Consider the following 66,263-nt stretch of genomic DNA (forward strand, 5'->3'; position numbering starts at 1 on the left):
GGTAATTCGAACAATATCTGAACTATTGGAAATAGACAGACGCACAGCCTAATTCTCTGGAACTATTTTGGGCATGAATACCATGCGTGCGGTCGGTCAAAAGAGACTTCCATAAATTTCCCGAACCCCTGCTCTGATGTGGGTGAATTTTGGATATGTTGTTCAACCAATATGTGTATTTTGGGGGTACTTGTGCCATATTTTAAAAATGTATGGGTTTTCTGTTAGAGTTAATTGAGTTAGTCCATTGTCTTTGTTAATTGTATCACAGGCAGAGGGGAGGGATTGTGTACAGTATGTGGGAGTGTTATTCATTATAACACTGTTTTGATTGGCTTGTATGTTTTGTGTCTGGTGCCCAACAAGGTCCACCTGGGCGTCAACCTTGTTGGGAAAATTGTATATAAAGCAAGCCTGTACCATTAAACCTTCAGACTTATTTGGGGAAGCTGCTATATCACAATCACTAGCTCTTGTAAGAGTTGTTCCTGATTCTCCTACAATTGACTCTGGGATTACTACGGCACCTGTCACTCTTGGGAAAAGGACGTCTCTGGCGGTGAAACCCCTTTTACGAATAAGGATACCGCTACAACCCCCATCTGCGTCTCTCCACCTGTCCAAACCCTCAGCTGTGTCTCTCCAGCTGTCCAAATCCCCATCTGTGTTTCTCCTCCTGTTAACCCCCATGTGTGTCTCTCCACCTGTTACACCCAACGATGTCTCTCCAACTGTCCAAACCTTGTTTGTGCCTCTTATACTGTCCAAACCACCAAATGTGTCTTTCCTATTGTCCAAACCATAGTCTGTGTCTCTCCACCAGTCCAAAACCTTGCCGGTGTCTTTCTCTACCTGTTAACCACCATGATCTCTGCCTCTCCACCTGTTAACTTCCACCTGTGTCTCTCCGTATCTCCCAATGTGTCTCCCTCAGCCTGTCCTCCCACTTATCTACCCCCCATCCCTTACTTACCTGGTTTGCAGGCTGGGAACTGCTGGCTGAAGTTGCTGTGCTCTGTGTTACTAGAGAGAGGCAGGGAGATGATGAAAATTCCTATCTCTGCCTCTCTCCACACACTGGGACCCCTACTGGCCGGCGCTGGTATTGCAGTCTGATCTCATTTAGAGAAAAATATTGCCAGTATTTTTACAATATCGGCACTGTCCAGGCAGTCTCAAATACCAGCGGTGCCGGTAAAATACCGCCCAGATGGCAACCCTTCTATAAATTGACTTTTAACAGTGGGCTGGCGACAGGTGGCTCAATTGCAGTGGTTATGGTGCTTAGATTGCATCTTTAAAGGGGAACTATCACTTCCCAGAATTTTAAAAATAATGTTTACATATGCCCTATATTTAATACCCTTTGGGCATTTCTTAGAGAATGGACAGCAACAGCTACTCAGTCTCTAGATTTAATTACAGTAGACAGCCACTGGCTGCTCACTGTTTAGTAGATATGACCCTACTGATGCAGCATGAGGGGTGATAGGGAAATTTAAAACCTGCCTTATACTAATATGGGGGTATAAGTGACCTCCAAATAGTTAATGTTTTATTTTTATTTATTTTATTTATTTATTTATTTTTGCCATTCCCTTTTTTTCTATATAATTCTTTATTTTTGAGTGCTTGAGTGAACATAAGCATCTCACAATGCCACAACAGCATATGCAAGATTGGTATTATTACAGCATTTTACAGTTATGACATTTAGGCTTAGCACATTTTTTTTGTTGTTGGTATAAAGTTAGTCAAGTAATACATATACGTCTTATGGTTGTACACAGAAATGAAAGTAAAGCGTATAAACTAGACGTGGCGAGTAACCGATAGAAAATAGAGATAAAATAATAAGGTCAACAATTATACTGTGTTAGCAAACTATTAACAGGAGTTAACATCCACTAGGCGTGAGTACAAACGAGGAGGCACAGGCGGGCAGTCTGCTTCCCTACCCACATTAAGCTATGTACTTGAAGCTTGATATCGCTCTCATCAGGGTTAATCTGTACCCCTTATGGTTTATGCCATGGGGGGATCGGAACATGTTTAAGAACAAATAAGAGGTACAGTGTACTACCATTGTTCCATTATCAAAATTATCTTTGTCTGTTTAGGCCTCTCTATAACCCTAATAAACATTAAATGTTAACTACACATTGATCTATGAGAGTGAGACAGGTGAAACATTGCAGTTTTATAGTGTGAGCATGAAAACATCAGGCTTTACAACTTCAGTGGAATCTATTAGCTTGTTATGCAGAAGATACTGCACATCTTGAAGAGGGTAGCACTGTCATCAGTAGTGTTCCTGTTGTGTGGTATTGGGGCCAGTACTGTTTATATTGTGAATCAGACTGTGCGGTGGTATCTTGCAGAGTCTCTACTTTAGGGTCTGCAGGGCACAGATGGTCTCTGAGGCATTCCGCTTCAATCAGCCTACCCCGGCTCTAGGTTTTTGGTCGTCGGGACCGGAGCGCTGGTGTGGTGGATACCTTAGTGGGGCTCCGTCTCTCAGGAGATCTCTTTGTCTCTGTTTGTCCCTGGTGGGTGGCTGTACTGCGTGCCGGTTGGAGTCAATGCTGTCGGCTTGGCTGTCAGGCCCCGCCCCCTTTTTATTTTTATTTTTTTTAATGTAGCCACTGGCTAGCAAGTTCTGGCTACCAGGCACATGGTTAATTGGATTTTCTAACTGTTTGCATGTCAAAAACACTGATCTTAAACCAGACATCGAAATATCCAGCAAATTGGTGCATATTTGGTCACTTTGCCGCACACAATTCAACAGGAACTCACTTTAGTAAATATGAGATTCGCCATTCCATTTAGAATTCAGTCATTGTCACTCTATTTTGTCCAGCCAGACAAAATCTGATCGTTAGTCAAAAACTATGACACTATGACAGCGGCAAAAAATTCTGTTAGTAAAAAGCACACTTTTGTACCTTTTTTAATCTTTGGAATTGACAAATTTGTGAACTTCAAAAAATAAAAAAAATAAACCAAATTGAATTAGGATGTACATTTTTTATTAAAATAAACATTTTTTAATTTTCATTCTTTTTAATACTTTTGTTGTATAAATTGTGTCTGCTCTCTTTTCCTGTTCGAGGTAGATATCTTTAATTTGTCCTGTATACATAGATAATCCGTTTGAATCCTGCACACATTGCCTTTGATTGACATAATCAATTATTCATTTCTTTCCTAGGTCATGCCCTGGTGGAACAGCATTAAGCAATTAAATAAATGGGTCCCCCAGGGCTTGCCTCTATTTCCTTAGTCAAGCCCTCAATGTTCAGTTTCCCCCAAGTTTTGATACCAGACCTATGCATCAGTACTTTTTAAGGTAGTATGGGGTGGAACAGTGTAGGATTGTTTTTTGTCGTTTTGTTATCTTTGCGATCTTCTTTCACAGGTAAGTTGTTGTATACATTATTTATTTTACTCTGGATACAACATCTTTATAAATTGTGTTGCATACATTGTATAGCACTCCATAACTTTTAGGGGGTAAATTGTGGCTGTGGAATTTAATATTTGTTTTTAAAATTCAATCTACTTTGATAACCAAATATGACTTTATTTTTTTATGTTTATTGTATTTGTGTGTATACATTTTTTATTTTATGCCTGCTCTTTAGGCCTTAATGTGAAACTGGCATGCAAATTCACACAGGGTTATTCAAGAAAGTGAGAATTATTTGGAATTCTAAGTGAATTCCATGCTATAGACCAAAATAGCTGAACTGGAAGCATAGATGCCTTGAGGACATTTCATGTCAGCTATTTTGGTCTTATTTTTGAAATTCACTTTCAGTTTTCAACACTTCTCGCTTTAGTTAATTACCCTGATGGGAGGAAGAACTCCTGTCTTCTGTGAATTATGGAGAGGGGGAGGAATACGTAATATCTGAAATTGGTGACTATATTTTCATGAGCCCCTAAAGACATCTTCAAGTTTTGACAATCTAGCTGTTTGATCTGCTATAGAAATGAAGAGTCCACCAATTTTTGTCTTTAAGATGCCTGAAGGGTACGAGGCTTAGAACCTTTTTAGTTTGGGGTGCGTGTGACTTTAAAAAAAAAAAAAAATATATAAAATTTTATTTTTGACTTCTTATAGATAGTTCTCTATGTGGTGTTACTCAGCAATCTGCGTGTAAGGATAAATGCATCCCCATTTCGTGGTTGTGCGATGGCCAATTGGACTGTCCAGATGGCTCAGATGAGCAATGTGGTAAAGATTTTTTATTTTTTTTCCCCATATCTGAATGCCATTCCAGTGAACTATCTCGTATCTATCTTTCATTGAAAGCTTGTGCAGAAGCCTTGTCTTCTTGAAATTATTTGCTGTTTAGTGCTTTGTGTATTGTGTGTAGATTAATTTTAATTTTTTTTTTTTTGGAGGGGGGGGGGAGATTTTACACAATCTATGGAATCGGGTACAAAAAATTGTGTGCATATGCCATTTCATATATAAAAGTCACTTCATCCTTTATATATTGGTAATTTAAAAAAAAAAATCTCTTTTCATGTGCTGAAATAACTTTCTTAAAGGAAGACTTTAACATTGTAAATGCATTACAAGCGTTCATAGGCTTGGTGTCCATGGCCCCTTTTAATTGTGCAAATCCCCTTCTAAAAAAAATGAAAAATATATCTGTACTCTGCTTACTTCCAGGGGAGTCAAAGTCTTGCCAAAGCCGTCACTTCTCCTACATGTAAGATCATGCAGGCTCTCTGCTAACCATGTATTTATCTAAAGCAGGGTTTCCAACCCAGTCCTCAAGTACCACTACCAGTCCAGGGTTTACAGATTTACCTGTGGTGCCTAAAGTGTGTCTGTGTTTGTTTTTTTTTGTTTTTTTTTTTCCTCCTAAACAAAAAACAAAACCATAGCCATAGCTGGGTAATCCCTAAATCCTGGTATATGGCCAGTCTCCTTGAAAAGCCTCTGTGCTGGATCCACAAGTGACTGTGGCTTTCCAATGCGTCTCACTGACCTGTAGTACAATGAAAAAGGCGGAAGGCAGGCACGTTCTAGCCCAGTGTGCCTATTAGGTCTGTGGAGCTAACGGAGGCAAAAGAGAACCTCACCTGCTGTCTGGCAGCCATGGAGGTGTTTCTGCCCCAACATATAAACGTGCAAATTTTATATTGATATCTGCACCTTTAACTGTCAAATGACTCCAGACTCCTAAATCGCTTCAGCAGATGCATCACACAGGAGAAAGGTCAACAAGCATTATAAGGAATTTTGCCTTTTTGTTTTTTATTTTTTTTTTAATGCTGTTCTAAAAAGTTGCCCATTGCTAACTTACCTGGAGACTCTGTTGATACACAACGGAAGGATGGTTAAATGCAAGCGGATGCAGCTTTAGCCTTACCAAAGCCTTAGGAGAAGGTTCAGATGTGAGGCCCGATGGTCTTCATCCTCCAGCCTCATGACCTGCTGCCCCCATGATGCAGAAATAAAATTCTCCCAGTGCCACACTCACCTCCTGTCTGCCTCGGATTTATAGGTTTGGAACTCTGAAGGGAACTCTCAATCCTCGCCAGACAGTGCCACTCAGAATCCACAGGAGGGTGTAGGACTTGGCTCCTAACCGCCACTCAGAATCCACAGGAGGGTGTAGGACTTGGCTCCTAACCGGAGCTTCCAGTTCTCCAAGGAGGAAAGGACCAACACTCGGTGGAAGGTGGCAAACTGTCAGCAAGTGGTTTGAGTACTTAGTTTGGGGGAGGGTTGGTTGGTGTTGGGCGACACTGCACTCCTGGCACCATAAACACTACTGCATTCTGGAGTGCTCAGCTGATTTTTTTTTTTTATTTTTTTTTAAGCCAGTGAGCATGGTCCTGGATCAAGTCAGGCTTGGCTCCATAAATTAAAAGGAAAAGGCTTGGGAACGAACAAAGTTAGATAACCCCCACAGTTTCTAGGCCGAAAATAAATTTCCCAAATTACACCGGGAGCGTGCCCAGGGCATTACTGGTGATCAAATTATTCCTTTAAATTGTCAGGTGCACCTATACATATAAAAATATAAACACCGTTACACAGATCCATGCAGCGCACACACATAACTCCTACATAGACCCACGTGGGCACTCGTTCTACTTAAATTTGTTATATTTTCTTCTCTTCTGCTCTAGATTCACCATGTCATGGTAATAAAAATGCATGGCAGTGTGACAATGGCAAGTGTATCCCTGTTACATGGCGTTGTGATGGCTTCAAGGACTGTCTAGATGGTTCAGATGAAACAGAATGTGGTATGTGTGAAAAGCACTAAACTTTTGAGTCTTGGGTTCTAGGCCGGCCTTCTGGAGGGTCAAGGGATGCAGGAATCCCAGATTTATTAAATGGGAACAATAAAATCTATTGAATTGTATGTTTTTAGTCAGGCTTGGAATACATAAGATACAAGTGATTGTGGAACCAGGCCAGACCATTAATTTAAGACCAAACATGGTATATATTTTATACATAAGGCCACCAGAATAAATCTTTCCAAAAAATAAAAACCCTTTCCAAACTCTTAAATCCTTTGACCTTAAAATACTCATTGCGAATTAGTGTTGTGGTCTCTCATGCTCCCTCTGACAAATGGGGTCATTTCTGAGTAATGCCCCAGTAATAGAGGACCCAACCTTGTAACCAGAAAACCTTAGTGAAAACTTCTCCAATTCATCTGTTCTACAAACCACAAAATATGCCGAAGTCTGCTTTCATTTAAGGGTATTTTATCAGAGGTCACCACCAATATGATTTTAACCAACATTTCCCAGATACAATTCACCTCCTGAATTTTTCATGACGTGTACGATTTTGTGACGAGGGTCCTTAAACACTTTTGGCCCCTAATAGCATGTTCATTTAACCGAAGAGGTTAATGTGCTTCAAAATAACAAATCTAGGTTTGTGTAATCCCAATTAACTGTTTGGCATAAGCATATAACTTTGGATCTTGTATACATGGTCTGATTTAGAGCCTCTTTCTTGTTTATGGTTTTGGAGTTAGAACCGGGGATAGCAGTAAGCGCCTTTTTAATGTGTGCTGACAACCTTCACCCACCACTCTGATTTACTCGTTGGTTATTTAATATAAAATGCATAGTTCTACTTGAGTTTGGTTTCATGATCCCCAATGAATCTGATTTTTTTTTTTTTTTTTTTTTTTTTTTTTTCCATGCACCCTAATTTGGTGTGGTGACCAGGTAAATAACTTGCATAGACAACAGAAAAATAAATGTAGCCTGCTCAGGCTACAATAATTGCTTAACGGTCAAGTTACTGTAACACAACTAGAATTTCAGTGGGGATTTCTTATTTTAAATGTATTTAGAAAAGTAAGGACTGTATATGACCTTTTGTTCTTCACTATCTCCCGTTACTAGCATGCACAAGTAGAAAAATACAATGCCCCAACAGCGAATGCATCGATGAGTGGGAAGTTTGCGATGGTCATAAAGACTGTGACGATGGTTTTGATGAGAAGAATTGCTTTAAGAAGAGTTGCATGGATAACCAATGGTTGTGCAAGAACAAAGTGTGCGTCATGGAATCCTGGAAATGTGATGGTGTAAACAACTGTGGAGATGGATCTGATGAAGATCAATGTGGTAAGTCTTCTTCTCTCCAAACCATTACGACTTCCTCTTCAAGGACTTTAATGTTACTTTGCCTTAAACTGTGGTCCGACCCAGATTCTCTATAAAGGATATCTCCAACTATCCCAGTTTCAGAAGGACAGTCCTGATTTTTGGGTCTTGTCCCACCACCTTTGTTCCTTGGTTTCTTGCTTTTGGGGACACAAGGGAACTGTCCTCAAAAGTGTAAGGTGCTAACATTAAACTCAGAGCGTTGAGACCCTGCATAGAGCACGGAAACCATACTCCCTGTGTGTCCTGCCCTCAGTGGGCATGCCTACATGATTGATAGACTGCCTGAACCGCGTTCATGCCAGCCTGACCTGCCAGTAATTTGTCCAGACCCTTCCCTTTGGGCAGAGCCAGTGATGCAACCTTAGGTTGACAGGTGTGGCACAGTTCATGGGGTGCAGCAGGGCAAGAGCCACCCCTCTGGGAATTCTCCATGCCCCTGTTCAATCAGTCTGCTTTTGCGTGGATTTTTCTTTTGTAAGGTTTGTGTGAATAGCTTACTCTGTCAATTTCCAGTGCCCTGTGTTGATCCAGTCTCTAGATGTGCGAACGGGAGATGCATAAACAGTACCCATATGTGTAACCACGTGATTGAATGTTCGGATGGATCAGATGAAATAAATGCTTGTGGTAAGTCCTGTTTTTTTTTTTTGTTTTTGTTTTGTTTTTGTTTTTTCTAAAAGAAGCACTGCAGTTTTAGTACTTTGCCCATAAAACAATTTTCTTCTAGATTTAAAAAAAAGAAACCTTTTTTATTCATTTTGTCATTCACCATATTGATATTTCACAACATTCAATATAACCTTAAACATTCTGGTTGTGCTATCAAACAAAATTGTCAAAAGGATAATGACATTGTGAATTTTTTGTAATGCTAAAATAAAAAATTATAAGCATATACAAATATGAAATGTGAAACAGTTTGCCATGAGAAGAGTACAATAGACAACTATGGGTAAGGATACCATAGCCAAATGGTAAGTTGTAAGGTTGCTGATAGATGTATGTAGATGTTGGCAGAAGGGTTGGGGGTTATGGCATTGCCCATGGTCTAGAGCTGTCTCTGATCGGCCTGTAGGTCAAAAATGGTTTTTTTTGGGGTTTTTTTTTGTTTTTTTTTCCAGTTAGTGTTGAAGCTCAAAAAGGTTAGTAAACTGGGTTAGTATAACTTTATTTATTTGTAGAATAAATGTCTAACATATTTATCACGTTGTGTTTAAATTATCTTTATTTGAAAATGTAATCCGTGCCTTTATGTTAAAACATTCACTTATTTTAATTAATAAATAAATAAATTAATAAATAAATTAATTTTATTTATTTTCTTTCCTCGTAGCAGCTTTGCTATATGAATACATAACATGATACAATATTTATGCTTTGTATTATATCTTTGTGACATACAGGTCGTCATTGTGCTGACGCAAATGGTGGCTGCATGCAGCAATGTCAAAACGCCGAATGGGGAGCAAAATGTTCTTGCCGGGAAGGATGGAAGCTGGAAGCAGATGGCCAGAGCTGTGTTGGTTAGTTCTACATTTTTGGACGGTTAACGCTACATTTAGTACAGGTCATGTTCATCCATGCTGTGAATCAAGGGTCACTCTAAGCATTAATAGTCAGTATATAAGAAATATGATGGTAGGCAATAAATACATAAAACCTAAATAAGCAACCAAACACATTTTATTATATGTCAGACATGGCTTACTTTTGATATCCTATATATATTCCTTACACAATACTAAGTGAAATGTTATTAGTAAAAAAAAAAATCTATATATTTTTTCCTGTTCTCACCCCATCCCCCCCCCCCCCCCCCCCCCCCCAATCTATCTTTGCTTATAATTTCTATACATCTCTATCTGCCTGATTGTTTAATGCCTCATATGTCTATCATCTAAATATAATCTTTGGTAGTTAATGCCCCTATACAAACCATACCCATATGTTTGCAGCGCTGATTTTACGCCCTGCATAAAACTCGATGGTCAGTTTGGCGTCTGCTGACAGAGGGGAGCGCCAGATCTCAATTGATACCCGGATTTAACCCTACTCAAACCAAACTTTCAAGTGGGGCAAAAAAAACATCCATTTTAAATGGCTGTATGCAATGCTCACTTTGGGTGCTGCATTCAGCTCATGAGTCTGGCAGCACTAAAATGGGCTCCAGCTGACACAGGGGAGCCCCAATCTGCACCAGGCAATTCGGTTAAAAAAAGTGTCACATGTCATGATTCCCTTTTTATTCCAGAAGTTTGGTTCTTAAGGGGTTAAGGACCACTATAGGCACCCAGACCACTTCGTCTCAATGACGTGGTCTGGGTGCCAGGTCCATCTAGGGTTAACCCTGCAGCTGAAAAACATAGCAGTTTCAGAGAAACGGCAATGTTTACAATAGGGTTAATCCAGCCTCTAGTGGCTGTCTCTCATTGACAGCCACTAGAGGCGCTTCCGCGCTTCTCACTGTGAAAATCCGTGAGAAGTTGCTGAAGTCCTATGGACTGGTTGAATGCTCGCGTGGCTCTTGCTACGCATGCAAATTCAGCGCTGACGTCAGAAGAGGGAGATTTCCCTAGTGCCGAGTGAGCCGGCGCTGGAGAAAGGGAAGTGTTTAACCCCTTCAGGCCAGCAGGTGGAGGACCCTGAGGGTGGGGGGCAGGGGGACCTAATGACCCTATAGTGACGGGAAAACAGGAATGGGCTCTCCTTAATTTTGATCTTCCAGCTGTATAGTATAGCTCCCTTAGTTGCTATCCTTAACTATTGCAGTCTTGATTTATAGTTCTCTACTAAACAGCTTAAAGAGCAAAATTAAGAACTTTGATTTTTCCCATTATATATGGTTAGCTAAAGTAAATTGGGGAACCTGGCTGTTGTACATAATAATGTAATTTCATTTCTCCAGATATCGATGAATGTTCTTTGGTATACAGCCCTTGTCACCAAATCTGCGAGAACACTGCTGGCTCATTCTCCTGTAGATGTATTAATGGCTTTGAACGTGAAGGAAAAACAGCTTGCAGAGTTTTAGGTATACACAGAGATGCTGAATTCATTTGTAATAAATATGGGGGGGAGGGGGGGGAGAGAAGAAACACTCATTTACACTGCTGGGATCAGGTTCCTAATTTGCCAGAACAAAAGGCATGATCAACCGTCCTGGTTTTGTGCTCCAGTTCCCCCATCCTCGTACAGGGGGTTACTGGAAGACCTTACAGATGTTACTGAGATCTGGTGAAATGCAGAGAAATTGCCGTTTGGTTTAAATCTAACCACTGCTGACTGAGGTGACGGGGGACCCCCAGATAAACTCTTGCTTACGTTTGGGAGATCAAGCTATGATTAACATCACTTGCACCAAAACCGCAGGAGACTTTATGCCGTCGTAAAGTCATGGAAACCCAATATTTCCAGGACAACATATTGTGCAAGGCAAACTTTTTCATTATTTGGGTCTCGGTGTACCTGTCTGAAGGAAAGTGGTTTTATGTTAAAAATATATAAATTATTACTTAAAAAAACAGCTCAGATCTGTGCATATGTATCTCATCCACTCTCTAGAGCAGAAAGGCCCTCAAATCTCTGTTCAAGGGAAAATTGATGCTGCAAGACTGTTTTTGTTCCAATCTAAAGGGGATCTCTTATCGACCAATTCACTTAATGACTTCGTTGTAGGAACAGAACTTGGTCGTTAAGTAAGGCGTGCCTGTATCTGCAAACAATAAGCAAAGTCGTTATGCTTTCTTCTAGAGCATAACCCGTAGTTTAGAAATTTTAATTAGTTTGAACCTCCCATAAAGGGAGGAACACAAGTGTAGAATAAGACATTCTTACTAAATTACCACCACAAGATAGAGCTATTTCACCAATCTATTAAAGGAACACTATAGTCACCTAAATTACTTTAGCTAAATAAAGCAGTTTTAGTGTATAGATCATTCCCCTGCAATTTCACTGCCATTTAGGAGTTAAATCACTTTGTTTCTGTTTATGCAGCCCTAGCCACACCTCCCCTGGCTATGATTGACAGAGCCTGCATGAAAAAAAAAAAACTGGTTTTACTTTCAAACAGATGTAATTTACCTTAAATAATTGTATCTCAATCTCTAAATTGAACTTTAATCATATACAGGAGGCTCTTGCAGGGTCTAGCAAGCTATTAACATAGCAGGGGATAAGAAAATCTTAATTAAACAGAACTTGAAAGAAAGCCTAAATAGGGCTCTCTTTACAGGAAGTGTTTATGGAAGGCTGTGCAAGTCACATGCAGGGAGGTGTGACTAGGGTTCATAAACAAAGGTATTTAACTCCTAAATGGCAGAGGATTATGCAGTGAGGCTGCAGGGGCATGTTCTATACACCAAAACTGCTTCCTTAAGTTAAAGTTGTTCAGGTGACTATAGTGTCCCTTTAAATGGTAACCAATTTGTGATGCCCTAAAACAGAGGGAAAAAAATGTAACTAAGTATAATCTTGCTTGATGCATCTAAATTAGGTACAGGATTAGACTAAGGGATGGTGTCCTATCCAACGAGAATATTCAATACCATCTTGTGGTGGAAAAGAGCTAATACTTTGACTCCCTAGGAGCCTATTGATGGCTAGATAACCCTTAGTAGAAAAAAAAACAAAATGGAAGGAGTCACCATGGTTACATAGGACATACATATACCATGGGGACACTTTCATAAGAAGGGAAAGAAATTCTCATATAATCCAAAGAGTCTGCTGTCCATTTCTAGCTAGAGGCTGCAGCAGCTAACATATGCAATAACTTATTAACCCCCCACAACCGTATAAATCACACCTTAGATAGTTGCATAGTTACATAGCTTAAAAGAGACTTGCGTCCATGAAGTTCAGCCTTCCTCACATTTGTTTTTTGCTGTTGATCCAAAAGAAGGCAAAAAAAAACCCAGTTTGAAGCACTTCCAATTTTGCAACAAGCTAGGAAAAAAATTCCTTCTTGACCCCAGAATGGCAGTCAGATTTATCCTTGGATCAAGCAGTTATTAAAGATTATATCCTTGAATATTCTGTTTTTGCAAGTATGCATCTAGTGCTGTTTGAACATCTGTATGGACTCTGGTAAAACCACTTCTTCAGGCAGAGAATTCCACATCCTGATAATAAAGTATTTAACCAGGTAAGGCACATTCAGATTAATCTGTTTTTCAAGTACTTCCTTGGGATGTTGCCTTAGCCCTGAAATCAAAGCGTGAAAATTACCTTAAATAAGTTATCTGCCATCTAATAAACAAGTGGCTTCCACTATTGTACCCTAAATCCTTACCACAAATAACGTGCATAATGATGTGCCATCAAAAAGAAACAAACTATCTGCACATATGCAGGAACTAGATGGTCTGACGCTTGTTTAGGTGGACTGGGTGGTGGTAATCAACTGATGCTCTCAGCCTACCATTAATTTTGCAATGAGAACAATGGAAGACTGTGATTGACTGAGGGTCAGCTGACTGCTTTCAGCCTATCACTGCTGCTTTCTGCTTGTATGAATTTGTATTCCATGTGGGCTTGGCTGTAGGTGGCCAGGGACCTTCACGCATTGTTAAATTGCTCTAAAATGGTGTAATAGTGAATTGAGCAACAGTACCTTATTGGCTATGGAGGATAATGTGGTGCTTTGTTCTCATTTTTTAAATCCCTTTTTTTATTTTTTATTTTTTTTAATCCTCAGATAATGCTACACAGATTTTGCTGGCTACAATTGATGAACTCTCCATTGTTGATGTCAGGACAGGAGTCCATCAGCGGATTCACTCCTTCAAAGGAGTACCAGTAGCAGTCGCTTATGATTTGCATAGAGAGTCCTATTTTTGGGTAGATGAGAAAAAGAAGCTAAAGAAGTTTACTATTGGAAAACCAAATGCAGCTTTACTCTACCCTGGTAATGAAATGCAAATGTCAAATGTTTTTTACAGGTGCTCTGAGCAATTGCAGCCTCTTGAGTGTTGCTCGACTGAACTAACCAAACCAGGAAGTAACCGGACATGTTATCTGCTTCACACGCAAAGATTTTTAGCAAGCTAAATTGCTTTAGGGGGTCTGGAGTGTGGCTTTAATGTTTGAATGCTTAATAAGAGTACCAATTATTCCATCCCCTCTGTGCTGCTTGTGCCAATGAGGAGCACTAACCTGCACAGCAATGGGTGTCTGGCTGAGTGTAGCTGACCACTTTCAGCCCATAACAATGCCCATTGCTGCAATGAATCAATATGGCTACAAAGAAGTTTGTAATCTTTGCCTCCACTAGGGGCTGGGTTATGGGAACCCAGTGAGCCACACTTCTTTTTTTTTTTTTTTTGTAAATTTGATTTTTATTAACGTATTTGCATTGTCATTCCAACAAGAAATAGGCAAGAAGTAATGGGACTCGCAGGTCCCTGGGAATAGTAACAAAAAGTATTTGCAAGTGGGCTCGCAGGCCCCAATAAACCATATGGACTCGCAGGTCCCGCTTGTTCTTGTCGATAGTATTGATTTTATGGAGTCATTGTTCAGTATCAGTCGTGAAGGTGAGACTCGCAGGTCTCTTTGTGTTTTGTATTTTTTTTTTTTTTTTTTGGAGGTTCGTGGATGCGCAGATCCAATTGTTGCCATGTACGACTTCAGATATGTATAGTGGTCGTGAGCCGTGTGGCTCTCAACTGATGTCGTATATGTTCACATTTAAATTTCAAGTGTAATTTCAACATCCTATAATTTTAAGATTCTACCCCCTCTATCCTTAACAGTAGAATGCTGAGTTAAGTAGGTCATGTCCCAGCTGATTGAACTTGGTGGGTTCCACCCTATGTCCTACCCTTAATTGTCTAGGGGTGTAGTCTCTAGTTGTCTACAGCTTTCAAGTGGCCGCTAGGGTGTCTTTATGTCGGGTAACATTGGCCTACTGTATGGTTTTAGAGTCAAGTGGGGTCTGCCGGTGCTTTCTCTTTGGGAATTGGGGAAAGGTAAGCAGGAGGGGGTGGGGTGGTCGGGTTGGTCCTCTGTCAGTAGTCTTCTGTCGCCTTGGGTGTTCAGTTTCCGTGTTCTATCAAGTGGTTGGGAGGTGGGCATCAGTGATTGTCCTAAGATCTAGTTGGAATTTCGGTCTTGCCGTCTCTAGGATCCAGTATGTCCATATGTCAGTGTATGTCGTCGGGGTAGTGTTTGTCGTCATTGTCAGTTCCTCAATTGTCCTTAGTTCCTCCATTTGGTTGAACCAGGACAGCATTGATGGTGTCACAGGTTTCTTCCAGTATTGAGGGAGAACTCGTTTGGCTACATTTAGTATTCTGATAGTCATGGATTTTTTATATTTGGAGTGGGGAACTGGTGTATGGTGTAAGAGCATCGCTGCCGGTTCCAGGGGGGGTGGTCGTTCTGTGAATTTCCCTAGCATCTTGTGTATTCCCCGCCAGTACGGGGTGACCAGTGCACAGTCCCACCAGATATGTTTCAGTGTGCCTTCTTCCCTTCCGCATCTCCAGCACAGACTGGATAGGCTTGGGTTCATTTGGTGTAGGAGGTGTGGCGTCTTGTACCAGTGCGTCAGGAGTTTGTAGGCCGTTTCCTGCGTTTTACTGTGTGTGGAACAATGGTGTGTGAGGTAGCATATTGATTCCCAGTCCGCTTCCGTGAGTGTGATACCTAGGGTTGCTTCCCATTTACCCATGAAACGGGGCGACTCAGTCGGGAGTTCCGACTGTAACATGGAGTACAAGGAGGATATCCCGTGTGGGAGTGGGTCTGGGTGCGCGCTGATCCTCTCTATTGTGGTGTATTCCCTGGCGAGTGCTGGTCCCTGTGGTAGGGTGTGTATGTAGTTTATGAGTTGGGCATAGCGAAAACGATGCATAAATGTTGGGGGTGTTTCCTCTAGCATGTCCGTTAGCCGTTTGCAGGTCCCTCCCTGGAGGGTGTGATGCAATCGTGGGGACGTGTTCGGGATGGTATCTCTGAGGGCTCGTGGGTCTAGTCCTGGGGGGAAGTCCTCATTATGTGTCAGTGGCATAAGGGGGGAGGGGTAGGGTGAAAGGTTTCCCTGTCGCTTGACCTTCCGCCATACCCCCAGGGTGTTTTTCATGTATATGGACATGTCATGTCCTTCCGTCGGGTCACGACTCCATGGGAGTCCTGCGATTGGTCTACCTGCCTCCGTCTCCTCTACCGTTTTCCACAGTTTATTTACCCCGTCCTTGGACCATTCTACAACCCTCTGTAGGTGCGTGGCCACATAGTATAGCTGAAAATCTGGGAGGGCTAATCCCCCTTTGTCCTTAGGTCTGGTCAGTGTGGAGAATTTTATTCTGGGTTTCCCCCCGCCCCATATGTACCTGGTCATCTCCTTCCTGAGTGTTATAAAGAAGGGTCTCGGAATTACAATGGGGATGGCCTGGAGAAGGTACAGGAGGCGCGGGAGGAAGTTCATTTTTATGACCTGTACTCTCCCTAGCCACGAGATATGGGGATATGACCATTCCCTCATGTCCCGCTGGAATGTCTGTAGTATGACCGTGAAGTTGTCTCTGAACAGGTCTCCCGTGCGTTTGGTCAGCCAAATTCCTAGATATTTAATCTTGTTTTCGGCCCATTGAAAGGGAAGGCTGCGTCTCAGGGATTCCGCTCTCGTGTGGGGTACGCTAACGTTTAGGATGTACGATTTTCCGTAGTTAATTTTCATATTGGATATGTCCCCAAATATTTGTAGTTCTTTCATTATATTCGGTAGGGTAATTACTGGGTTGGTCACCACGAAAAGCAGGTCATCGGCATATGCCGCTACCTTATGGTGTACCGGGCCCTTCGTCAGGCCTGTCACGTCTCCGTTGTGTCTGATGTGTGTGAGGAATGGCTCCAGGGCCAGAGCGAATAGGAGCGGCGACAGGGGACACCCCTGTCTGGTGCCATTGTGGATGGTGAAGGCATTAGTTAGCGCTCCGTTGACTAGTACCTGGGCAGTAGGTTCTCGATATAGTGCCTCTATCCATTGTCTTAAGTGGGGGCCCAGTCCCATGTGGGCGAGCGTTTCAAAGAGGTACTCCCATCTTACTCTATCGAAGGCCTTCTCCGCGTCTGTGGACAGCAGGAGAAGGCCTCCGATCGCTTTCCCGTTGCTGTGCATAAGGGTAAGTGCCCTGATGGTGTTGTCGCGGGCCTCGCGCCCCGTCACAAACCCCACCTGATCAGGATGGATCAGAGATGGGATGTGCTTCGTGAGGCGCGAGGCGAGGACCTTAGCCAGGAGTTTGACGTCGCAGTTAATTAGCGAAATTGGTCTATAGTTCCCACAATATTCCCTGTCTTTGCCGTCTTTGGGTATGACAGTTATGTGGGCCGTCAGGGCTTGCTTGGGGATATGTTCCCCTTCCCTCACTGCGTTGAACGCTTCCACCATTGGTGGAAGTAGCTCCTCCGCGTACGTCTTATAGTATTTCACCGGCAGGCCGTCCGGCCCTGGGCTTTTACCGGGTTTGGTGCTTTTAACTGCTGCCGACAGCTCCTCTATTGTGATGGGTTCGTCAAGCACATCGGCGGTTTCTGCGTCTAGGGTCGGCATTGGGTACTTTGTCAAGTATGTTTGAATCGAGTGGCGAAGGCGGGCCTTCGCTGGTTCGGTCTGTGGTTGCGGGAGTGTGTATAGCTCCGTGTAGTATGCGCGGATTGCGTTCATGATGTCCGATGGGAGGCGGTGTAGGGTACCCTTCTTATCTCTGATCTTGTCAATGTACGTGTGTTGCCTTCGTTTCCGCAGCATAGCAGCCAGAAGCCTGCCGCTCTTGTTCCCGTGTAGGGTAAAGAAGGCTTTATGTCTAGCGGCGTCTCTATGGTGTTTAGAGTGGATTAACGTGGCTAATTCTCTCCTCAATTGTAGGAGTCGGGATTGGAGTGTGTGGTTCGGGTCGAGTTTGTTTTGGTCGTCTATGTGGTGTATTTCCTCTAGGAGGCTTGCTAGTCTTAATTCAGTTTGTTTCTTTATGATCGCCCCTTGTTGAATGTAGTGTCCCCTTATTACTGATTTGTGCGCTTCCCATCGTACTGTCGGGGATGTATGTTCGGCTGTATTGAGGGATAGGTAGTCTCTGATTTTGTGGCCTATGAGGGTTACAACCTCCGGATTAGTAAGAAGGTATTCGTTTAATCTCCATTTCGGGGTAGTGGGGCGAAAAAGTGGTGATTTTAGTTTGAGGGTGACTGGCGCGTGGTCTGACCACGTCGCCGTTCCAATCGTGGCTTCGGTGACCAGTGAGAGATCGTAGTGTGTAGTGTATATGTGGTCTATTCGGGAGTATGAGTTGTGTGGGGGGGAAAAGAAGGTGTAATCTCTTGTATCTGGATGATGGGCTCTCCAGCAGTCAACCAGGCGGTGACTGCGTAGTAACGCTTTAATGTTTTGCCGTTGTTGCGTGGGAATGTGGGAGGTGCCTGACGATGTGTCCCATGTTGGGTCTAATGCCATGTTGAAGTCCCCTCCCAGTATGAGGGTTCCCTCTCTAAACTCCATGAGTTTACGGAGTGTTTGCTTGAGGAAGCGGTAGTGTCGTGTGTTGGGGGTATATACTGTCGCGAACGTGTATTGTCGCTCTGCTATTTTCCCTTTGAGGAACAAGTATCTGCCCTCGTCATCCGTCATGCATTCTCCCCCCTGGAACGGCACGCTCTTGTGAAGTAGTATCGCTGTTCCCCTAGCCTTTCCCCCGTGATAATCACTGTAGTAGCCTTGTGTGTAGCGGTGATTAGTCAGTTTGGGTCTAGCCCCTTTCTTGAAATGGGTTTCCTGTATCATAACTACTGAGGCCCTCCGCTCGTGAAAGTCCCTCAGCGCCCCGGATCTTTTCTCCGGTTTGTTGAGTCCCTTCGCATTGATAGTGATTACGTGTAGGGGAGCTGGTGTCAGGGCCATGTCTATCGTCCTGTGTGTCTCGGGTGGGTGGCCCTTCTAGTTCCTAGTCCCTGCTATATGGGCGGTTCAAAAGTAGGTCGTGCGTCTCGGTCGGTGGGGGCGTCCGGTGTCCAGTAAGGGTGGTAGTAGGGTATACAAGGGGGGGGTAGGATAACGTGTAGGTTGCGTCTCGGTCTCGCGACCGCTAGGTGTAGACGTCGGGGAGTCACAGTCCGCGGCACCACCAGTGGTGCACGTGGGTTGCTCACCGTTTGGTCGGCGTCTCTCCTACTAGGCGTAGGTCGGGTGTCCGGGCGTCAGTGTCGGCGTCTTAGTGACATGTCTCCAGGTGTCCCTGTGCGGCTCTTATGAGGTGGTATAATGGGATGTGTTCGTCTTCCCCGTCTCATGGTGTGTCTTTCCATGGGTTTGTGCGTGTTGGTCATCTCGCGTGTGTATTATGTCCGGTCGCTACTGTTAGGTGTGGCATAAACAACATTATTAACAGTGAATTATTCATCACGTCAAGTATATACGATTTAACTGGCAGTTCAAACATTTTAAAAGGAAAAACATCAAACGTGTCTCTTTCCCTCTCCCTTTTTGTCCCCCCGGCTAAGCTAGCTGGTGTGTAGTGTCTAGATCCCTTTTCCTTCGGGCCGCGTGCATAGGTCCTGATTAAGTGCTAGGGCCCCCGGGGTTGGGGTCAGTTCTGGGTCAGTTCTATTCCCCTTGTATCTATCCCCTATAGTGTTAGGCTCACTATGAGCGTTTTGGACGTAGCTAGGGTAGCAGGCTCCCCAGGGCCCAGGTTCCCGCCTCCCCCGCACCCCGTGGCGTCCGCCGTGCTGGCGGTTCCAGGCCTAGTGGTTTCCTCCCGACTATTGCCTCTCAGGCATCCCTGTTGGTTGGGGTCCCCGCCCCAGGTGGGCCCCGCCGGCGCCACCGCCCGCCTGCTCCCCGAAGTTCGTCACAGGGCAGGTGGGTGGCAGCGGCCGGGCCCAGCCGGCGCGAAGGGCCCCCCTCAGTTCACATTAAACAGCACATTTGTTATAATAAGAAATAACAGTGGTTACGTTCCCATCCCGCTACCCCCCTCCCGCCAAGTGGGAACCCCATCAGTGCGGAGGGCCCCCCTCAGATCTTATTAAACAGCACATTTGATATGATGATAAATGAATAACCGTGATTACGTTCCCATCCCGCCACCCCTCACCCCCCAGGTGGGAACCCCTTTAGTGCCCTTTTAGTCCGATAGGTTACCCTGCTCCACTGAATAGTGGAGCTCACGTTGTGTGCTCAGTCTCCGCCACTTCTTTGTCATCGTAGGGGCTCTTGTCTCCCTTTGTAGTGGTTAGTTGCTGCAAATCGGGATCTATTTGATGTGTCCATAGTCTCTAGTTTCTCGGGCCGGAGATGGAATCGACCACTCAGTCCGTCAGTGGTGCCGGTGGGGGACTTCGGGTTGGGGGGGCTCAAAGTGTTCGGTTCTTTACATGTTGGCGCCCGAGGGGCGCGTGGTTTGTTGTCTTGTTCTCCGAGGTCTCGATGGTTGCTGCGGCCTGTTTTGTGTCTCAGGTGAGAAGGTGTAAAAGGCCATCGGGTCTGGCCAAGGCATATGTATCTGTGGCAATTGGAGTTCCCGCGTAATGTCTCTGAGATCTTCCTCACTCTTCACCGTTAAGGGGCCTGTGCTCGTAGTGATTTGTAATCCATTAGGGAAGCTCCAGCGGTACCTAATTTTGTTGGTCTGTAGCACTCTCGTGAGGGGGCGCATGGCCCTGCGGTATGCTAGGGTCGCCGGAGATAAATCTGGGTAAAGTTGTATTTCTGCACCCTTGTGTTGGATTTGTCGTTGGTCTCTGGCGCTTTTTAAGATGTCTTCCTTGACTTGGAAGTGCATTAAGCAACAGATGACGTCCCGTGGTGGGGACTCCGGCGGGCCTCTGGGCCTGAGTGCCCTGTGTGCCCTGACAAACTCAATGGGCGTATTGGGCGGCCTCTGCAGGAGGGCATTAAATATTTCTGTGAGAGTGTCGCGGATCGGTGTGGTCTGGTCCAGATCTTCGGGTATACCCCGGATTCTGAGGTTCTGTCGTCGCCCCCTGTTATCTAGGTCTTCCATGTGGAGGGCCCTTTGACGTAGCTGTGTTTCTTGTCGTTTTATTATGCCTGCAGTTGCATTCTGCGCCGATGTGACGTGGTCGCAGTCAGCTTCTAGTTGTGCCAGTTTGTTGTGAATCCCCTGTATGTCCTCCCTCAGGGCGTGTAATTCCCCAGTTATGGATTTGTGGAGGGCATCATTGGCCTCTTTGAGGTCTGTTTTCGTGGGCAGGTTACTCAGTATAGTCGCCCAGTCCAGCTGGGAAGGGGGCAGGTCGGGTGGTATAGGTACCTGCTCATGGTGTCCACCGCATGGCAAGGCCGCGTGGGTAGTGCCTGAGGCTTCCATATCTCCAGAGGCCTGAACGGCCTGGTCTGCTTGGGCCGTGAGGAATTTTCGCATGTTTGTCGCCTGTGACCCCCTCGGGGTGTCGGTGGTCGTGGTAGCGTGTTGGGACCGGTTGTTTTTCCCCATTTTCCGCGGGCTAAGGCTGGTGAGACGGGTGTTTTATTTCAGCCTGCAGGGAGCTCCTGTTTCACGCCGCCATTCCGCTCGGCGCTCAAGCCGAGCCACACTTCTTGATTGGAAATAGTTTAAGACTGAATAGAGAAACCATGCCAGGGGACTCCAGACACCATAACCAATTCAGTGCAATAAAATGATAGTTGGAACAGTGTGTCTGGGTATTTTGTTTTTATTCTCCATGTTGTCGTTTGTCGTGTGTGTGCTCTTCAGAACAAGACCTGTCAGAAAACTGCAACCACATAATTTGGTCAACAATTTCCATTGGGTTTTATCTCGGTACACCAGGTCTGGTTTCCAATACCGTGTATTGCTTGTACAATAATCAAACTTTTAGATTTATCTTTAATTTTATTTATTTTATTTTGTTTTTCCTACTAGATGTTGGCCATGTAAACAGTATATCTGTAGAATGGTTTACGGGACAGCTGTACTGGTCCAGCAAAGTTTCCAAATCCATCTCTGTTGGATTAACTGATGGAAGAGGCTATGTGAATATTTTGGAGAAGGACATTTCTCCTGATCAGCTTATTGTGTATCCTGCCAACAGGTGAACTATATACTTATCAAACCTTTCAACTCTAAAACTATACTGCCTCCCCCTCACCCCAATGTTGGAGTCATATAACTTTCAGGCAGGGAACCGCTATTTTAAGGTCTGTTTTCGCTTAATCTCTCTGCTTCCTCAAACGTCATCATAAGGGGGAACCTAGTGCGCAATGGCACCTCTTATGGCTCAAAACATTACACAATTTATAGGTTTTACACATTGCTCAGTGTTGACCTGTTTTGTCAGGACTCGTAATTCCACACTGGCTGATTTACCTGCATGTCTTGTTTCTGACCAGAGGAGAATTAAAGAGGATCATTTGGAATTAAAAAATACATACGGGTTATTTGCTTAAAATGAATTTCAAGTGTATTTTTTGTAATTTGTTGACAATAGTAATGGTAGTTGCACACCACATGCAATTACTAGTCTGTACAGCAATAACGGCAATCTCATCCATATTCTTTGTGAACAATTTGTGAATTTCAAATTTGAAGGCCAAAGTAGCCAAACTTTTTTCTTTTTTGGCTATTTTTTACATTAAATTTGAAATTCACTTTGAATTCACTGCAATGATTGCTCTAGTGACACTGCCAGTAATTGTACATATCATATATATATAATTTTAAAAAAATTTCCGGGCTTTTATAATTTCCACTAGTCTTAGGCGAGTGAAAATTCACAACTGGTGGGTATGGTATGCCTTCTATTGGCTGGCTAAAAGCAGAGGGCTTCAAATGTCAAAACTGATTGCAAAATAAAATCTTATGAAATAGTCTCACTGCCTGTGTTGGAATTTGAAATTCCAGCCCAGTCAAAAGATATACAGAGACAAAGTAGGTACTACTTGGTCTCAGTATATTTCCTACACCTGACATGTCTAAACACTGGGCGTAGCTACTGCCGTCTGGAAGTGTCTCCCCCCCCACCACCACCAGTGATGGCTGCAGAGATATTGGCTGTGTCTATACATGTGCAAGAGTACAGCAGTGATGTCTGCTCCTGTTACTGATGTGCCAGGAGCAGAAGATGTCCATGTTTGTGAGGGACAGGTTCTCCCTGTACACAAACAGCAATGTCACAGTTGGGGTTTTTTGCAAATTATGCAAAGTTCCCAGACTGACCGTATTGCTTGAAACTTTTTTTTTTTTTATCTGAAAGTTTACATTATATATAATATCAAGTTAAGTGCATTTATATAAAGCATTACATCTTGCTATGTATTTTCAGATGTTGTTGCAGCAAAAACATAAAATGAGCGCTGAGAATGGGTAAAAGCTCAAAGAATCCACAAAATAATCGGTTCTCTTCTCCGGTGTCCAAAAAGTTCTTCCTTTTTTTTTTTTTTTTTTATTTTAGATTTTCTTTGCTCACTTGTGCCATTACAGAGAGAACTTTGCCAGTTGCATACCAGACTGATACCACCCATAAAGGCAGTCCATATCTGAAATGCCGGCACATTTCCTATACACAAGAGAAACCACATCTCCCAGTCCGACTGTATTTTGGCATTTTGTTGGACCTCGTCAGTGAGGTGGTCCCTCTAACTTATGAAAAGTTACCATAGTAGTTTTGGTGACTAAAAAAAAAAATTACAAAAATTAAAATAGATTTTATGAATTGTTTTATTGACCGAAATGGTAATGTCTAAAGTGCAGCTTATTACAATACTTTGTCCTTGTAGGTATATGTATTGGGTGAATTATGGTAACAAAGGTAACACTACAATAGAGGCTGCTGGAATGGATGGCTCTAATCGTCACGTGATCACCTTCGTTCCCATGGAACAGCCATTGGGTTTGTCCATTGATTATACCACGTCACGTCTTTACTGGATTAGTGAATATAAAGAGGTTGGTCTCAAATTATATCAAAATAATTGGATCATTCTTTTGCTTTAACCGCTTCTTAACATATTCAAATGGTTTTTCAGACCTATATTAGATATATAGTTCATGATTCGCCTAGGAGCAGCTTACAACTATCTAGTACTTTCAACGGTTTATTGCCTCCCACCCCTCCTCTATTTAAGGATTACTCTAAGCACCATAGCCACTATGTGCTGTAATGGTTATTGTGCCTCTGTAATCACCAGTTCTGATAACTTTGTTCCATTCAATGTGTCTTGGAGAATCATTGGAGACACAGAGCCCATACAGCATCTGTCATATTCTGCCAATTTATTGCGTCTCTATCAGATAATGCATTCTATGCCTTCAGAGTAGTCATGGGGTGGAAGTGTGTGTGACACATCAAACATTAAGACCTTTGACATTCATAGACCCTATCCCCATTTCCTTGGCAATATATAACATTGCCACTTTTAAGAAACCACACCACAAAAACATCTACAGTAACAGTCTTTGGATTAGAACCACTTCATTAAGATGAAGTGGTTTTGGTGCTTTGTATCACTTTAAGACCTGTAACTCCTAATGCTAAATACCCTTGTAAAATGAATGGCAGTCAAGATTTGGAATATCTGTACAATTTGAAGGTGCACGCTCTGCTAAGCCAACTAAATGCCAATTATCCTAATCAATGAATAGCAGATACAAGGGACATGTTCCTGCCTCTACCTCAACAAAGTTAATATTCCATTGATTAAAATCTATCTGCTTTTAAGGCCGGATGTCCCATTTATATTCCTTTTGGGGAAAACCGCTATGGTAGAAGTTTGGGACAAACTTGTTTTTGTGCTCAGGGGTGTTTGGTGTTGTGTTTGTGGTTTTTTTTTTTTTTTTTTTTTTTTTTTTATAGGCACAATCATGAAACTACAACCAATGTCTATTTGCCAATTTTAAGCCTTATATGATGTAGGTGCTATATTGAAGGAAAAAATGGCCACTAGGAAGTTTGCCAACTCACTTCTGTCAGGGTTTCTAGTCTATAGCTCATATTTGCCACCAATATATACTAGGTTAGGGTTCAAAGTCCAGATACTAACTAAATTATTCCAATCTTCATTGCTGTCTGTAACCTGATTTTATTTATTAACTAGTTGGCTTGTTTGAAACCTTTCGAGATAATTTGAGACGTCCCTTTTTATTATATTTTATTCCTGTCCTAGATGTCAAGATTATGTATACGTCCTTATGTGTATGGGGATTCTTATGCCCTATAAAATATTGGTTTAATAAATTGATTTCAAAATATCTATCAAATGGAATCTGAAGACCAAGACTGATCCAACTTGTTCCACCTTATTGTTGAGCTAAACCACTGGTGTTTTTTTTTTCTTTAGTCTATTGAAACTGTAAACATCGATGGAAGCGGCCGATTCACCTTTCCAGATGTACTACAGAGAGAGCAAGCCCCTCTAGGCCTATCGGTGTTTGAAAGCTGGTTCATCTTGGCGGATGAAAATGTGCTGTTTACCCTCTCTCGAAATAATCAGTCAGAGCAGGAAATGGTGTACAACACCACCTTGATCACTGCGTTTACTGTACTACATGAACTACGGCAACCACGTAAGTTGCGTTTTTTTGAGATGTGATCATTCACTTGTGGTCTGCCAAATCAGGGGTGTAACTAGAGACCACTCGACCCCCGACCCTTTGAGCAATACACCAATGAGTGATCTAATGTCTGTCTGGCACAGCTGAGATGTGTAGGGGAGTCCTCTGCTTGGTGCTGATTCAGGGGGAGCACAAGGGAGCATATTTAGTCAAAGATGCCAGGTCAGACAGGTACCCATGTTGGCTTGTATGTGTAATTAAATCTGCCAATCCCAACAACAAAACTTGTCTGTTTTTAGATTGGTTTCAGAGGTTTGGGAGGGGGGCGGGGAAGGGCTACTGTTGTGCCTTCTGTCCATTAACAGAAACGGACTTCTGGTATCTGGTTATAATGTCTCTTAATGTCTCTTAATGTCTCTTAGGTTATCATTCTCCATGCTCTCCTGGTGCATGTAGTCATATCTGTTTGTTGTCACCGGTTCTGGAGAAGTCCTACAGATGTGCCTGCCCTGCAGGTCTGTTCCTCTTACCTTCTGGCAAATGTGAAAGTAAGTTCATACTTGTGTTTTGAAATGGTTTATTCTTTGCCTTGTATATTCTCGATTTTTATTTTTTGCACTTGAATAGCGCCAACCTATTCTGCAACCTACTCTAAAAGGGGGAAATTAAACAAATGATACAAATTCTAAAACGTGGCAGGAACAGTAGGTTGATGAGGGTCCTGCTCAAATGAGCTTACAGTATAGAGGTGGTAAAACTTCAGGGAGATTTCTGCCGGATCTGCTTTAGTATTGGCTTCTTCCCTGTCCTTCCTGCCATAATGAGGAACCCCTTGCCCTATTCACTCCTACATGACCCTACCTTCGATTATGCCCACAGTCCTTAATCTCTCCTCTATTCACATGCCCAAATGCCACCTATTGAATGGTTTCTGCAACACATGAAGTGCCTATTAAAAGCAAATCAGCACTGGCTATTTGGATGCAGTTCTTAAATATGTGGGCCTCTCTCGCCAGTGCTCTTAATGTTCTTGAGTGGGATGGGGAGGTATATAAATGTATTTTTCCATATTCATACTTGTTGGTTATTTTAAGTTAAAACCCCCAGCTGCTCATGAGGAAGCCACACATTCATGTTCCATGCTACAAATGCACTGGGATTCTCTACCAAATCCAATGTCCTAACCACAAGAACTTCCTACTAAAGGCTTGTTTTACAAGGGTGGTATATTGACGTTGGTACAGACAAAGTGAAGGGGAGGGCTATCAAATGGTTCTCCTGCATACGATCGGCTATTGGCAGTGGTAGGTGGGGGTGCAGCAGGTATACTACCCAGAATAAATGCTAGGAGTGTTGCATTTTTATCGAAAAGTCCATAACTTTCATTAAAAACACTGTGTGAATTAAGATGATTTTCACATTTTTGTGTGAAATAATCTTAACATTTTAAGTCAAGTTAAATAGAATAATTGACCATTCACTCAGGCTTAATTGATATACATAAGCTTTTATTTATCTATAATGCATTAAAAGTGTTTAGGTTCAAGTCATATGATCCGTTTGTTTGGAAGAAAGTACCCAATTCCAAGGTTGGGATCTGGAAATACATGGCTTCTTTTTGTACGGCCAAGTATACACAAGCTCTGTATTTTTATTTAACCTATTTTAATTAAAAACATTTTGTGTACTACAGTTTATTCATATGGATTGATTGCATGCTGTGTGCAGCACTGCTTGGATATTTTTTTCCAGATAGGATTGTCTATGGTCTTGTCAGTGGAATACTGAAATCACTAAAATATAATTGTGTGTACCTAAATAATCTGTATAGGGATACAGTGCATCGAAGCAGCACATGTCTAACTCAGTGTTTTGAAAACTTAACATATCAATTATTTTTTATTTTTTTATTTAGATTTCAAAATCATGTGTGGTAGCACTAGTGAAATAAACCTTCTAGAATTGGGATTTCTCGGAATTTTTCTGAAGGAGACCCGTATTGTGCAGGTGACAGCAGCTATCGAACTAATGGATGTGGACTCGAAGAGAGATCTAGTATATTGGATAGATCACAACGGACAGCTGAAACGATCCAGTGGGATTTCAGGAGTTGTTGAAGTAATTCAAACTGGTGGTGCAGGTATGCTTGTGGAGTGTATTGGACTATACTTTGAGCAATATGTACATTTAGACGTTATTCAGAAATAGATTAGTACTTAGCACTTCTGACTAATAGTTTACAATAGAAATTTCATGTGTTTTTTTTTTTTTGTCGTGACATCAAATGCAACAGTTAAACCACTAACCAGTGAAATTAATAACATTGTTTATATCATTACAATGACACCTGTCAAGGGGTGGAATATATTATGCAGCAAGTGAACAGTCAATTCCTTAATTTCATGTTGGAAGCAGGAAAAATGGGCAAGCAAAAAGATCTGAGTGACTTTTTGACAAGAGACAAATGGTGATGTCTAGATGACTGGTTCAGAACATCTACACCAAAAAACATGCCTAGAGCCAATCTTATGGGGTGCTGTAGGTATGTAGTGATTAGTACCTATGAAAAGTGGTGCAAGGCAGGACAACTGGTGAACTGGCATCAAGGTCATGGATGCCCGAAGATTGATAACGTGGGGAGCAAAGGCTAACCGGTCTGATCTAATAACTGTAACTCAACTTGCTGAATTTTTTTTAATGCTGACCATGATAGAAATGTGTCAGAACACACCGTGCATTGCCGTTTGCTGCGTAACCTTAGACTGGTCAGAGTGCCAATGTTGACCCCTGTGCACCTGTGAAAGAGCCTTCAATGGGGTAGTAAACATCGAACAGAATTCTAGAGCAATAGATGGTTGCCTGGTCTGATGAATCATGTTCTCGATTAGATCAGATGGCTGATTATGTGCGTGTTCATAGTTTACCCTGGGAAAAGATGGTAGAAGGATGCACTATGGGAAGAAGGCAGGTAAGGGGTGGCAGTATTGGACTCTGGACAAGGTTCTGCTGGGAGAGCCTGGGTCCTGGCATTCATGTGGATGTTACTTTGACCTGTACCACCTACCTATAGATTGTTCTAGACCACATACACCCCTTCATGGTAATGGTGTTCCCTGATGGCAGTGGTCTTTCAGCAGGATAATGCACCCTACCACACTGCAAAAAAACTTTGAGGAACATTACGTAGTTCAAGATGTTTCCTTGGCCTGCAAATTCACCAGATATCAATCAGAATAAGCATCTGTGGGATGTGCTGGAACAAATCCAATAAATGGAGGCCACAACTTGCAGGACTTAAAGAATCTGCTGCTAATTTCTTGTTGCCAGATACCACAGGGCGTGTTCAGAGATCTTGTGGAGTCCATGCCTTGATGTATCAGAGCTGTTTTGGCAGCACCAAGGGGACCTACACCATATTAGACAGGTGGCTTTAATGTTGTGGCTGATCAGTGTATCCATATGTCTACAGTGGTCAGCGAGACTGAGAATCATGCGTCTTGGTTGTGGTTTCTTAGGCTTGCAAACTGCATACCTCGAAACATTTCAAATGGATAAAGAGGGATGCTTTAGTGTTATGAATAGGGGTGTAGCCAGTGGGCTCTTCTGAGAAATTGTAGGTGACTTATAAGAATTTGTGCAATTAACAGGTCATTTATAACAAGGACATTGTGGTTGGCAACCAATCTGTGTAAATACAATACATTTATTGTAGTTCAGTCACATTAATGGGAGTGTTATTGCTTTAGAGCTCTGTTATACACTCACACACCAACATGGAGCTCCTAGAAAAGAGGGCTATGGACCCAAAATAGGGACAGTCCCTTCTAAATAGGGACACTTGGGAGGTATGCAAACGGGTCTGTCAGCACTACCCTTCTCACAAGCCACTCAATTGTCAATACATATGCTTGGTTGCTTGACTCTGATTTTTGCAGGAAGGTCCTCCAGGTTGGTGTTACAATTACTACTCGCATCATGTTTTGAGGTGTTTTTTTGGGTCTTCCTCTGCTTAGATCGAAGATCTCATATGTAACTGGTTTGGGCTCACAATCTAATAAAGGAAACAAAGTTTGTGTATATGTTAATATTTACATTTAAAAAGAAATCCACATCAGGGAGCCAGCACAAGAATCCAACCTTTTAACCACATTTTTCATTTCACAACAATCTCCGCCCCCTCGGGATCATGACTAAAACTTTGACTGTTCCCTAGTAATATGAGGCATGCATACCATTGGTGTCTTACTGGTCAAAATCTGTGAGGTGAGAGCAAAGAGACCCTGCCCTTCACGGGGTGGTGCTGGTGTTTTAACGGACCTGACTGCTTTGTTTTTTCCTACTTTACTTTATCGTCTGATTGGCTTTATGTAAATCTACAGGGGCTAAGGAGGGAGGCGCATGCAGACTCCTTGAATTATGGGTGTCTTTGCCTACTTTGAGTTGTACTTGATCCCATATGTCATGACTTGTGGACTTTTAAATTTGTGTGTCGCTAATTTTTTTTTTTTTAATCTTATTCCTCTAGTTTGCCAGGCCAAAATAGAAATTCCTACTGGCAATATATATTGGTTGTCTTGTGAAAAGAATACAGTATATGTAACAAAATATTCTACGACTGGCACAAAGGCCATCTACACATCCAAAAAAATAATAAACGGCTTATTTCTCAACTGGGAAAAGATGTTTCTGTATGTGGTTGAAGATGCTAAAGTTTTAAAGCAGATGAATCTCACTGGTGGCGAAGTGCAGGACATATTTACAAGTCTGGAATTCGAACAAATGAGTTTGGATCTTAAATCATCTAGCATGGTTTGGAGCTCTGCAAAATCTGGTAAGCATATGACCTTTTTATTTTCATTGTGATCTTTATTGGGCGGTTTACGTAACATACAGCCACCTTGTTTCTTCTTCTAAAAAAAAGTGTGTGTGTGTGTGTGTATATATTTTAAAAATTATTTAATTTATTTTACACATTTTAGAAATCTATCTTTAAATATTCCACCAAAACATCAGCAACCTAGTTGGGCTCTAATTTTGTTTTGAATACTTCTTAGTAGTGAAGGGAATGACAGGCTAAGAAAGCAGAACACTGCAGTCTCTTGTCTTAACAATCTTTGCGTTCTGTTCGTATTATTATATATATATTTTGTTTTGTGAATTATCGAAAGCTACTTGACAAATTTTTTATTAAATTTATTTTTTATTTTTTTATTAAATGTTTGTGTTTTTTAGGTTTTTATTCATTTGGCTTTTTAAAAGGTAAATTATATCATTTGATGGATAACTTCACAAGCTCATCATTGGCTGCCTATGAACCTTACCTAGTAAACTACAACGATCCTCTGATTGAAATATGGGATAGGAAAGAAATGCGGATTGTTTCAACTGTTACACAAGCAAAGCTGACCAAAATTATAATTGTCAGATCTGCTCATTTAAAAGGTATGTCTAACTTGGATTTCCCTTCACCCTAAAAAGAAAAGTCTTGATAAAGATTATTCCAAGAACCCTCATGTCTCTCAGTGAGCACTCATATGGTCATTGCACCAGCTGTAGAATATAGTCTACTCTTTGGAAGGGTACCAATACAATAAAACTAAATGGACATTCTAGGCTAAAGTTGTTAGAGTAGTTTTTTGTGCCTACAGGTTTGATGTAATTTGTAGTGCTCATGGTGTCTGGAGTCTGAAACGCTGAACATAAGTCCTCCTCTGTCCGCATCACTGGGATGTAGTTGGCCAGTCCAGAACAAGAGTTTATGTGTCTGTGCATTCTGTGCACAGTTGCATTCAGTGGCTGAGAGTGGTCAACCGAAGCTCTCCGTCAATGGATGGCTGGTGGACCCTCTGCACCTATTGAGAACCCAGGTAAGAGGGCAGACTGTTGCAAAACAGTCTGCCATTTTACTGGAAAATGGGGCCAGTGTACTCCTGTGTTTTATAACCATTACAGTGAGTTGTAGTGGAACTGGTTTTGATGCTTGGAGTAACTCTTTAATAAAGTGGTTTTGGTATATAGATCATACCGCTGCAGTCTTGGTTCTCTTCCTGGCTGGGATCTAGTCTTTCTACAGTCTAAATTTTGTTTGTTTTTGTTTTTTGGTTTTTAAAAAAGGTTCCCTTATTTCACAATGTGTGTTAAAATTTAAATTTTATTTTAACCCCTTAAGGAAACATGACATGTGTGACATGTCATGATTCCCTTTTATTCCAGAAGTTTGGTCCTTACGGGGCTAATCCTCCTGTTATAGGACACTGGAGCCTACAACAGACCTCTGCATGATTTTAAGTTTCTTTAGACAACATCCCTGTCTCTTGCTGTGTTGATTTAAACACACTGTGCTGTAAGATCTGAAAACTAAACCACTTTTTTTTTTTTTTTTTTTTTTTTTTTTTCCCTTCTCTCCTGTCAATGAGAGTCAAAGCAAAGTTTGTAGTGACTGGGCTGTATAAACAAAAGCAAATCATTTTACCACCTAAATGGCAGACAACTGAACTGTGAAAACAAAGGTGCATGATCTACACATCAAAAAAATGCTTAAGCTAAAGTTGCTTTGGTACTAAAGTGTCCTTTTAATAAAACAAAGTTGGGTAATAATATATTCAGATGTCTTGATAATTTTTAGCATTTTCAGTTATGTAGTGGAGAAACTAATCATATGTTACTTGTATAACACGCACATTCGTTAGAATTGCCAAGTTCCACACCTAATTGCTTTCTTGGTACTTTACATCATAATTCCTTTCATTTTTAAGGGAGCACTTCTGTATGTAGCACTGACAACGGGGGCTGCAAGGCAAAAGAAATATGCGCTGCTAGCAATAAAGGCGTCGTACACTGCCTGTGTCCAGATCAAGAGAACTGTTCCAATGGTAAGTCAATTTCTCCCAATTACTACACTGCCAGTGAGTAACCTAAATATATCCGCTTCTACTAAAGCATCCATTTTAATATTTAGTGGTGAATGTTTGTGGTTTTGTTTTGTTTTTTGTTTTTTCTTAAATGTTTTTCGTTTGGTTCTGTCAAATTATATCTACGCTGTTTTCTTACACTTTTGATTAAATTCGTGGGCAAAGTGAAAAATGCATCAAAATGAAGTTTCTGGATCAACAAACCGTTGTGACGTCTAGATAGCGGTAAATATCCCTATGTAGATTCCCTTGCAGTAGACCATAGCAGACAATAAGATTTCACATCTTACACTGCAGAATCCAGAGCAGTTTACAGAAAGGTAAACTAAACACAGGTGGGCCTTCCTATTCTTTGACTCCGACAGCAAAATGCTTGGTTCTAGTTGTAGGAGTAAAACCTGCTGTTATGGGAGGTGAGGCCTGGGAAACCTTTGTTTTCATAATATACCCTTCCAAACGTTTTTGGACCAAGTTGGTAAACCTATGCTCCAAGGTATTACCGAAAATGGATCTAGATCCCCTGGTTTTAGTTTGAGGTTTTCTTTTATTTATTTTTTTCTCTTTGTGCAAAATGTACAACCTTTAAATTTTATGTCTTTAAGCCATACTTGTGTTCACTAGCCATATGCATTATAATTTTTCATGTGGTACGGTCACATAGACATTGTCCTTCAAAAAATAAATAAAAAAATTCTGAGATTTGTCACAATGATATGCCTTCGTAACCTGTGTATTTTGGTGTTTATTATCCTGCAAGTGTTTCGGTACAATACAAGATTTCAGACAAGCCTACACACAGTACTATGTACCATATTTGTATCAAAATACAGAATAAAAACAATTACCCTTCCAATAAACTAAATGACTTTGGATTAAACAAAGAAATAAAAATAGGGAATTGCTTAACTGCGAGTGTACGCCTCTATTTGTAAACCTGAAATGGTAGGAATGGAATTGATGTTTTTGCAACCAAATGTACATCTTACGCTAGTTTTTAGTAGGGTGTATGATTTTAGATACATCTTAAGACGAGATGTATCTTGGCTGTGATGTGTTTTATCTCTTTAACTTTACGACCGGTTTTTCACAGATGTGGAAACAGTGGTGGAAGTTAAATCTACTACACCAACTCCTCTATTCTGTCCACGAACGTTTATTCCTTGCCGAGATAAAAAGGAGTGTGTATCACCAGAATATATTTGTGATGGTGAAAAGGACTGCTTGGATGGGTCAGACGAGGATGACTGCCAATTATTCTGCAACAGTCCAGGTACACAAAATATGTAGAAGTAATGACGGTTTATTTTATTTTAAATTTTGGGGGCTTTTAGTTCTCGAACTATAAATTGAACTAAGGAAGAAACTCAAACCTTCAGTAGGGCACCATTGTTGGCCACGAAATCTCAAATCACACTGGGTCCACAGGTTATTTCTTTATAATGACATGGTTTCCACTTGCTTCTCCTAAATGTATCATTACCTTTTTGATAGGCCTATCTTGGTTTATGCTGATTAACCAGCCATTACAAGAATCTACTGATGGGATAGGTGACAAATGTTTATCAAAGAAGTCGAAATTTGTATCTGTGATTCAAAGCTACATTAAAGTGCAGCGCACAATTTTAAAACTGTGCAAGTAGAGGTGGTTGGGGTGTGCGATTTGGTTTCATAGCTGCCAACATTTGCAATCCATGTGCGTGGACGCTGTGTATCTGTGTTGCTACAAACCGTATCACACATGCACACTGTAACACTGGACATGCTCAGTCGTATCTACGGCATATTTAATAACCACTTACCCTGCACCCCATCAACGGGTTTCTACTGTTGGAAAATTATTCGTTCACGGCTTTATTAAATATGATGTATTGTAACAAATGGGGTCATTGCCAACAAAACCATCACGGCATTTAAAAAACACAATCTTCCTGTACAGAAGATACCCCTGGCAATGACCCAAACGTGAAACCATATATAACAATATAAATAACACTGCCATCCAAATGACCCCATATCCAGCTGATTAAACAGCAGAGGTGTACTGAGACACCCGTCATCCCCAGGTTTGCAGCCACTGAAGAGCTCAAACCAACAAACTGTAAACTCCGGTCTAATCCACACTAAACCTATCCATGCCTCACTTTGTACTCCATGTAGCTCCCAATTTAACCTGGCCATTCCCTGCCACTGTGAAGAAATGGGTAAATACAGACCGCCTCCCTGTAGTATCAACCAAAGAGGGAGGGAGGGACAACTAACGTCTTCTTAAATTGGCTGAAAAATATATGGCAGATAACCCCACCCTTCTCACTCTGTCTGACCAATTAATTCAATAGCATAATGCATAACTCCTGGCCCATTCCCCCAGCTGCGCTGATCCATGGGCTACAGTATATGATCTGCTACACATGTATCAAGGTCTCTGTGGTTCCTTGGTTGGCTATACTGGCTGCACCAATTCCAACACTGGAACGCAGACAGGAACCCAAAAATAAAGTTTGGGACAGATGACAACCATGTGTTTTGTGTTTGTTTGTTTTTTTATTCTTTCTAGTTCTAGCTGTGTTTCCATTGCCAAAAACACAAATTTTCCCCTTCCTCCCCCCACAGCCACTTAAATCATGTCTTGCTTTCTGATTCAAAGGACATGTAAAAGTCAAAGCGGTGTCTTATTGGGATTTAGGTGAAGGAGGGGTGCTTGAAACGGTAGCTCTTTTAATTTCCTTCAAAGCAAAGCTCCCTTAAACTATGGAAGACAAAGTTCTTAGGACATCTGCGGTCAATGAATCTCAAAGAATCCTTCTGCGTAACCCGGCAGACGCTGATGATGAAGATAAAACTAAGAATGAGGGAAGCAGCATATACTTGATTGATTTTAGTTCTTGGATATTATAAGGGATTAATTATACATGCCTCTTAATCCTAAAGTGGTAATTTATTGCGGTTTCTTAGAAACTGCAATAATTACCTCTCAGGGTTAACTCTCCTCTGGTGGCTGTAGACCAGACCGCCGCTAGAGGGCTTCCTGCATTGAAACGGAGATTTGCTCTGGATGAACTACGTCCAGTGTAATTTGTTTTTTCCTATAGGAAAGCATTAAATGTTTTCCTATGCAGAAATTCTAATGCAAGCGTGGCCATTCGGTCTCTCCTCCCCTCCCCCACCCAACCCTTGTGCTGACTGAGTGTGGGCGAAGCGTGACCCAGGGACATCTTCACTTTATTCTGATAAGTGACTGTCTAAATGTTTTTAACCCCTTCAGCTTCGAGGAATGGGGGCACTGTAGGATTCTATATTGCTAGGAAAACTGCTTTATTTTCCTGGCACTATAGAATCGCTTTAACCCCTTAAGGACCAAACTTCTGGAATAAAAGGGAATCATGACATGTCACACATGTCATGTGTCCTTAAGGGGTTAAAGGCAATAAAACCAATTTGTGTAATGTATTTGTGACACTTTACAAGCAAAGCATCTCACGGTTGTTGCTGATGTTTGAACTTGCTGTGTGTATTCTTAGTTTGACTAGTGACGATTGTTGTCCCTTTCCGTTCACCTATTATACTACAGACGTCTTCCGTTGCGTTGATGGTAAAAAATGTATTCCGGAACGCTTTCACTGTGATGGTGTACCTCACTGCTCTGATATTTCTGATGAAAGCAGCTGCTGGAAGCCAACCGAAACCTGTGCACTGCGCTGTCAGCCGGATGACCACTGTATCCCACAAAGCTGGATCTGCGATGGTAACCCTGACTGTGCTGATGGGATTGACGAGCAAGGATGCCGTAAGTCTATATTGTAGCAAAACCAGTAATAACTGACCCTTTCAGGTTTATCCACTAAACTCAGAATTTTAAATCTGAATGGCAAAAATGAGGTTCAATTTGCTGATCTAGAAAGATTCTCCAATATGTAGTTTCTCGCCGCATAAGTGTTTTTTAGCCTGATTCTTTTAACTTGCATGTTACTCCTGGAAAATGTATGGTTAAATGTGAGTAATTTAAATGGTTTTGTTGCTCAAAACTGTTTTCTCCCTTGAGGTTCTGGCATTTTTGATGCTACAAGTCTAAATGGAATTTGATTGGGGTACAAGGTAGTTTGCTAAACACGTCCGTGTCTCCTGCCCCCCCCCCCTCGAGTTTTAATGGCAGCGATTCAGAGGCAAAATGGCCTAGTTGGAAACCTTTCCCAGATAAGCTGATGGACTCTGCCAAGTCCACACTGGACACTAGGCGGTGTGTGACCGGGGAGATCAGAGGATCTCAATGGCTGGCCCATGCAGGTCTGATGCTACTTTTTCCAATAAGGGAGATTTGTGGCCAATGGAGAAAGATCTTTCACTCCAGCCAGCCCAATGTAGGGACCCAGGGAGTTTGTCTGACAGGGTAAGGGGTGCAGACTGCAAAAAGTGCATTGCACCCAAAGCTTATTGGCGCAATACTACTGGCGCCCACAGGAGGGAGCAGTCTGCACCCACCTGAGTGAAGACCAGGTACTCTGACCACTAAACAATCTAGGATCCGCTTCCCATCCCTTCCGAAGATGTGGATGTGCAGTGTGCCCATTGACACACAATACCAAAGGCAGCCTCCCCATACAACACATTTTCACAAACCTTTTTACACTCTGGTATTTCACATATGTGGACACCAGCTAACACAGAACAGGCATCTCATTAAACTCAATGTATTATCAAAGATGGGGTATTTGCCCTATGTGGGAGCTCTTTGCGCTTTTTTTTTATTTTTTTCCTCTCTGCCCTACCCTTTTCATACTGCAGAATATATTGGCTTATCAACCAGGGAAACCGCACCCAACAGTATATGTACAAAAATGTATACGTACACATGTTTAGGGTTGTATACACAATTGACCTCAAAGATAAAAGGACAAAAAATAATGTTCAATGCACATAGTATTGCACGAAGTAGTGGATAATCTTGTGTGGTTTCCACTCACATTTTATGGAGCGAACTCTGAGCTCTGCTGTATTGCCACGGACTGAACAATCTGTCTAAGGATGTGTGATGGTATGGATGTCACAGGTGCCTCAAAGTGCAGTATGCAGGACATGTATGGAAGTGAATACAAAAAAATAAATACTCCAATGGTACTCCAAAATGTACTGGTAAATATTCAGATGAAATAATAAAGTAATGTACTTACATTTCCCAGAGCAGAACTTGCTCTAGTATAAACCACATGGGTGGTATAATCCCCACCTAGGAATGTGATGGTACCAGGAAGCGATGGATGAATACAGAGGTGGGTGTAGATTATACTATTTATTAACCATACAAAAAATAATAAAAGCTGTATAAAATAACTTTATGGAGTCCCACCTAACGAGTTTCGTCTCTTTAAAGGGACACTCCAGGCACCCAGACCACTTCTGCCCATTGGCGTGGTCTGGGTGCCAACTCCCACTACTCCTAACCTGGAAAGTGTAATTATTGCAGTTTTTTATAAACTGCAATAATTACCTTGCAGGGTTAACTCCACCTAGTGGCTGTTAAACCCTGCAGTTCTTGTCTGCAGCCTTTGCAAGTCCTCCCCTTCTAACCCCACCCAGACATTCTGTGGCTGTCCAATCAGACTGCTCAATGATATCTTTGTAAAGCAGGTGTTCTGGGCAATTGCTCTGCTGAGCTAAACAAACTAGGAACAGGACGAGTTGTCTGACAGCCAGGGTCTGGAACAAAATTAACTTATAAAAGTGCCAATTTCTTTTTTTGTTTTGTGTGTTTTACAAAATTAAGAGGATGTACGCTCTACACATAAAGAAGACTTACTTTATGGGAACGGTGGTAATTTTAAGACTGCAGCTTTGACATGTTATCCATTAGATCTAAGGCCAACAAAGCACATATTTGACGACAATGTAAAGATAATGTGTGCAATAACTACCTAATCTACCATAGGAATAACTTGTAAAGTTTAAAAAAAATCTTTCAATTCCTAGATACTGAACCATGCAAAACTGGCTCGTTCCGCTGCAACAATGGGCAGTGCATCCCTTCCACCATGCACTGTGATGGAGACAATGACTGCAACGATCATTCAGATGAGCAAAACTGCTCCATTCCTAGGCCACTGCTATGCCAAAAAAATGAATTTCAATGCCATCAGAGTGGAGAATGCATACTGAAGGAATGGCAATGCGATGGTGCCAAAGACTGCAAGGATGGCACTGACGAAGAGGTTTGTGGTGCTTTGTATGGGGACTTTGTTTTGTTTAGTAACCTTGTGTTTGTATAGAAAGCAGATTGTTGTTGTGTGTACTGACCTCAAGAACAAAATTATTAATCTAGGCAATTTGGACTATTTGTCTCTATTGGCATGTAATTTGTCAGGGGGAGGGGGAATTTAATCACATTTATTTATTTTGTGTGCTCTTGCGGTTTAGGAATGTAAATCAGAGCAGGTCACATGTAGTAATACGCAGTGGCGTTGTTTCAGCGAAGACCAGTGTATCACTGTTTTCATGCGATGTGATGGAAAGAAAGACTGTAAAGATGACAGTGATGAATATGACTGTGAGTTGATGATTTTAAATGTAGAATTCCATGAACAACAAATTGTTTTGTTTTTTTGTGTTTTTTTTTTTTTTAGTACAAATATATATCTGGGAAACCTGTATGCTCAGGAACCAAAATAGGAGAGGCTCAAATTTTACAATGGCAAGTAAAAACTCATCCCTGAGTATGCCAAGGACTCTCCAGGGTTGCCGTAGCAAGGAGCTAGCAAGAAATTAAATATAAAAGAGAAACCGGTCTACAAATGTAGAACTGATTTTTCTAGCCAGGTCTTGAAAGTTAAGACCTGGATCAATGGAGGCGGTCTGCGTCTGCTTAGAACAAAAAACAATTCATACACGTGACACATCGATCTTCTCGTATTTAAATATGTGTTGGTCTGTTATAGCCCCTAACAAATTTATTTTGTAGGTGATAGTACGAAGTGCCATAGCGGAATGTTCCAATGCAAGACACATGACTGTGTACCAATCAACGTGCTTTGTGATGGTAAAAAGGACTGTTTGGATGGATCTGATGAAGGTGGGAAATGTAACATTCCATGTGGAATGGGTTGCTCGGTCTCCTGCCATGTCACTCCCCATGGACCGGTGAGTACATTTGGGAAAGGTGACCATGTAAATGCATGGATTCATAACTTCAGACTTTCTCCTACATTCTCCCCTGTTCCTTATTCAGTATCTACTTCCAAAATTGTTGATAAACCATGTTCATGCCCTGCAATGTATAGAAAATAATGGTTTGTCAGTCAAAACATTTCATTACTTTGTTGCTCACCTCTTGAGCACAGACTTGATAAAAGTTAAAACAATATACGGACAGAGCAAAGTTGCCTAAACCCATGTGCAGCTACAAAATAGAAAGTGTAGTGACAAAGGTCCCACATGGTCAACAAAACATGACTGCCAATAAGACAATGGGCACTTAAACCAGGGAAGGGCTTGGCCACAGCTTTATTCATCAACTTGTATTTGTACAGAACCAGAACTGGAGGCAGCCAGTCCCACAGGTAGGTATAACAGACTCAGAATTTGGTTCCCACCACCTCTCCCAATGCACTGTTTTTGAGCAACCGTGTCGCCAGGCGCTAACCAGGGCAAATTCCGCAAAGTCATAGCTGTGACGATAACTGTGGGGATGGGGTAGAGAGAGATGGGTAGAATGGTTGGGAGAAAGTCATGCAGCTGTGCTGACCAGGAAGTTAGAGCAGTGTAACAAGTTGCAACAATGCATCCCTTAACATTATTATTGTTGCATTTATTTCAACAATCCTTGACTACCTAACATGGTACAGGAATGTAAGGCAGTCATAGCCCATTTAATATAAGTGGTGCACTGGGCAACCTGGAACAAAGGAACAGCGTTGATAGATGGCACAAGACGTAATATGGCTTGAAACAGCGGGGATGCCCCATGGCCATATTTTGTGAGGCTATTAAGGAAGGACTGGAAAGAGCAGTGAATACTGGAAAGGAGAGGGGTTACCTTGACAAAATTAATTGGAAATTGCTACTTTTGTCAACAGTAGAAGAAAAATATATAGCAAGTATATTGTACATGGCAAAAAAAAAAATGCAGAAGAATTTAAATTATAAGACAAGGTGCTAGTTAATAACGCTTAAACAGAAATTTTGGTCTGCACACGTGGGGGTTTTTAAATATTTTTTTTTATTCTTTTTTTTTTTTTTTGGGGGGGGGGGGGGGGGCGGTGCGGGAAAGAGGAAGGGTTTAGAATACGCTCAATGGTCCGTCAGACCGAAATGTCATAACATCTAACCCCATTGTGGCTTTATATGACGACAAGCCACGTTTATGACAAATGAGTCTTTATAAAGCCATAGTAGATCACACAATATTTGTGGAAACTTTGTTCCCATTGAGGTGCCCCTAGCAATATCGCACTACTCGCGTCTGTGTTTTCACCCTCTGTTGGGGCTCTCACCCTCCATAAAATGTCCAAAAAAGATGCAATGCTTTCGTCAGAGCAAGTGTTTAGGGTAGTTTCATTAGCTTTGTACTACACAGCCATGTCCTCTATATCCAGTACAATATTGTCACGGCATAAAATTCATCCTACCCACGACCCAAAATGCGTGGGTACCCGAATTTCCCAATATAACAAAGGCCTCTTGTACACCTATGATTTTCTTTTTAAAACTAAATCTTTCCCTATTTTGCAGTGTTGAGGCTTTAGATTAGGGATACCCAAAAGGTAGATCCCCAGATATTTTAAAACTACAGCTTCCATGGTGCTTTGTCATTCTAAGAACATTACAAAGGTATGCAAAGCATCAAGGGAGTTGTAGTTCTAAAACATCTGGGGATCTACCTTTTGGGCACCCCTTCTACATATCCATTTGACCCCCGGCCCCCCTTAATTCCAAATAGACCGCAAAGCTAAAAGGAGGAACTGCTTGCAGAGTGGAATCTTGAACCTCCTTTTCTGTCTGTAATAACTGTACTGCTGTAGCAACTTTTTGTGCCTGTTTGTAGAAAGTAGAAATAATTGCGAATTGTGTTTTTAATTCCTAGGAGTGCACTTGTGATGAAGGCTTTAGATTGGGTAATAATCCCAATGAATGTGTTGATATAAATGAGTGCAAGGAATACTATCCATGCAGCCAGTCTTGTATAAATGAAAATGGTACCTATAGATGCACCTGCCATCCAGGTTATTTGCTGGAACCTGATGGTCACCACTGTAAAGTAACAGGTGAGTAGCATTGTATATAATCTAGATCTCTCCGGCTGCTTTTTGTACTTCTCTCCAAAACAAATTGAAGGTCTTCTGAGAGAGGCTAGATTAAACATACACCATGTTCCTTACATTAGTATCCTAGTTGTTAATCGTTTTAGGAACATCCCACAACCGTACCAACTGTTTTTAGTTTAAAAAAAAAAAAATTTATATAATTTCTTACTACTTCTCAGAGTTGAGACTACCTGCTACATTCAGCACTTTTGTATATGCTCAAATACAATGTGAGTGCCACACATGCGTCCAAATGCTTATTTTAGGAAAGCACTGAATTCAATGCTTTCCTATGCGCTACAATATCACAAGGCCGTTTTTGCTCTGTTGTTCGTTATGATAGCCACTAAAGGTGTGTTTAACCCTGCAATTGAATCTTAGTTTATATAAAACTTCAATGTTTTACTTTGCAGGGTAAGACCTAGAGAGCCTTTGCACCCAGACCACTATTGTGCAATAAGTCTGGGTGATCAAGCTTTACAAATTGTGTAAACTTGGCTAGCTTAAGATGTTTGCATGTTTCTCCTTTTTGAGTGTCTCCCTTTCACAGGTTAAAAAGTGTAGCCTTGCATTTAATGTAACCAGGGCCGGATTAACATAGGGGCTGATGGAGCTGCAGCTCCAGGCCCATGGAATAGGCCCTTTAAAAAAAGTATTTTTTATTTTTTTTTACACACTACTTTGGGTTTGCCACCTGACTGGTATTTTACCAGCACAGCCAGTATTTGGGTCTGCCTGGCCGTGCTGGTATTGCAGTAAAAACCGGCAATACAAATGCAGATATTTTTCTCAGTATAAATGGAGATTACTCTGCAATACCAGCACCAGCCAGTAGGGCTCACTGTGTGTGGAGAGAGGCAGGGATAGGAAGTTACAGCATATCCCTCCTTGCCTCTCTAATCACTGATCTACAGGGGAGCAGCTACACAGCAGAGTTCAGACAGCAGCTCCCAGTCTGCAGACAGACTGCAGCTCAGGGAAGTGAAGAATGGGGGGACAGCAGGTAAACATGGGAACACTGAGACACTTGGGGATACTGTAAACATAGGGAAACTGGGAGACACATTGGGGCATGGAGACACTAGGGACACAGTGTCTCCATGTCTCGGAGTGTCCCCATGTCTTCCAGCCAATGTCCCTAGTGTCTCGGTGTCCCCACGGCTCCCAGTGTCTGTGTGTCTATGTCCTCATGTCTCTGTGTCCCTAGAGTCTTATTGTCCCCATGTCTCCCAGTGTCCGCAAATATGTGTCCCTATATCTCCCAGCTAGTCTCAGTGTCCCCATGTCTCCCAGTGAATGATGTGGGGAAAGGCAGGGAAGTGAAGGATGGGGAAAAGGCAGCAGGGAAACATGGGGACACGGAGACACTAGTGTGCCCATGTCCCTAGTGTCTGTGTCCCCACGGCTCCCAGTGTTCCTTAGTCTCATTGTTCCCATGTCTCCCAGTGTCCCAAATATCCATCTGCCAGTGTCCCCATGCCTCCCAGCCAGTGTCCCTAATTTCTCAGTTTCCCCATGTCTCCCAGTGCCCCCATGTCTCAGTCTGTGTCCCCATGTCTCTGTCCCCATGTGTCCCCATGTCTGTATCCACAAGTGCCCCTATGTCTCCCTGTGTCCCCTGGTGTCTGTGTGTCCCCTGGTGTCTGTGTGTCCCAGTGTCCACATGTCTCACTGTCCCCTAGTATCCCAGGGACAAGGGAAGCACTGAGACATGGGGACACGGGGAGAAATTAGGACACAGACACAGACATTGGGAGACTAGGGGACTGGGCGAGATGGGGACACTGACACTGTAATATATAGGGACACTGATGCCAGGCTAGCCTTTTTGGGCATGTTCGCCCCTTTTGGCAGTTCTGGTCACGTGATTTGTCAGTGGCACACCCTTTTACCCCGCCCATTGACTTCCTGCTTCACTGGACACTGCTGTTTGGAGGTATGGATTTACTTGAAAGATGAAAGCATAAATTAGAGAGAGATTAGCATAGAGCATGTGTTTTCTTATGGCTGCATCCTTTGAGTTTCCCTCCAGCACCATCTCCATCGGATACAAGACGCTTGAGAGGTATGACTGTTTTAGTGTTTTTGGTCGATAAGATTCTGTAATTAGGCCCATCATAATTGTCAGCACCAGGCCTACTGGGCTCTTAATCTGGCCCTGAACGTAACCATACCTTTTGGTTGTCTAGGGGAGTTGGTTACTTCCTGCTATAGGGTTTAATGCTGTGGTTGTGTTAGGGGACCTTATATGGTACCAGCAACTGCAATTTCCATTAACCGTACATACCCCATAACAAATGTTCCCCTAAACCTACAATTCACTGCTATACATTGCATCTTGGGCATTGTACCTGTAACGTTTAATGTTGTCAATATTGTATGCCAACGATTCTGCAAACATTGGTACAATATTGCATGGCCACCACAAAGTTTAATTTTTATTTTTTCGTTTAAGGCAAGGAACCTGTGTTGTTGATAGCTGTTGAGTTTGAGCTAATGCTGTACAAACTGCGAACACTTGAAGAGGAGATGCTTACCGTCTCTGATAAGGAGTTGATGATCATTTCTGTGGATTATGATGTTCTGGAGCAGAAGATCTTCTGGATGGATCTTAATGCTGAAAGCATCAAATGGGTCACACTAGGAACAAAGGATAAAGGGACGCTTGTTAAGGGTAAGTATGATTAGATTGGGATCTTAAAAGAACACTATAGCATTAGGACTAAATGTCTGCATTCTGAAAAGTAGGGCTCAAAACATCTACTTACCACTAGACATTGAGTAGAAATTCTCCCCTGGTGAGTATACTTCCATGCTTGCAGTGGCTAGTAACTTTTTTTTAAAGGCCTGGCTAGTCGTATAGTGCTTGAAATTGTAAGCTCGGCTTCCACTATAGTGTTTGGTAATTTTGTTGAATTCAGCCACCTCCCCACAATCTCACATTCAATTGTTTCTCCTAGAGAATAATTGAATCCAATTCTTCCCGATGGGGGCCGGGCCGCCGAGTTGCATGGCAGCAGACTAATGTGGCTCCAGGCCTAAACAAACTAAAATGACCACAGAAGGCGCAAAGACCGGTTACAGGGTTAAAACTAAAGGTCCCATTACATGAAGACCACTTCATTGAGATTAAATGGCTGGAGTTCCTTTACCCTGTCCTTTTTAAATCCAGAATGGCTATAGCAAGTAGTTTTTATACCTAGACGGTCTGGTCATAAGCAAAATGGTATCTGATCACTCACCTGCATTTGTAATTGGCCCAAAAACTAAATGCGCACTACTGTGCAAGCTTGGAGGCTAATTTTGGCAAATTATCAGTATTTTGTGAAAATCAGTGACTCAAGATATTAAAATGTATAGAAATCCAAAGTTGATCTATTTTGAGATGACCATCAGTTTTTCATAACCATGGTGAACAGATCACTTTTTTATTTTTTCACACAATTATCTTAAAATTGTATTTTATATATAATTTTTTAATGCACTTATACAACTTGATATTTTTCAGTTTTATTTAGATTTATTTGATTGTCCCAAAGGGATCAGTGTGGGATTTCATCTTGCAAATGGATAATGCTGTAGTCCTTTAAGTTATCTTTTTTGCATTCCAATGTACTAATCATTTCACACTTCTAAACAATCCATTAATTGGAAAGTACACCTTCACCTTTTACTGTGTTAACGACCACCTCCACCTTTCCATATCCCATGTCAATAACATTGCAGTTAGAGGCAGAAGACTGAACTCCTCTCCATTGTAATAGAGAAAAAAGGTCCCATGGTGGCAAATGCAAGAACGTATTTTTAAACCCCTGCATGCAGATCACAAGATGGATGCTGCAAAATTGCAACCCCTCCTTTAAAAAAAAAAAAAAAAAAAAAAAAAAATTCAAATAAAACTGATCTACATTCCCATGCCAAAGTTCATCCTGAAGCCTGGTTCTCCTAGACCAGGGATAGGCAACCTTCAGCACTTCAGATGTTGTGGACTACTTCCCCTTTAATGCTCTTACACTCATAATGCTGGCAGAGCATCATGGGAGGTGTCTTGATATAGCTGGATTTTTGCATTACCATTGTTTAGTTTGTGATGCTTTTCTTAAATATGTATTTTTTTTTTTTTTTTTTTTTTTTTTGTAGGAATTAAATCTGATTGCATAGCAGTTGACTGGGTTAGCCGGAACATGTATTGGACTGATGGCTCGGCTGGTGAGATCATGGCAATGCCTTTAAATGTGACGTGGAAAGGATACCCAGAGTACACGGTTGTAATTGATGAAGACCTTGATCAGCCTCGTTCCATAGTTCTTCATGCACTTAATGGGTTAGTAACCAATCAGAAAAACTTTAAGCTAAATTAGCCAGACGCTACTTCTAATATTGCGTTTTCAATTCATTTGAAACCTGAATTAGAAAAGCTGTGGGGCTAGGCCAACTGACACATGGTTTTTGAACATATATACAAGCGCAAATGAGTACATCCTTATTTGATCAGTTTATGGGATAAGGGAGGTTTTAAGGATATTATCCCGAGGTGCTCTCAAAGTGTTCTTTGTCTGTGGTGTGGAGCAGTGAGTATGATGTGTTCCATTGTGTAGACTTGATGGTTATCCTACACTCATCATGTAAATTGAAACATTAGGATTTATTTTACGGTGTGTGAACGGTCGTATACTGAATCGAACCCTTAAATGAGGTCAAATACTCATACTGCCTAACACTGGAAATTATCTATTTCGAAGTCCAAATAGGGGTGTAAAATCTCCAAGTTGGGTTTAGAACCGCAACTCCCATGATGCCTTGAGGAATGAAGCTTGACTTCTGGCCACACCTGGTATAGTTGTGGTAGCACTCAAGCTCAAACCCATGTCATCCTCTGGACTTTGACTTGATCATTCCAATGGAATTTTTATGTCATTACTGCAAGCTAGCAATTCTAATCACCCAATTGATGATCTCAATCTATGTACTCCTCCTCCGAAAAATGGCAGAACCGTGCCAAATAGACTTGCTATAAATCCAGTTATTTGCTACATTTTAAACTTTTATAAGACCTAGTGGTCATGATTAATATACAGATAAAATGTAACTGAATAACTATAAGCACCATCTTGACAAAATAGATGTCACTCTGTAACCTACAGATTGATGTACTGGTCAGAGATTGGACGACAATCGCAAATTGAGCAAGCTGGAATGGATGGAACTCAACGAAAAGTCCTAATCACAGAGCAACTTGGCTGGCCAACTGGACTAGCTCTTGATCTGCTAACCTGGAGAATTTACTGGTCTGATGATAAATTTCACTGCATTGGGTCAGCTACTCTGCACGGTACAGACATTAAGGTACAGTTATATATTTATATTTTTTATTTATAATATATATTCTAATTTTCATAGTTTGGAAAAACAAAACCTAAAACACAATGTTAAATGTCATGCAGTTGATTCGGCTGAAGAAAATTCAAAACCCTTTCTCCTTGACTGTGTTTGAAGATGAGATTTACTGGTCTGAAATCACTTCCAGAACTGTCCAGAAAACTGACAAGTATTCAGGGAAAAAAGGGTCTATTCTTGTGAAACGTCATGGCCAACCATTTGGACTTAAGGTATGTAAATTTGTAAACTGTAGTTTAAATTCATTTTTCACTAATGGTATAATAAATTAAAGTTCTCCTTTTTAGAAGGATGAAGCTGGCACTGGTATACAGATACCCATAAGATAAAATGTCAATGAGCTGTAGGTAGCGGATCTGGTGCTTGGTGTGTCACTCTTAGTGCTTCACGAATGATGCCTTGGATGGTTCCCACAACTATACATGTCACAAAGTTTTTACATAGACAACCAAATAGGTGGTATGTGTTGTGGTTGGTTGATGGTGGTGGTTTATTGTTAAAATCAACAACTGGGTGTACTTCCACAAAACCTTGTAATTAAGGAACCTGAAATAAATGTAAAACCTCCTGTAATTTCCATTATTAGTAGTAGCACTTCCACAATCCATCAATTTGGTAACAATAACTATTAGAGATGGCATATTGAGCTTACAGTTAAAATCAAACCACTCATAGTGGTGGTGGGAACCGATGGAATTCTAAACCAAATCAAAATCAGTCCTGCTGCCTGGGTTTGGATTTTGTTATCCTGAATGTGAGCATACAGTGCTCTTAAAAATAAAAATTAATTGGCTACTCAAATATCCATGCTATTTCATGGATGCCTGTAATGTCGCAATGCATTTTCTTTGTTTTTTCTTTAGGTGATGCATGAAGTGTTGCAACCAAGAGTGGAGAACCCATGTCTCAAAAGGAGATGTTCTCACATATGTCTTATTGGTCCTGATTTAAAAGGAAGCTGTTGGTGCCCAAAGGAACTTATGCTTGCAACTGACAAATTAAATTGCATCAGTTTTAAAGATTCTTCATTTTTGCTTATTGCGTTCCCAACTATGGTTACCAAGGTACACTTTTTTTTGCATATAGGCAATAAGACCTGAAAATGTGATAGCAAATTTAGATGTTTTGAGCGTTCCCTCTTGCCAAACGGTTCATTGATAAAAATGTAGAATTTCAAATTTAACTTGTCGTTATAGCAGTGCTGTAATGCTTCTGCACTCTTACAATACTGTAATGCTGTTATGGTGTTTTTTTGTTTTGTTTTTTATCTGTGGTTCTTGAACTCTGATAGCAACCCACCTGAAATACATGGGCTAGGCTTAGAGACCATCTTTTGTTCTATAATTAGGTAATCAGTTCAGTTGTAACGCAACAAATAGGCTCTTCAGACCTGCCACAACATCAAAGGGGTATCTGTCCAGGATCAATTCTTCTATGTGAACAAATTCACTGCGGTCTGGTGCCGCTGTCCAGATGAATATCATGTAACTTTTGGGTGCTCCGTAAAGTATACTAGATGTTCAAGGTACCTGGAGCGTAACTAGGAATTGCAGGAAGCCCCTGTGCAAGAATCAAAGAAATGCTCCTCTTGCCTCTCCCCTTAAGCAATGCAAGTGGGAGAGTGGGATGTGTGGTGGATTGGCCTTGCTTGGGGTCACTTCCCGAAGCATGGCAATTCCCTATGCTGATGTGAACATTCTGGCTTAATTGTATCCCATACTCCCCGGAAAGTGCCTGTAGGGTAGTGATAGGGAGCAAGAGGACCACTTGCCACTCCATAATCATAAACAATAGACCTGTGTGTCAGTGACACTGTGTCTAATACCATAGATTGGGTGGGGGCACTATATTTTTAAACTGCTTTAAATTAAAAGCTATACATATGCTAGCATGTCTAATACAATGTTCATATAGAACTGAATGCTCTTTAATGTACACATTAATAAATGCACATGTGCATGTACATCATTTATATACATGAATATTACTACAAATCAAGAGCGCGCTGGCATGGATGCACGCTCTGTCGTAAGGTGAGGGGGATCTGATCTTCATGCTCTTCCAGTGCTATAACCTCGTGCACCCTTTACTGCCGCCGGAATGATGGCCTAACAAGGCATTACCGCAGGGAGTGCTGGAAGAGTCAGATGAGCAGAACTCTCTTGCTGCTATTTTCTATTCCCTCCCAGATACCGTATATTCCAACCGGTTAAGTAGGTGCCTAATCTGTGTTGCCGTATAGCTGGCCACCTCATGGTGTGCTACTTTGACAGCAGTGGCTTTTTGGCTATTTGGACACAAGTAACCTGAATTTAAAGTGTCAATTACAGCATTCCAAAAATATAATGGTGCTTTTACTTTCAGATGTTCTTGTCGAAGTTGCCCTATAGTGCTATTGCTGATATTACAAAGACCAAGTTAATAAGTCTGACCAATGTGAAACCGATTTCATCTATTGACTGCATCGTTCAAAATATGTCTCTATTCTTCGCTGTTGAAAGTGGTGGCTTTATAGCAAAATCAAAATTTAAAGAAAATAGCTTGAAGGACTGGAAAAAAATTGTGCCAGTAGAAGACAGCGTGACTTCTGTTGCAGTGGATTGGATAACCGGCAATATCTTCTGGATTAGTACTGCAAAGCCCCAGATTCAAGTTGCCACCTCTGATGGCCTCTATAAAACCATACTAATTGGTGATGGTCTTTATAATCCACTCTGTATTGCCATTCATCCCCCGACTGGGGTCCTGTGTTACTCAGATGCAGGATCAGAAGACCTAAAGTCTTCTCCAAAAATTGAATGCTCGTCTATGGATGGTAACAGAAGGAAAATCCTATGGAAGAAAACCAAAATGGCAGTTGGATTAACGTTTGCAAACTCGGGGTCTCAAGTTTTTTGGGCTGATAGAGGTAAAGGCATAACAACTGCATAATTTAATGTCCTTTTTTTTTTTTTTTTTTTAATCTGCGGTGACCAATTTCAAGAAGTAGATTTTCACTGAGGGGTAAAAAAAATCTCGAATAATTTTTAGGCTTGAGTATCCCACTGTTAAAAATGCATGTACAGATATTGCATTAAACAATGCAAAACAATCTGAATTCATTAGGCTAAAGTTGTTTTAGTGCTTAGAGTATCCCTTTAAGAAATGGTTTCAAGGTATAGATTGTGGCCCTGCAGTCTGACTATTTATGCAGCACTGCACACTTCCGGCAAGAGTAGTTCAACTCCAATATGGCAGAATTGAGCAGAAAGGTATTTTATCTTTTTTTTTTTTTGGCTTCCCTAATTTTGCAGCTTGTTTTTTTTCTTTTTTATTTATAATGTCTTATCCCCTTCTGTTGTACATCTCCTGTGTGTGAATAACGTTCAATTAACAAAGCAGAAAAATGATGACTTCTAAAGTAAGTTGCTGGAGGGGCTGCATAAACCAAAAACGATCACTTAAAGGGATACTATAGGCATCCAGACTAATTTAATTTCATTTAATTGAAGATTTCATTGTAGCTGGGGGTTAAATCAAACTTAATTTGGATTTAGGTGTTTCCGAATCGATGGGAAAATGTATTCGTTTTGGATCCATTGTTTTGATAAGAAAGCTAGTTAGTGAGTTATCTGTGAACAACTGAGCGAAATTTAAAGAAAGAGTTGCTCTCAAACTTCCAGCTATTAAGTAGATTATTCTCTGAACTGGTACCCTTTACTGGGATTGACACAGTTAATGCTGCAAAATTAGTGCAGTTTAGCAGATGGCTCACTTATTTGGCATCCTTAAATATGGCACCCCCACATAAGAAGAGCAAATTGGAGTTATCTGCAAAATGGTTGAAAGATCAGAATTTGATGGCTTTTCTTAATCTTGTATGTTTAGCTGATAATTCCCTAAATTGGTACTGGCTAACTTTGTGACTGCCACCTTCATCAATTCCCCAGAGGGCATACTGGTCATCTGAATTTTAAAAATAAAATATATTCAAACTCATTTTTGTTTTTGTCCAAAATGGGCATCATATTGGAAAAAAGCAAGGTTAACGCAAGATATGGGTGATAAGTCTTATATAAATCTTCCCCTTCACCCAAAAAGGTACAGATCATTTTGGCAGTATGTTGATGGACTTCCCTCTAAAAATGAAATTAAATAATGCGTTGTTGTTTGTTTTGTTTTGTTTTTTAACATTACAGTACTTTATACAATTGAAAGCATTATGCTGGATGGCTCCAACCACAAGGTTATTCGTAGTCGGCTGCAAGGTTTGGTCTTATTTGCCACAGGTCAAGATATTTTGCTCTGGACAACATACAATAATGGTATGCAACTGTATTTCACAAGGGTGTTTTCTGGCTTGTTGATATGTGAAGCATGGAGCTAATTCAGTCCATTAAAGAAATCATTTGCGGTCATTAAGTGTAATCGCTAAATTATTGAGGCTTAATTCTATTTAGGTGTAAATCCCAAAAAGTCCATAGGTTGATATTGATTGCTAATTTATTGGTCGTAGGGCAGCAATGTGTCCACTGGGAGTCAGCTCTCATCGCTCCGTGTTAGACATTATGTAGCTACAACAGAGCATTTCTCAAAGTATAGAACATTAGAAAATGATTTAGAATGGTGGTACAGTTAATTTTAGGATATCTTAACCCAACGATGTCACACCGTCAATTTCTTTCTATTCTATTACTTTTTTTTTTTTTTTACTGAAAAATAAATAAATAAAACTGTGTGTAGCTTTTTAAGAATGTTTGTTTTTGTTTAAGCCGATCCAGTGTATAATAGGAGGTTCTCTGTATTTCATTATAGGTTCTACAACGATCTGGTTTAGCAAAGCCGATGAACTGGGTCACGGGTTTCTACATGTTGAACAACCCTTAGTAGATTTAAAAGTATACAACCGACTAGAACAGCAAGGTGAGCTATACTTCCTTAAAACACAATTTTGATCTTTTAATTTTTTTTCCTACCAACCTAGTATATGTGGAATTATATATTGTGCAATTTCCCAGTGCTCTCTTTAACCCATAAGGACACATGACTGAAATATTCTGTCATGATTCCCTTTGATTTCCCTTTATTAGTTGTGTCCTTAAGGGGTTAATGAACATTGTGGGTTTGCCTTGGCTTTGCCAATTTATCCATTTTATTAATGTTCCTATAGTCGGTTTCACCATTGAACAGAAAATTACTGACTCACAAGACTTTCTTCATGGCAAAGCAGGGTACTTGTCACAGGGACTAAGTTCACATTTACACAACTGCAATTTAAAATACACACAATCACCAACACTACAGTTTGTACATGGTCAGATTTCCCGCTTCCTCAACTCCAGTTTTTCCGGAAAAAGCAAATGCAAAGATGGCATTGACTCCCTTTGAAAAATGTCATTGGCTGTAATCCCCGTTAAAACAACGCATTGTTATCTAGTTTTGCATGTTAATGGCCCCACTGAACAATGCTCATATGCAAAGGAGTGGTTTATGTACCATGGCTCTCCATCTCCAAACCCCAATGGCGAGAGAAAATGTTTACTCTGAAAGGAATTTCTCGCTGCACGTCCATATGGAATTACAAATATTTTTTTTTATTATTTTTATTTTTGCAGTACAGTCCCCATCAGATTATCAAACTCTTCCAAACGGCTTTACCCGTGTTGGCGGTGCAATAGTCTGCTCCGCTCTAATGATCCATATTTGGCGGAAATGTACAAAGCTTAAACCTCTTTAGAGGAAGTCATAACTTTAACATCTTAATATAGATGTTTGTAATTACCAGGGATTTGTTTGGTAATGGAAGCAGTGAGGCCACTCTACACCCTATGTAACAGGAACTGTACTCATACCAAAAATATTACATAAATGTTGAGTCTAGTAAGCTATACTTGGAATTATTTCCACCGTACTTGTTTTAGTCTTTATTTTATTTCATTGCTCCTTTTACGGTTTTGTTTGCTACGTTTTTGCAATGTTATTCTTTATTGAAATCTGTTTAATTCCACATCCGCTTCATATTTTGTGTCAATGTCAGACACTTGCTAACTATGTACTTTGCATGCCGTTGTTAACCTCGAGGTAATACAAAGTATACAATACATCTTATTCTATTTTAATTTGACAATTTAAAAACCAACAAAGAAGAAAAATGTTCAATCCATACTCTGTCACGGAAGATATTGCACTGTTCCTGTTGATCCTGTTGTGTTTTTATGTGGGTTGAACCACTTTTCCAATCAGTGCACTAAATCTCCCCCACTGATCTTCTCCACTTGTGTTTTCTCCTCGTCATTGATTATCTCCATAGAGATATTTGATGCAAGTTGTGGGGTGATTAAAGGATCTGGAGACATGCAAAGAATTGTATTATGCATATGTAGCATATATACATGTATAGCTTAAATCAAGGGGGGAAATAAAACGCTGGGGCCAAAGCCATGAAATACAGTCAATGCCACATCAGCCCATGTGCGTCCAAGTAAGAAGTAAAGCTCTAAAATCTCTAACTTTTCAACTTGCATTGCCCTTCATAAACCTTTGTACCCTCCTCTTGACTGGCAGAAATATTGAACACTGTAGATCATGGATTGCTGAATGGACATGGTCCGTATGGTTGTATAGAGCAGCAGACAGATTCAAGGTAGCGCCAGCCAGTATCTCAAAGGTGTATAGACTGCAGAATCTACATACCTGGTACATAGTCAACCACCATACTTTGTAAAGTAACAGATTTTTTTTTTTCTGAAATGTTCTAGGCAGCAATAGATGTTCAGAAAACAATGGCGGTTGTGGACAAATTTGTTTGCCAAATTCTGAAGGCCGTACATGCAAATGCTCAACGGGTCAGCGTTTGATCAATGCTACTACTTGTGTAGAAGAGTTGAGATGCCCAGATGGATTCCAAACATGCAAGGACAAGTTGAAGTGTGTCACTGTTAACCAAATATGTGATCGCCATGCTGACTGTCTAGATGGGTCTGATGAGAAAAGTTGTAAGTAAGATGGTTTTATACCTTAAGGCTTAATATTTATTGCATTCGCATAGGTTGACACATCTGTATATGTAATGTGTTTAAACACTTTATTTTTTTTTTGTTTTCTCTCTCAATGGTCATCATTTTTGGTGGAATAAATTAAAAAATAATCTAGAAACCTTTGGCACCCAGAATGTATGTTTGTAGATTCAGGTTCCGGCTACCTTAAAATTATGGGAAGTGAAGTTGATAAACCTGCTGAGAGGTTTCCAGCTGAGTCGCCTTATTTTGGCAAGTTTCAAGGCCGTGGAGACCTGTTCCTCATTCACCTGAAGTTGGGTTGTGACTGCTGTGATTTCCTCCCTCAACACCGCCAGGCCGGCATTTAGGAATGACCTGATATTTTTTTTGAGGGCAAGAGTAACTTTTTGGTCGCTGGGGATTCCAGTTCTTGCTTTTGAATGGGAGTATAGAGTCCTTCCCTAATTGGTATAGCCTCCAGGGTGTTTAGCAGATCCTCCTCAGAGGATGAAGAGCGAGCATTCGGCCATGTAAGTACTAAGCAACAGTTCACTAATGCTGGGAGATCCTTCACCTAAATGGGCTTTTAGATGCTTTTTCTTCCTCATGACTACTGAGAGAAGAACGAGTGTCAGGAGTCAGGTTTTCTTCTGGGAAGGAGATCCAGTGTTTTGGTCGGATGCAACCGCTCACCAGGCTGACAAAGCCACTCTCCTGTGTCATGACTTTAACATAAATCCAAAATGGAGAAGCAGTGTGTAATTCTTTTTAAAAAATTTTAAAAAAAAGTACACCCTTACTGCTTTCATAGGAATTAAGAGGCTAAGTAGCAGACTGGTGCTGCTAAACATATGCCCTTGTTTAATTGATCATCAGCAAGTGTGACCACCTTTATAGAAACTGAGGATTTAGCAGTTTGCTGGTCTGGTGCATTTGGGCTTGTTTTGCAGCCACACGACCTGGGAACCTTGCAGTAAAGTGGACCATGAACTCCTCTGTGTACCAAAGTATCCTAGAGTTAAATGGGAGGGCATCTGTCCTCAAGCTTGGCCAGAATTGGGCCATGCTACAGGGTAATGATCCCAAGCCCACCAGCAAATGGCTAAAAAAAAATAAAAAATCAAGATGTTGCAATGGCACAGTCAAAGTCCAGCCCTCAACCCGATTGAAATGCTGCACCGAGACCTAAAGAGCTGTGTATAACAATGCCAACAAACCTCCCTGAACTGAAGCAATATTGTAAAGAAGAGTGGGCCAAGAGAGATTGATAACATTATGGTGAAAATCATTACTTTAAGTTATTACTGCTACAGGTGGTTCTACAAGCTATTGAATCGTAATGTGTCCTTTTTATACATTGCTTCTCCATTTTGGCTTTATTTTTGTTAAATCATGACATGGTGTAATGTAGTGTATTGTTCATCTGAGGTTTGTATATACCTAATGTAAAGACCTGCTGAGGAACAGATGACTGAATTTTTTGGTTTTACAAATCAGGACATAAGAAAATGGAGGTCTTTATTTTATTTTTACTTTTTTTAGGACACTATATGAATAGATGTTTTGTTTGTCTACAAAATATCTTTTCCTTATTAGAATGCCAGTTAATGGATTTAAATGATGATAAGCATGAATTGTTTTTCAGGTGTCTTTCTCGATCATGAGCTTAAAACTAAACCAGCCAAGCTGCCAGGGGCGACCAAGGTTCATGATTCCAATGGAGAGAGAATTTCTCCGACTGAAACACCAGCCCGCGGACTTGGTTCAACTATTGACATGACAAATTCAGAATTTGATCTGCCGTCAGATTTTGGAAGGAAAATGGAATCCAGACCGTGTAACAGTGAAACCTGTAATATGAGAGGAACGTGTGGGGTTGAAAATGATGAAGTTAAATGCCAGTGTATGCCAGGCTATAGTGGACTGTTTTGTGAGACTGGACTGAAACCGCTTGCACTTCCAGCGACTCTTGGTACCATCGCGGTTTTGATCGCTATAGTTTCTGCAGTTGTGATACTTGTATATGTCACAAGACGGAAGGCTTTGCAAAGGTGGGTACCTATTCCTAATTAATAGTACTTATGGGTAGGGTGGTAAAGGAAACTTCTTGCATTACTAGGGGTATATTTTCTGTTCTACGTGTTGTAGTGTCTTCTGCTTTGCCTGACCGTTATTTATTTATTTTGAAACACACGTTCTTATAGGTGGTGGAGGGGTAATATGATACTCACGATGTTCTTTCATGTGGTTAATGTAGAGTGTAGGCTTCCTAACTATACTGAGCACAAAGTCATTCACTCTGAGACAGAGGCCTTATCATACTTTGTGATTTTTGTGTCTGACCTTAATTTACTCACAATTGAATGTGTAACAGCAGTTCATTATCACAATGTTCTTCAAAAATGGTATCTTCGAACCATCATACCTCACTACCTGGTACATCAGTAAGTTGCCAAGAAAGGGGAACCTATAGACCAGTAGTCTCAAACATATTGCCTGATGGGTTCAAGCATTGAGCCTGTGAATTCATGGTGGAATGGATGAGTTTCAACATGTATCACTGCTCTGTTCTCAACTCACCAATGGTACAGTACCGCACTCTGAAATCATGAGATGTCCACTCGGGTCACATGATCTGTGGAGCTCTTATCCCAGCAGAGCTGCTTCAACTACACACTTCCATAGTGGTGCCGTTTTCTCCTTTAGAGTGTCTGATGTTTGCTCCAGCTGAATGAGCACAGATTCTGGATTCATTGGTTTTATATCGAGAGGCTGCTCTAGATAAAGAATATGGCAGCCCTTTGGTTTTAACCCCATACCCGCATGCTTAACAGATTAGCAAAACTATTTTTGTCACCGTATGGACATTTTTAGTAATTTAATTAGAATTCACATGAAAAATGTGAATCTTGAAAATGGACTTTAAAGATAAAACATCTTAATTTAACAGTAGAACATACATGTGTGTAAGGGCTCTAGTGCGGTGGAAACCAATGGAATCTCTTGCTTAAGCAAATATTGTGAAGGAATGGAGTCCATAACCGCACTCTTCTTTTAAATTGAAATTAAATGATGTGCTATACCTTGTGTTTTCTTGTGCAGCTTTTACCTTTTGCCCCCCTTCTCCCCCCCCCCCCCATTCCCTTTGTGTTTTTTTTTTTTGTTTGTTTTTGTTTTTCTCCCCTCACTCTTAATGTTTGAGAAACTAGAAGTCCACCAATTCCAGTGTTTTTTAAACTGATATCACCATTTCTGGGCCCACTCTGATAGGGGTCTTTATAGGCTCTTGCTAATTTTTTCAAATGAAAGAATAAGTAATATTTATGCATTATACTCGGTTATAAGAAATCCTGAAATGGATCCGTCCAAATAGTGTTTCCCCTCTTCCCACCTTCTCCCCCTCCCCCCCTCCCCCTCCCACACAATTCACACATTATATGTACTTTCGTAACTACTTGTAGAAACACTTGGAAATGAAGAGAGTTCATATAAAAGCAGATTCATTAAAATTGTATGCAAGAGTACAGATGTAAAAGTTAACAAAGGAAAAACTGATGCAATGTTATATGGAAAATAAACTGTTCAAATTTAGTCTCAAACTGTGTGAATGCTACACAGGCATAATAAATATAAATGCATTGATCTGCCTGTAGGACCATGAGTTGTGCATCTACAAGAAGCCTAACTCAAAACACAAAGGTCGTGGAGCAATTGGAATTTGAGAATGTAGCATCTGAAACGTTCCTCAACGAGGCTTTTGATTCTGAAGGCTTTACTTTGGAGCAGGTAAGAATCCGAATCGGAAAATATTGAACTGTTCAATAAAACACTTCAATATGTAGCAGAAAAGAAACGCATTTATAGTAGAAAAAAAACTGGTTTGTCCTGTTTCCAAAGTTCCAAACACTGAAATAAAAGCATTGTTTTAAACCTTAGGATTTCCTGCTGGAGGTGTACCTCCCCCCTCTACGGTATAGTCACTGGGGCTTCAGCCAGCTTGTACCTAAACATCCAGACTGGGTAATGTCAATATGCTAATTTCTATGCCCAGAATGTCATTCGTTGGCAGAGAGTGGTCAACTGATGCTCTCAGCCAGTGAATGAGCAACAGAATCCGCTTACGCAGCTCAACAGAAAACTGTCGGGAACCCAGGTTGGAGGACAACTATTGCTAAATGGGGTCAGGGCCCATTTCATATAACCATTACAGCCCTCACACCATAACCACTACAACCCTTTGATAAAGGACCCAAGAGGGATCTAGTAAATGGTCACTGGACTGTTATAAAAGCTTGTAGTTCGATATCTCTTAGTGAAGTTTCCTATTGAAAGACCTACTAAACTTGGAAAATAAAATATTTTGTATTCCAAAAAAAGTTAAGCATTCATTGGAATCCTGGGAGTGTATTCTGCTCCTGCCTGGATTGTATCTAAGCTGATTAGAGTTGGTGAGTCGTTTTTCTCACTGCTCCAATTGTTTGGGGGGGGGGGAGGGGGGGGGGTGTTTTGGTTTATTTTTTTTTATTTTCCTTTCTTTGTTTAATAAATACATAAAAATCCTTATGGATATTTCTTTTACACCTTAAAGGGACACTATAGTCACCTGAACAACTTTAGCTTAATGAAGCAGTTTTGGTGTATAGAACATGCCCCTGCAGCCTCACTGCTCAATCCTCTGCCATTTAGGAGTTAAATCCCTTTGTTTATTAACCCTAGTCACACCTCCCTGCATGTGACTTGCACAGCCTTCCATAAACACTTCCTGTAAAGAGAGCCCTATTTAGGCTTTCTTTATTGCAAGTTCTGTTTAATTAAGATTTTCTTATCCCCTGCTATGTTAACAGCTTGCTAGACCCTGCAAGAGCCTCCTGTATGTGATTAAAGTTCAATTTAGAGATTGAGATACAATTAGTTAAGGTAAATTACATCTGTTTGAAAGTAAAACCAGGTTTTTTTTCATGCAGGCTCTGTCAATCATAGCCAGGGGAGGTGTGGCTAGGGCTGCATAAACAGAAACAAAGTGATTTAACTCCTAAATGACAGTGAATTGAGCAGTGAAATTGCAGGGGAATGATCTATACACTAAAACTGCTTTATTTACCTAAAGTAATTTAGGTGACTATAGTGTTCCTTTAAGTTTCAGTACCAGTCCAGTTGGAACTTCTTACAATGCACCAATTCACCAAATTCTTTGACGTTCCACTCCTTAGCAAGCTTCTAGTTGGACAACATTCTTTACTTGAATTTACACTGAGGAGCAGGATTCTGACAATTGTATACATAGAGCACTATAGAATATATAGATGTGATTTATAGTCTTTCCTAAAGGGCAATCTACACAAAGGTCAAAATATCTTCATACTTGAACATTGCCACACTGGGCTGATGTAGTGATCTTGGACAAAAGTTCATAAAATAGGCGGGTATCAGTCTAATGGGTGGCTTTACCTGGGAGAGTAGATAATTCTTAATAATGCTATTATTTCATGAAGCACCAACAAATGTGTGTGTATATACGTCCATCCCAATCCTCTCTCCCTAGCTGCAGAACACAATCATACTAGCCAGTCAGAAACCTAGATTCTACAATTTGAAGAAGCTGTAGTAAAGTTTGTTTTTGTGTTTTTTCATTTTTTTTAAACTTTCTTTATGTAAGTATTTTTATTTTTAATTTTATTTAAATTTATTTATTTTTTCAAACCGAAACCAAATGACTTGAATGAGTGATTATTGTGTGTTACAGGGTCATGCTTGAGATATCTTGCAAAGATGCCAGGTATGCCAAAGGTTTTATTTTGTTTTTATGTTTTTATTAAATTCACGTTTACTCCAAATTACATCTATACAACTTTAATGTAGCTATGTGGAATACAGCTGAGAACTTAAATCTAGAAAAGGTGCATGGGAATTTTATTTTTTTTCCCCTTTTGTAGTTTTATCTTTATTTTATGTTTGTGTGGCAGGATAAATGCAGATTGAATCATTTTATAATTTAGCAATATTTAAATTGTCTGTTTTGTTTTTATCCATCCCAACAGGAGTTGGTAATGCCTTTGCAGGATTCAATGTGACTTCAGCTGCACAGAGAAATTAACATTTTGAAGCCGAAATCACGCAAAATTTTAAGGAAGAAAATATACTTATTTACAATCTAGCTATTTAAATATTTTGAAAGCTCTAAAAAAAATAATAAATAAAAAAAATCCAAAATATGCTACAAAAAAAACTATTGTGAATCATTTTCTGTGCTCATACTTATAAAAATGAGTGAGTCTCTGACGTGGTGTGAAAGTGAATTGTTGTTTGTTCTAAACTGCAATCTCTTAATGACCAAACTTCTGGAATAAAAGGGAATCATGACGTGTCACACACATCATGTGTCCTTAAGGGGTTAAATTTAATTTTGTATCTATAGCATAACTTTGGACGAGCACACACTGTGCCCCCAGCTCTGTGACTTGTGCATGTTTGGAATGGACATCTATTAACCCCTTAAGGACCAAACTTCTGGAATAAAAGGGGATCATGACATGTCACACATGTCATGTGACCTTAAGGGGTTAAAATAAATTCTAAATATCAAACAATCGGTAGAAAAGGGATACATATGCAATTTAGTAGGATAAGGTTGTATAGGAGGGGTAATGCTGTTTTTTTTTTGTTTTTGTTTTTTTTTAAATGTAGTTTTGGGGGGTGGGATTTACAGATATAAAACTCTCCCCTTTAAAAAAATTGAAAGCATATTAAGCACCTTAACCGATTTGGATTAATGAAGTTATTTTGGTGTATAGATCATGACCCTGCAGTCCTTGCCATTTAGGAGTTAAATTTTTAGTTTTTGCAAACCCTCCCCTTCTAACCACACAGACTTTCTGTGGCTGTCCAATCACAGACTTCCCAATGCGGCTCAATGAGAAGTCTTGTCAAGGCAGGTGCTCTGGGCAATTGCTGCCTCTTGAGTTTAGCTCTACTGAGCCAAACATCCAGGAATGATTAGGACCTGTTGTCTGACATCTGGTGGGTGTAACAAGGTTTAGTGCCAATTCCTATTGAAATGTTCATGCTTTGTAAAATGAGAGGTCACACATTGCACATTCAGCAAGCTAAAGTGTTTATGGGTCCAGAGTATTCCTCTGATGTTGGACTAGGTATAGAGTAGGGATAACTATGGGTGGAGGGGAGAGGCAGATGTGGAAGGTAACCACATCAGGCAAACCTCTTTAAAATACTAGCATTTTCTAACCAGTCCCAAAATAATTTTTGAGATTAACTTTTATCCTTCATTCGCCTTGAAGGAACACTATATCTTCATCCATGGCCTCAATGTGGCTTGTTAACGCGGAGACCTCCTTCACCACACCTATGTCCTCCCGAAACATGGCTCTGGTGTCTTGTAACAGGGTCTTGGTGTCCTCAACAATCAGATGTAATTTATCAATTCTCTAGGGGCATTGCTCAGACATGACTGAGCAGATGGCCAATATGGATGACATGGCTAAAGCATGGAACATGCCTGTGCCTGGCATATCCCAGGTAAGTTGGCAAATTATTAGCAAACCATTTAACTACTTACATATGCAGGGGACCAGGACACTCCTTGTAAGATAGCTGCTACAGCTTGCTGAAGTAATGATGTATTTGGAGTCAGGGCCAGCCTGTCCATAGACCGCTGGAGTTCCCAACCTGCGGCGGTGCAGCAGCCCATACCCTTGGGGCCACCCAATGGACATATGCTATAAGGGGCCCAGCTGTGCGCTGTGGTGCTTTAACAATGCGACTGGCCCTTTTTATCGTGCACAGAGCTGGAAGGAAGTAACAGCGTATCACTTCCTCCCAGCTCACACAGAGACAGCCACGTAGGAGGAGGGGGGAGCACGAGGATGGGGCTGGATCGGGAGAGCAGACACCTAACTCCTGCCAGCAGAAGGTTGGAACCTGCAGGGTGGCTTAATTTTTATTTATTTTTTTGTGTTTCTTTGTATGTATTGTGTGGGTATCTGTGTAGTAATGTCTTGGGCCGGCCCTGCTTGGAGTGTTCCTTTAAAGGGACACTGTAGTCACTATAACCATTTAATCTTTGAATTGGATATAGTGCCTGGGGTCCCCTGGCTCTCCCTCCTTTCTGTGTTAAATGCCTTTAGAGTAGTTTAACATGACTTGTACCTCACCAGCCAAAGTCCTGCCCTTTCTGGAGGTGTGGCTAAAGTGGACATCACACACTTTCTTGTAGTGAAACCCATTCATATGGTCAGTTGGAGCTCTGATAGGTTAAAAGCAGTCAGGTGACACTCTCAGCCAATCACAGCTGCTCAGGCAAATACTTCCTCATTAGACAAAGCAGCAGGCTACTGGGGACTCACACTTGGCATTACAACATAATTAACCTGTTTAATGCTAAATTAAATTACAGAACCAGGGGACTTCAGACACTATAACCAGTTTAATGAGCTAAAGCAAAGACCCATGCCTACAGTGTCCCTTTAACATTTTTTTCCCCCTTCACCAGTAAACCTCCAGTACCAGATCTACTGTATATCAGCGTTTGTCTACTCCCCACCATTTAAATAAATGTCTTTATTTTTCATATATCTAGTACATTGTACAATTTATTTAACGTTATACTGTGACGATGATCTGGGGTTGTCTGGGAGGGTGGAGTAGGGGTTAGACTTTCCTTCTCTTCACTACCAAATTGGTACAAATACTTATAATGGCCTGTGTCCTGTACTGAAACTGACACAATTCTACAAAAATGCAAATCTAAACTTGGAACATTGTTGCAAAAGTGCTTTACTCAGAATGTGCTGAAACATTCTTGAAGCTTCACCAGGAAGCAAAAATACAGAATTCTTCACATATTCAGTGCACAGGGCCTCTGCACATGCCTGGTGGCTGATTCAATATCTAATGGGTTCAAAATTGATCTACCCTCCAACGTGTCTCGCCGGCAAGTTGTCAGGGTTCTCACCTGTTAGACAGACAGCCAGACGTGGTCGCTCCTGGAGTTCCCAACAGGGGACTTGAACCGGGGAACTTATCAGTCCTAGTCCTGCTTTCTGCCTCTGAGCCACAGCAGCTTTACACAGAGACTACTGATTCCGGTCCTGTTCATCCTGGCATGGCTACTACACCAAGGGCTGCACCTTGACTTGGTTGTGTCTCACCTGACTCTGATCGGTCATCAGCAGGGTATTTAAACCCAGCCTCGCCCTGTGCTCAGGGTCAAGTCTTTGATCTTGTGTTCCTGTTTGTACCAGTGCTCCTGTTTATCTACTTCGTATTATTGACCCCGGCTTCTGACTTGTTTGTTCCTGACCTCTGGCATCCTTTGACCTCGGCTATCCCTCGACTATCCTGCTGCTTCAGTCCTTGCCTGTCCTGCGTATTTGGTACTGCATCCTGCACAGCCCCCGTGCACAGACCCACAGGCCAGGTGAATTCTTACCTGACCACCTCGGCCTGTGGCTATCTGCAAGGGTGAGCAACATATCTGCGCTACAGCCTCCCAACTCAGGTAAGACCCTGACACAAGTAGCTGCTTCAATCCGATTTGAGGAAGCTTCTAGCTGGTGAAACGCGTCTCGGAGGGGAGAGCCTAAGGTCTATTTTGTTTTACTTTGTTTTCATTGTACTTTTAAATTTAGTTGTACACTTTGAACCTAGAACCAGGTTTTGGAATGCTCAGACTGTGAGCTACTCCCCCTTCATTCTACAGCCTCATACTTATGCTACACTAGATAACATACTTAGGAGGTTGAAGAGGGCCTGTGTCACCTCAGTACATGTCTGCTAAAGTGATTTGAGCCTATCCAGCTCAGGCTCTGTGAGTGTATTCACTTGTGTGTAGGTAGCGGTTATCGTGTGGTGCGACACAATACATCCCCCCCATTCAATCCCTTAACCCAATCAAAACTAGGAAACATATATGTGTGGTATAAAAAGGCCACAGCTTTTATTTATAATTTAACAAACATATTTATAAAACCAACCATAAATAAAACCAGGTATAAGCATGGTTTAACTTGAACTAGTCCTTGCCAACCGTACCACCAACCCTCTAGGGTACACGCCCTACCGAGGCATCAGCCCTCCCCCTCGTCCAGGATGCCTGGCCTTCACCTTGGCCTTCCAATACCACATGCCAACCCCTGGCCACCATTCCTGGCACAGAGGGCACGCGCAAATACCCAAACATTTCCCGAGGTTAGGGGAGGGGGCCCGACCCAGCATCCTTCTTTTCCTGTACTCCTCTTCCCAATTGGTTCGGCAAGGACCATACCCGCCGGCTGTGACAAGATAATGAACACCTACAGAGAAAAGAAACAAAACCGCAAAAAAGTGGAGGGAGGGAGGGAAATTGTCACCTTGCCGTTATCTTTAAGATGGCTGAGGTGAAAGGGACAAAATGTCCGTTATTTATACAACCCCACCCAAACCCCTAACCTAAATGCCACACCCATTTTACACCCACACCCACACATGCCTCCTATCCGGCTAGCTTTCAGCCCGCCTCCTCTGGGCCTTGTGTGTAGGTAGCGGTTATCGTGTGGTGCGACACAATACATCCCCCCCCATTCAATCCCTTAACCCAATCAAAACTAGGAAACATATATGTGTGGTATAAAAAGGCCACCGCTTTTATTTATAATTTAACAAACATATTTATAAAACCAACCATAAATAAAACCAGGTATAAGCATGGTTTAACTTGAACTAGTCCTTGCCAACCATACCACCAACCCTCTAGGGTACACGCCCTACCGAGGCATCAGCCCTCCCCCCTCGTCCAGGATACCTGGCCTTCACCTTGGCCTTCCAATACCACATGCCAACCCCTGGCCACCATTCCTGGCACAGAGGGCACGCGCAAATACCCAAACATTTCCCGAGGTTAGGAGAGGGGGCCCGACCCAGCATCCTTCTTTTCCTGTACTCCTCTTCCCAATTGGTTCGGCAAGGACCATACCCGCCACTAGCCCCGCTGCATTTACGCCTAAATCAGCGGGCGCGCCCCCCAAGCAACGCCATGGCCTGCTCCAACGCATCCTGCAGCTCTAAGTTAAACAAGTCCAAACCGACATCAGTTAGATGGACCCCATCCGGGCGAAAAAAGATCGCTGCCTCCCGCTCGAAAATACGGTGTCGCACTGTCAAGCCCCCGACACCTAGCACAAATTTGGAAACCCGCTTATTAATCTTTACCCTACAGCGCTCCATAGCTCCCTGATCGCGTGCGCACTTCCAATAGTTCCTGGAAACTATTCCCGACCATATTAGGCAAAGTTGCGGAAAAAGTACTCGCAAGCGCGCCAAGTCTCGCCTGATCAGCTCCCCTAATCCCCACGCAGGCAGCGAACCTAAATCGTTCCCTCCCAGATGCACCACCAAAACATCCGGGACTCCTAATAAAGTGGATAACTGCACGACCTCAGGCAACAGCTGACCCCATTTCATGCCCCGGAACCCGAACCACCGGACCTCCGCCAGTTCCCGAGGTATTCCAAGCCTTTGCCCACCCGGGCGTACCCCAGCCCGCAGGTGGGCCCAGTAGATGTAGGAATGACCGATTATCCAGATCCGTCGGCCGGGCCCTGTGGAGAAAACACAGGGGGGATACCGATCAGACGTGTGGGCCGCACATAGGACCGAAACCTCCCCGATTCCCATCTACCAATCCTTTGAATGGCCTGGTCCGAGAAACCTAAACGAGAGGCTTCCGTAGCAGCCCCAATCCGAAAAGAGTGACCCCCAAAGTCTGTGCTCGAAATACCCAGTTGTTCGAGTGCCAAACGGAAAACCCGGAGAAATTGGAAGCGAGAAAGAAAAGACCCATCCCCATGAATTAACAATGGGCCTACAACACCCGGGCGACACGGACCGTAAGATTGAAAAGCTGCGACGGGACAGACGGCCGAACCGGGAATGGCGCGGAGGTAAACCCATGCCCCCCTACCAAAAATGTCAGTTTTCGACTTTCGCACCAAAAAACGCACCGTATCATCCACGACAGACACATCATTGAACAACAAGCCGCCTGGAATCCGTTTGCTAGGGCTCACAAGCTCCCCAATCCGCAGAGCACCAAAGAAAGCGAAAGAGAAAGCCACCCGAAACAAACGCGCTTCGAAATCGGACAAACAGACCCTGGATAAGACCGACGCGATACCAAGTAGCAGCGCACCAGAAACCGGTCTCCTGGAATCCCGAGGCTGCGGACCTCTACGCCAGCCACGCATTGCAAGCCGGACCATGCAGTCTTTGGTAACATCTGGCACTTGAGTCAGGTTGAACCAGAAGCTCAGACCTGACAGCTTCCCCCGATACCGTGGCTGGGGAACAACCACTAGCCTCCCAAAACCAGAGCAACCGTAAAACCCCTTGAACCCTCTCCGCAGTTGAAGAAAACCCACGCCGTTATCTTTAAGATGGCTGAGGTGAAAGGGACAAAATGTCCGTTATTTATACAACCCATCCACTACCCATTTTAAACTGCTACCTGATTCC

At 41.6% G+C, this 66,263-nt stretch overlaps 2 protein-coding genes across 2 annotated transcripts; both read left to right on the forward strand.

Moving 5' to 3' along the window:
* Positions 1-46,629: 46,629 nt before the first annotated feature.
* LOC134612281 (low-density lipoprotein receptor-related protein 1B-like) lies at positions 46,630-49,580 on the forward strand. The gene is made up of 5 exons (XM_063456620.1): positions 46,630-46,731; positions 46,830-46,994; positions 47,646-47,846; positions 49,147-49,531; positions 49,564-49,580. Exons 3-5 carry the CDS (start codon positions 47,649-47,651, stop codon positions 49,578-49,580), a joined length of 600 nt encoding a protein of 199 aa, XP_063312690.1. The 5' UTR covers positions 46,630-46,731; positions 46,830-46,994; positions 47,646-47,648.
* Positions 49,581-49,623: 43 nt separating this feature from the next.
* On the forward strand, positions 49,624-59,872 carry LOC134610375 (low-density lipoprotein receptor-related protein 1B-like). Its single transcript, XM_063453326.1, has 8 exons — positions 49,624-49,690; positions 50,961-51,086; positions 51,577-51,684; positions 53,520-53,756; positions 55,405-55,810; positions 57,413-57,545; positions 59,503-59,535; positions 59,798-59,872. The coding sequence occupies exons 1-7, from the start codon at positions 49,633-49,635 to the stop codon at positions 59,512-59,514; spliced, it is 1,080 nt and encodes a 359-aa protein (XP_063309396.1). The 5' UTR covers positions 49,624-49,632; the 3' UTR covers positions 59,515-59,535; positions 59,798-59,872.
* The last annotated feature ends 6,391 nt before the right edge of the window (positions 59,873-66,263 follow it).

Source organism: Pelobates fuscus, chromosome 5 (assembly GCF_036172605.1).
Source record: "Pelobates fuscus isolate aPelFus1 chromosome 5, aPelFus1.pri, whole genome shotgun sequence".
NCBI lineage: Eukaryota > Metazoa > Chordata > Amphibia > Anura > Pelobatidae > Pelobates > Pelobates fuscus.

What these genes read in the sequence shown, in the direction of transcription:
- LOC134610375 (XM_063453326.1), top strand. Translation starts at nt 49,633, where the DNA reads ATGGCAGTTGGATTAACGTTTGCAAACTCGGGGTCTCAAGTTTTTTGG. An exon ending in AGTTTTTTGGGCTGATAGAG is followed by an intron (nt 49,691 to 50,960) that starts GTAAAGGCATAA and finishes TTAACATTACAG; the next exon opens with TACTTTATACAATTGAAAGC. An exon ending in CAACCGACTAGAACAGCAAG is followed by an intron (nt 51,685 to 53,519) that starts GTGAGCTATACT and finishes GAAATGTTCTAG; the next exon opens with GCAGCAATAGATGTTCAGAA.
- LOC134612281 (XM_063456620.1), top strand. Translation starts at nt 47,649, where the DNA reads ATGCATGAAGTGTTGCAACCAAGAGTGGAGAACCCATGTCTCAAAAGG. An exon ending in TCCCAACTATGGTTACCAAG is followed by an intron (nt 47,847 to 49,146) that starts GTACACTTTTTT and finishes TTTTACTTTCAG; the next exon opens with ATGTTCTTGTCGAAGTTGCC.